This window comes from Medicago truncatula, chromosome 6, assembly GCF_003473485.1.
Source record: "Medicago truncatula cultivar Jemalong A17 chromosome 6, MtrunA17r5.0-ANR, whole genome shotgun sequence".
NCBI lineage: Eukaryota > Viridiplantae > Streptophyta > Magnoliopsida > Fabales > Fabaceae > Medicago > Medicago truncatula.
In genome coordinates, this window is record NC_053047.1 from 31838336 (window position 1) to 31889921 (window position 51586).

Consider the following 51586-nt stretch of genomic DNA (forward strand, 5'->3'; position numbering starts at 1 on the left):
GATTCCAAATGCACAATTAATCTCTTTAGCGGTTTTCGTTTCAGAACCCTTAAATAAAATTTGTTACATATATACTTCACCAAAGTTTATTTCAAAACACGTATACTTACCTCTTCAACTTTCTCCTAATCCCCTTAAAAAAAAAACTTTCTCCTAATCTTTGTGTTTCCTTTTCTCTATTCTATGCTTGTTCTCAAGTTCCTACATCAGTGCACATAAAAAAAAAAGTCAACGGTGTTGAAGATTATTTTAGATCGTAGTAGGAAATAGAAAATGCTTTTGAGCACTTTCTTCTTGATTAAGAGAAATCGGTTATGTAGAGAAATAGATTTTGTGCATTATAATGGTAAAACCTTGATGCACTATGTTTTTCTTCGATCATGGTAGAACATCACTGATTTAATATTTATGTCTTCTACTACTTCAAAAACTTTCTCGACATGACTACAATTGATATGAAGGATGACCCAATAAAATATTTACTGCTCCATGTGATTCCAATATCTTGACCTCATCAAGAATGGTGTGTCTGCTAGCATGGACATAATAGCCAAATAAGAATAGATAAAAAAAAATGTAACCCGAACAAAAAGTTCACAAAAAATATAGATACAAAACTTACCCGTAAAAGAGTCTTTTCACATCCCTAATATCTTAACGTCTAAAACCTAAAATATTATTGTTTGGTCACATTCTCCATATATATTATGCTTCAGTGCACTTTGAGCAGAGTCATCGAAGAATATAAAGAGAACAAAAAATTAACACGTAAGGTCTTCATGATCTTCATCTTTTTATCCATGTCAACAAATAGTGTGATCAAAATGCAAACAAACATTATGACATCTAAATAAAAGGTTAAAAAATCTTTGAATTAAGAAAAAAGGTAAGAAAAGAATTATATCCAACGATACACTTTATGAGAATTGACAGTTGGCACACCCTCTCTCAAGAAAATTTATAGAATTGGACTAAAAAGTTTTCAAAATACCGAAATTACATTTATCAAGTTACTGTTAGGAATTTGAATATTTAAGCAATTTTTTCACCAATTTTCTTGATTTTCTTTCAGCAATTTTTTGGTATAGGATATTTGTTTCACATTCTTTATTTCTTTTTTAAAAAATCTCAATGAACATTAAAGTTGGTGCCCGATTTTGTTATGGTAACTGTCTTCCCCTTCTCTGTCTCAAATGTTGTTGAAGGAAATGAATGACAAAATAAAGGAGTAAAATAATGTTCATCTCCCATCAAATTATTAGAGAAAAAATAAATAACGTAAAGTATTTTTTTACTGAAAATAACAACATATATATAATTCTACATTTAATTAATGATTAGGTTGTTCTTTTGTTGAAGTGAGTAGAATTTATCAACACCAACAGCCATCATTAAAAAAAATAAAGAAACTAAAAACACCATCAAACATACTCATTAACTTAAATCTATGAGATTGAAAAAAATACATATGATGATTTAAACAAATAACATGCAGAAACGATAGATGAAAAGAGAAAATAACAGAGGCTCTCCCATCTTCCATAAGGTGAAAATAACATGTCTCGTGGCCTTGCCATTTTTGATTTTATTTTGAGGAACTGCTTTTCTTTTCTGAAAGGGAAAGAAAATAGTTGGTTTTCATTTTACTTGCATGATATAAAACTGTCAAAAACAAAAAACTGCTGCCTTTTATATTTTATTAAAAAAAACGGTGCTTTGGAATGCTTTGATGAGTCATGCACGAAAGTTACATAATCTTGGAAGTCAAAGGGTAATTTTGGAATGGAAAAAAAGCTACACCAAACTCATGTTTTGCCTTTATTAATAGGTATAGATAATTTACGTTTTAATTTATTGTATTTAGTTTTTAATTAAATTATTTTTTGCAAAATAAAATTTCAATTTAATAAGCATTAAGAATGCGATGTGAATATATCAGTTGTCGCTCAAGTGTGCAATGATCGAAATGAGATGTAAGTTTTTATTTTTTTGAATAATTTCTATGACTACGGCCCAAATAAGTAGGTAAAACCAGATTGTTATGTCCTACAGACAATATTCTGTCACTATATCCTATAGTGACGGAAACAATCCATAAGAATAGGTGTTTTGGGCTATATCTACGGCAAAATGGTATTTACCTACGGTTTTGTGCTGTCACTATATGTCAAGATTCTTGTAGCTAGAGCTCGTCATAAATTGGAGTCTTTATGGTTGGTGGTGAACATCCATATAAGTTACTTCTGCAAGTTCCTCATTAACAAGCTCTTGAGGCATATATGTATCTATATAAATCTTAATTGATATATAAAGTGAAACGGGGTAAATTACAGTACAAAAGTTCCATTTGTGTTTCTCCTAGATTCTCTTGATAATCATGCATACCCACTCGAAGTTGGATGAAACAGGGAATAGATTTTACTCATCAGATAACTAAAGAATTCAAAAATGAAGTTGGCGAGATCATCCAGATTGCTAAATGAGATCCAAAAGTTGATGATGTCTCAGGTCGCATTTTTTGCCCATGCTCTAACTGTAAGAATTATATGTTGGGGAGAAGATGATTGGCATATTAGGAAAGCGTACTAAATCATTTACTAAGTAATAAAGTGATAAGTAGAGTATCGTATCCACATGAATTGTCGTTTCATCCAAATAATTCGTGTTACTTATTTTAAGTTTGACGATAAAATATAAGAGTTAAAGGGTTAGAGATTTGCAATTTTTATCTATTTGGAACAAAGAAAGTTACCTGATTTTGGTTGCAGAAAAGTAAGCAGCGGTTAGGATTCTTAGAATCCCCCTATTTATATTGTTGGATATTAAATAACAATAATGTCACGTTTATTTATCTTAGGTAGACTAAGTGATGAGGCCGTTGGGACATTAATAATATAATCGATCGTCAAGCTACACCTGCTAATCACACAGTGATACTTACGCGTGATCCTTAAATCTATGTGGATCCTACATTTTGAGAATGGAACCCACATAAAATGATGGGACATACATTGATTTCATCAAATAAGAGAGTGAGTGTTTAAGGGGGTGTTGTTAGCATTCACCTATCAAACGATAGTAATGTTGGTGAAAAAGTATTTGAGTAAATAGTTTTTTTTTTTTTGACAAAAATAAACGATATTCATTCATTCAAATTGATAGAGTACATCGATACAATACAAATCCAAATTTGCTAAAAACAAAAAGGATAAATTTGTGAACAAACTCACAACATCCATGTTAATAGCATAAAACAGTAAAGTACATATGCCTATAAATATGACAATATTCAAGTCTCCGGAATACTCATGTATCCGGATCTGCAACGTTGACGACGCCAAAGTCATTGTCAATGGTCGGATTTGCACTTGCTCAAAGCTAATATTTCAACCTAAATCAAATAAACACCGCACTAAGACGAGAAATAAAAAATACACCGCACAAAGATGGGAAATCAAAACAAACAGATTTGTTTAGAGATGATGAAATCGCAAAAACAAACGAAAGAAAACAGAAAATATATGTGAAATCACTTATTCAATTAGGATAGAAGGAAAAACAACTCGGATGGGTGATTTTTGGGTCAAAATTGACCCTAAATCACCTCTTTGACAAAAAGAAGAAGAAGAAAGGGGTGATGGCTAGTGTTTGACAAGGAGAGAAGAGAGAAAGAGAGAGAGGGGGGAAGAAAGGGGATTAAATTATTATATCTAAGTAAATAGTTAATACCAATTTTTTTACTTCCATTCAAATTTAACTAAAATACATTTAGTTTTTAAAGTGAAGGGGGTTTTATTTATAAATTAATTAGCACTAATTGTCATTTTACAATATTATTCTCACTGAGTTACCAATTCTAAATGATATAACCATGAAACAATCTAAATTATTATCCCTTCTAAACAAAATTAATTTATTTTCAGAGATTTAAATATTTTATTATAATTTGAAGAACTTGATCACCTTGTCGAAGATCATCAACATATTTTGCGAGTAAAGGGCTGGTTTCATGTTTATGCAGGCTATCAATACATTCAAGAAGGTATTGCATAATATCAGCTGAATCTTTAGCCATGGCTGAATACTTTCCGAGCTCCAAATTTAATTGTACATCCCCAAGCCTAGAACTGACACTATCAAGGTTAAATAAATCTAGTGAACAACGATAATAATAATTTGTTACCGTATCATTTTCAGCACTTTGAATTAATTTATTTAAGAGGTTAAATGTGTTTGTCCAATTGTCATTGAGCACATCAATTGTGTACTCTGCAAGGTTAACAAGATCTACACCTTTTACTCGTCCTGGTTTTGAGTTGAGAAGATTTAAGCAATATGAAGGATTGGGGGCTTCTTTACAAATGACTTTTACTTCAACAACTTTGGTGGATATTGATTTAGAGGAAACAACATGTAGAATAAAAAGCCCCAACAAGAGAGAGGAGTATTGCCTCATCATTTTGTGTTGTTTTTCTTATCTTCTTGTTTTTTTTTTTGTTGACTTTAGGCTTTAGTACTAGTTTTCTTTGACCAAAAAGTGTGTTGATGATATTAATTTTAATTGCATTCTAGTCAAGTTCATTGAATTATAATTAATGCAAATAATTATTTTTTAAGAAGTCAAATGGTGTTATTCAAACGGTGCTTACTACTCGCTTCTGTCATTATTACAAGCAAAACTTCACTTTTTAGATACATTATATGTATCTAAAAAATGAAATTTTGCTTACAATAGTGATCTGTGAGAGTATTAAAATTGCAACTAATTATATCAAATGTTCTACCTTTAAGTATCGGATAATATCATATATTCTAGAAATATGTGCATTTATATTATGTATTTATACCAAAACTATAGTAATGGACATTGCCATTTATTATGTGCAAATGGAGAGGATTTTAACTCATAGAACAACAAATTGGTTTTATTAAGGTGTGTATGATCTTCAAAACAGTAAGTACTGAACAGAACATCACAACAAAAGATAAACTTTTATGATATTGAATAATTTTTGGTCTTATACAAGTTTTGATGGACAAAAGCCTATTTTGGTATTTTATACAATTTGTACGTGGGACAAAAAGTTGTGTTGTGGTTTGATGAGGGACAAGAATTTCATTTTTGTCATGTCCCTTGCCTTCAATGGGTTGGATCATCTCATTAAGCTAAGAGCAAGCACACACGTGAGATAGACACCACATCACCCCCCCCCCCCCCTCAAATCGATTTTTCCCGAGTTTGACCTGTTCTCGCTGAGCCAACTGCACGGCCGATCCGAAAGTATGCTCGAACCGTTCTATCCACCGGTTCCCGGTCCGACCGGCTGGTTCGAGCCGAGTTTCAAAACTATAGATGGTATTATAGCCACTTGATTTTACAAACAAAAGAAATTCAAGTAAATTAAATGCACTTACTTTTACCCTTATTTAATTAATAAATGTAAAATATCTAATTTTGCCAAGTCTAGATGATATATTTGATATGTAAATCTTTTTACTTTTCTAAAAAAAATGATAAATCTTTTTACTGCAAGGTCCCATGTTTGAGCACTGTTAATGTAAATATATTTGTTAGTGATCTTTGAACTCTAAGTTCTTTTCTTTTGTTTGGTGGCCGACTGGTTCTTCTGAAGTTTGTTCTGTCCTCTCTTCTGATTTACTTTCTTTCCTTCTTCAAGGCACCTACATGTATAATTTCCTCTATCAAATCTTTATTTAAATTTTTTTTTTGGGGGGTTGTGATGTCTCTAAAAAAATTGTTTGGATAAAATGGGATTCTATCTGTTTACCTGTGGATCGTGGTGGCTTGGGGGTTCGGAGGCTAGGGGAATTTAATTTAGCTTTATTAGGGAAGTGGTGTTGGAGGTTGTTGGTTGATAAGGAAGGGTTGTGATATCGTGTTTTAAAGGCTAGGTATGGGGAGGTAGGTTGTCGAATTCAAGGAGGGGGAAGAAGTGGTTCAGGGTGGTGGAGGATGTTGTGTCATGTTAGAGAAGGGGTGGGAACGGGAGTAGGGAGCTGGTTTGATGATAATTCTAGGCGGGTGGTAGGTAATGGTCGTAACAATTTCTTTTGGACTGACAATTGGCTAGATGGAGTTCCTTTAAACATTCGTTTCAGCCGTCTATTTGAATTGTTGGTGCATAAGGAATGTTCGGTGGAGGATATGGTGACAATGGGGTGGGAGGAAGGCGGAGGTGGGCGGAGATGGCGACGTCGGTTGTTTGCTTGGGAGGAGGATAGTGTGAGGGAGTGCGTGAATTAATTGAATAACGTTATTTTGTAGGAAAATTTACAGGACAACTGGCGTTGGTTGCTTGATCATATTCATGGATATTCGGTTAATGGGACTTACCGTTTCCTAACATCTTTTTGAGGATCAGGAGGTGGTTGCTACAAACACAGACGTGTGGCATAAATTGGTTCCTACAAAAGTTTCTCTTTTTACATGGCGTCTATTGAAAGATAGAATTCTGACAAGGTCAAATTTAGCGCGTCGATGTAACACTCTAATCGTTGTGTTATTTATTTTTGATTTATTTAGAGTCTTTTATATGATTTTAAATAATTTTGGTGGTTTATGTGGTGTGATATATATTTATTATATAGTTTATTTTTATAATAATTGGAGTAAGTGAGAAATAATAATTATTTTGGTGTTTGGGGAGTTAATAGAATTTATTAGAATTTATGGGGAGTTAAGTGAAATAAAGGGAAGTTGAGAAGGAAGTTAAGAAAGAAAGAAAAGAGTCAGAACTTGTTTTACGTGAAACTGTCAGTTTTGGGAGAAAAGGTAGAGAAGAGCAAGTAGAGCCAAGAGTGATTTTGCTGCACATTTCTTCTGCAATTTCTAAGGTAAGGGTGAGGTTTGCTTCAATAGTGTAGTTGTTAATTTCTGATTTCGAGTTTAACAGAGTTTTGGTGAGAATTGAGAATTATGGGTTTTTGTGATGAAATGATGATTTTGGGATAGAGATTGTTGTTCTGATGTTAGAAATAGGTTCTGAGTGTATACAGCAACTTAATTCATATCTGTAAACTGATTTGGGGAGTGAATTGAAGAAAAATGGGATTTTTGGGAAAAACTTGTTTTCTGCCCGTACATAAGTTCATCGCTCGCCTCGCGAGTAGCTTGTGCTCGCCACGCGAGTGAGCAACTTCATGACTCGCCTCGCGAGCAGACCAACTCGCCGTGGCGAGCAACCCAGTTCAAAAACTTGATTTTCAAATTGTTGTTATAAGATGTTTTTGGGATAGTTTAATGTGCCTAAGTGATTATAAAGAGGATCGGAGCAAGTTTTAGATTAAAAAGATGAATAGGGATCTTAGAATCGAGGTTTGAGTGAGAAAATGTCAAAACTCCCGAGAGCCCCATATTTTCACTCGCCTCGAGTTCGCCTTGAACTCGCCATGGCGAGTAAACTGTTTTGCGAGCTCGCCATATCGAGCAGATGTGCTCGCGAGCGAGCTACCCAGTTTTGTGTGCTGATTTTACTTATATGAATGGTAGTGATTGATGTTGTTGTTTTGAGCATAGTTGTATTTAATTGTGCATTATTCTGGATTGCTGGTTGTTGATGTTGTTGATGGTTGAAATGTATGTTATATTTACTGAATCATACATGTTGTGTAAATTGGAGTCATATGAAGAATGTATGCATGGTCAAGTTGTATGTAGATATACACGAGTGGGTCCATTGCATATGCATAAACAGCGGGAGGACTCATGTCCTGGAGCACTAGTTGTTCACAGCGGTGAGGGCTTCGGTCCTGATGAATGCTTTAACCATTCAAAAGCGGTGAGGGCTTCGGTCCTGTTTGGTACCACATGCATATCTGCATTATTGAGGGGTCTTAGTGGTGTTGTCATGTCATGCATGAGTCTTGTTGTTGGTTGTAATTGTCATATTGATGATGTTGATGATGTTGTTTGATGAGTATATATTTATACATATATTACGATGAATTGATCTGATGGTGATGTTGTTGTTGCTTGTAAAATATATATATTATATTTGCAAGATGATATATTGATGTTTATAGGGTGTTAGATTCAATTGAAGATTTTAATATCTATATTTTATTGTCGTGAATCTCACCCCTTCTGCTTGAAAATGTTGCCCTTCCTATGGGTAACTTGCAGGTGATCCTGAGTAGTTGGTGGTGGCTCAAGTTCGTGTCTAGGGCTCTGATACGTGGGATGGGAATTATTATCATTATTGTTTTTCTTTCCTATGTATCAATTTTTGGAACTTGATGATGTAGCCCTATGATTGTTGGATTTCTTTGATGAGGCTTATATGCCAGGATAATTTGATGGAGAATTTAACCGTTGTTGTTGTTGTTTAAATGCAAATATTCCGCTGCATAATTATTGAAGTTTATGAAAGATGTTTAATTAAATAGTCTCATATGCTATTTAAGAAATTTTGAAATGTAATGTAACATGCCCGTTTGGTGCTTAACTCTGATGATTATGTTATATTTAATTACTTTTGGGTAGCGGGGTGTTACAGTCGACATGTTCTTCAAGCTACTGACACTTTGTGTGTTGGAGGATGTGGCCTCATTGAGACGACGGAGCATCTTGTTTTAGGTTGTGAATTGTTTGGGAAAGTTTGGTATTTATTATGTCACTCGATTGGGATTTCTTATGTTCTTCCAGGTTCGGTTGCGGATCACTACTACCAGTTTACTCATTTGGTGGGTATGCCACGAGCTTCATATTTTTATCATAAGGTTATTTGGCTTGCCTTTGTATGGGCAATATGGAAGGAGAGAAATAGCTGTTTATTCAAAAATGTAGTAATTGATCCTTACAATATTGTCGAAAAGGTAAAGCTGGATTCTTTTCTATGGCTTTCGTCAAATTCTGTAACAATGGTGTTTGGTTTTCATGATTGGTGGAGGCACCCACTTCTTTGTATAGGGGCTGCCTAATTTTATTTAGGCTTAATAGGTCATTTGGTCCCTCAAATAATTTCCAGTTTTCATTTTGGTCCCATAAGTAATAAAACTCATGTTTTGGTCCCTCAAATTCACCTCCGTCAGTCAAATAAATTCATGGGTGTTAACTTTAACCCCAAATGTCTATGGTGGACCAACATGGTAGATAGTCCACCATAGACCCCAAATGACCTATTAAGCCTTTTATTTATTTTTTAGTTGACGGTGACAGGGGCTTGTGTCAGTCACCTAGTTTCTGTATCAGACTTTGAGTATTTCATCGTTTTTAGCACACTTGTGCGGGGTGAATCACTTTTCATTTGAGCAATATATTCCATTTTGATTTATTAAAAAAAAAAAAACTATCAATTTTTTTATAGGTATGTGTAATAAAGACCTCGCAAAAAGGGTGGATGTTTGCCAATTTCAATAAAAATAAGTAAAACAAATATTGTATTTTATTATACTTTACAAAAAAAAAAATAGTAAGAATTTATCTTTGGTCAACACAGCGTCGGTGATGATGATTTCGGTGACGGTGATGATGATTTCAGTGACGGTGATGGCGATGAACACATCGACGGTGATTCTTCCTCAGCGACGGTGGTTTTGAATTGACGGTAAGCAACTGACAGTGGTTGTGTGATGCTCACAATGATGATGATGAACACAGTGATGAACACAACGTTTGGTTTTGGACAAAAATGAAAATATAGATGCGTTTTGGGGGTGTATGACAAAATGGGTTGGGGTGTATGAAGTAATTATGCACAGTGCATAAGGAAATTATGCACCATAACCACTCCCCCTTTTTCCTTCTCATCCATCAAATGAGGTTTTTTCATTCTAAATAATTAAATGAGACATTTTAACCTTTATGAAATCATTCTAATTTAAATTAAATGACATATTAATTACTTTTAAATTGCTTTATCATTATTATCCCTGAATTGGAGTTTTTTGGAGGGGAGGGGAGGGAAAGATAAATGATTTAATGCAATTTTAATTATATTGACATAATTATCCTCATATTCATTTTTAAATGACAAAATCGTCCTTATTAAAAATTTAAGTGTTTTTAATATATTGCTTATTACCCTTTTTTCTTAACATGCATATATCATCCTTTTTTTTTTAAGTAGAACAACATATTCTTTTCTTCTAATATTTTTTTTACGAGAATTCTTTTTTTTTTTTTTTTTTGTAGTAACGTTGTTCTCATTTATTTTATTTAATATTTTTAATTGTATTATATATTAAAACATTATCAACAAATTTTGTGCGGGATTTTTTATAAATATATTTTATAAATCAGTTCTAACAATAATTTTTTTATATTTTTGTAGATTATTTTATAAATCAGTGCTCTAATATTTATGAATACCCAATATCTTTTCAGAAGTTTTGTGTATGATTATTTATGGTGTTTACGGTTACTAAGTTTTCATGTTTAATTTTTTATTAAGTGAATAAGTTAAAAATCATGATACTATTTTAATATTAGATGGATAAAAAAGTAATTTAGTTTTAAAATCCCTCCCCTCCCCTTGTGAACCAAACATATATTTGATTAAAATCTCTCCCGTCCCCTTCCCTCCCATCATTTGAACCAAACATATATTTAATTGAAATATCTTCCCTTCCCTTCCCTTCCCTCCCTTTCCCTCCCCTCCATTAAAACCCCTCCCCTCCCCTCCCCTTCGTTGAACCAAACGGACCCTAATAAAAGGAAAAAAAAGAATATTTATGAACTATGTAAAATTATTAAGTATACAAATATATGAAACTTTCGTGTTAATATAATTCATTTTGGCTTGTTAATAATACCAAATACGATCTACCAAAAAAAAATAAAAAATAATACCAAATACGTGAAACTTAGAAAGAAAAAAAGAAAACAAAAAGAAAAAAGACATGACATTGAGACAAATGATTGAAAAGAATACAATTTTTTTATTGAAATTGTGCGTGAAATTGCTTGCAAATGGATGTTATTTATAATACAGTGTAGATAGCAAAATTAACAATATTTTTAATAGTCCCTGAAAAAATTATTTAATAGTAACTATCTAATTGACAAATTAAAGGAGAAAAAAAGTTATATATTGATTGTCAAATAAATGAGATGAAATGATACTTAAAGGATTATGTCATATATTGTCAAAATAAAATAAAAAATAAACCATGATTATTGATCAATGGTTGATTGAAGCTTTTGATACATTATATTGAAGAAACTATGTTAAGTGAAAATCCGTCATAGTAAAACATGATAAAGTTTAGATGTCTTCTTATAATAAAATGTTTGTCCAAATTAGATGATGTGAATCAATTGTATGCAACATTTAGGATGATGTTTAACATGTCCGGAGATGTGTTTAAAAACATCAATTAGGATTCATCAAATAAGAGTTCATGTGATATATCATTTGTGCAAGACAAAAGTTCACAAAATAAATATAGATAAAGACTAAATCAATTTATTGAGATTAGTTTTTCGACATATTAATTCATTAAAAATATTCAATCAACCTAAGGTATCTAAACTCTAGCATCTTGATTCTATATCAAATACAAAACATTGTCTTGACTAAAAATTATATTGTTGATGTTGAACGTCTTGAAGTCGTAGAATGTAGACACATGCTCTCCAATGGGACCCTGAGAAAGTACATCAACAATTAACAATTAGATACAAATAAAAAAGAAAATCAACCCTATAATCTACAACCAAATGATTAAATTTCTATGCTTAAAATACTTGTTATTACCAAAAAAAAAATTATGGCGGAAGAGACACATGAAAATAATGAAAAACAAATTGTCTATATAATAGGGAAAAAATCAAGGCATGATCCATTTTGATTGGTTGATGAAAACTAAATGAGTCATGGTTCATCTTGATTGGTTAATAAAAATATGAATGAGTCATAATTCAATTTGATTGGATGATAAGAAAACATTAAATGAGATGAAGAATGTGAAGATGCCACATGTATTCTTAAAAAAAAAAAATTAAGGCGGATGTTTATAATAGAGATAGAGATAGATATAAGTAATTCAATAATAATAAAAACAAATAGTGTATTTTATTATAATTTACAAAAAAAAATAGTAAGAATCTATCTTTGGTCAAAAGTTGACCACCGTTTGAACAACACAATTTAACTTTATTTAAAAATAATAAATATTTGTATTAACTATATAGATTCTAACTGACCAGTCCTTAAAAAAACTTCTAATTGACGAAAGTACGTTAAGAATAATCAATTTATACAAATATTATTAACTAGTATAAAACCAGGTATAGAAATCAATTGGTAAAATAAATACAAGAAGAAGAAAAATATTAAGAAAAATAACACAAAATGAGTCAATACTCCTCTCTCTTGTTAGTGTTTGTTATTCTATGTTTTTCTTCCTCCAATTCAATTTCAGCCAAAGTTGTTGATGTAGATGTTATTTGCAAAGAAGCATCCAATCCTTCATATTGTTCAAATCTCCTCAACTCAAAGCCAGGAGGAGCAAAAAATGTAGATCTTGTTGATCTTGCAAATTACACTATTGGTGTGGTTAAGGACAATTTCTATATTGCATACAAACTTGTCATTAATTTGCAAAGAAATGTTACGGTAAGAAACTATTATACTCGTTGTGCAATAGATTTCGATGGCGATGATAGCATTCGCGGTAGGCTTTTGGGTGCGAAAATAGATTTGGAGCTCAAAAATTATCCAGACATGGCTTCACAAATAGGTTTTGTTATGCAACACATTGATGATTGTATTGATAGTCTGCATAAAAATGATACTAGCCCAATACTTGCAAAGGATGTTGATATTCTTCGACAAAGTGGTGAAGTTATTCAAATTATATCCAAATATTTAACTCTTGGATGATGAGTTTGTTTATTTTTGAAGGGATAATAAATTGGATTCTTAATGAGTTATTTGATTTAGAGTTGTTTCTTAGTACTTGACTTTTATCCATAAGTTATTTAAACTTTAGGCTTATAACCTCAGAAGAAGTCGGTGTTTAAATCTCATTGGAAGTGGTTGTCAATTGGGCAATGTAACGCTCCTATTTCTATTTAAGCAATTAAACATGCGAATAATACATTTATTCAAGAAATAGAGATTACGTCTTATTCAAAATTTAAAAACCGATAGATATGTATATAAACCTCAACAGTTACAGCGGAATACGAATCAGAGTGATCAAATATATACATGCCATGAGCAAATAAATCATGTCTCAAAGATAAATCTCAAAACCCAAACATACGGGTAGTCATCAACAAAATCATAATCCAACGGAAGATACAAACAACCTAATCTAGACCGACATGACAAGTCTAGATCAGAGCCGACACGACCCGATATCGGAGAAAGCTCCCGATATCCCACGCAAAGACTCACCGAGCACTACTCCTGCACAACGTCTACTCACCCATACAGGCAAGTAGGCGGTTAAAACCACTGGGGGTAAGCATTACATTATCATAATCCAGATAATAATCAAATTCAATAATATCATGTACTTGAATAATAATAGTCATGCATAAATATTTATATCACAACTTGATAGTTCGTATCCACATATATCAATAACATGAATAATTATCCAATCATAAATATTCATTCACAACACCAATCATAGACAATCATTATCAACATTTATTCATCTCAATTCACCACCAATCACATAATTCACATAGGACTCATGCTATGATATGCACTTATGGACACATAAATGCATGCAGTACCAAATCTCAACAAGGTCGTCACCTTTCGATGCCACTTGCACATCGAATGTAAGGGCTCACACCTGCCTTACAAAATTCTCGAAGTAAAAGAGTCATCCCTTTTACAGCAACAACAACTATGATGCATGGACATGTATAAGGACTCGATAATGCGACAACAATTCACAATCTCAACTGAATATATAGGACAACACCACCATTATATTGATTATCTCAACAACATTGCATTATCAAGAAAACATGCCCACACAAATAAATCATAGTATTCATCCTCACACATCAACATATTTATCAATAATCAACAATGTCATCCAACATCAATTACATGATTTTCATTAATCAACAAACATCACTTATCACGTATGATTTTACCAATTCAAGAATTCTCACATGTCAAGCAATTAGCATACGTTTCTCACGATAGTCATCATACTTCAAACATATACATGCATATTCAATTATTCACTCTAAGTACCTCATTAACCCATTACTAAGTTTGGAAAAGTTTCACGGTTTATAAAGAAAATATTTATGATAAGTTTTCACAAAAATCCACATGACTCATGTATATTAATTTGATCATAACTCAAGTTCTAAAAATCATTTGAATACCAAACCAAAGCCATTAGAACAATAATATATTTATCTAAAACTTTCATGTTTACACTAGAGTTCAATTCAAAATAGAAATATGCAAGAAGGGAGCAAGAGTGCGAAACAGGGGAAGCTGACACTGGGCTGCTCGCCTCGCGAGTAAGGGTTACTCGCCGTGGCGAGCAATTCCAGTAGCTACTCGCCACCGGCTCGCCTCCCACTCGCCTCGCGAGTCATGACAGGTTTCAGAAAATTCTGTTTTCGTGAAAAATCCATTTTCACCCCAAAATCCCAATTTTTGACTTCCCAATACCCAAATTGATCCCAAAGGTTTACCCAAATGTTTTTAGACATGAAAAGATACTCAAATCCATATACAAACTTGAATCAAACATTATTTAAACAAAATCACCATTTGATCCATTTTCTCAAAACAACAACAACATCTCATTTTTCATCATCAATCCATAATTAAGTACACCCAAGTTATAATTCACTCACAACAACATGTTTTGTCAACAACAACATCCATTGAAACTTGTTTCTCACCTCAATTCAACACAACTTATCACAAATCATTAATTAGGCAAAATTTCACAACTTGACATTTATACATACATTGAACCATGTAATTTCATCCACAAACATACCATAATCATCAATCCATGTATAAGAAACAACAACATAACCAGAGCACGAATTTGACATGAGTTGTTCATCAACCCATTTTCATACAACATGAGAAGATGTAAAATTTGAAATTGAATATGATAATAACTAACCCCCTTAACTTAGAAGAAGATTAACCCAAACTCATGCTTCAATTCAATTCCTAAGTCACCCACTTGATTCCTAAAGCTCTTCTCTCCAAAACCCTTTTGCTCTTCTCTTCACCTCTTTCTCTCTCTACCTCTCTCTAGAAATATTTTTGTGAAATGAATGAATTGATTCTTCTAACACAACCCTAGTGTTATCTTCACTAATGGGCTTAACTTAGTTTCTAGTGGGTTTAACTCATTTCTATTCAAACCAAAAATATTACTACACTCCAAACGATATTTTAATTAATAACGGTAAAATGTAACCAACGGTCACTAACGGTAAAAACTAATCACTACACTAGTAACTTAGTAAAATAAGGGTTCTCATTAATTATTAAAATAATTCTCACAAAAATTATCATTTTACCCTTACCAGTCAAATGACTAAAATACCCTTCTAATACGGTAATCCACGTAAATGCACCCGACGACAATTAAATACACACAAACACAAATAATCACACACAAACACATAATAAAAGTAATTAAAATAAATCTAGCTAAAAATCGGGCTGTTACAGCCAACAGTGCCACTTTATTTAATAAAAATCTATCCCTTCTCCAAAAAAAAAAATGTTTAACTTTTATTTGAAAGAATTTTAAAAATTTATCATTAAGTAAATAATTAGAAATTTGTAGTAGTATATATATACAAGGTTAGATACTAATAAATCCTTCTTAAAATTAATCACATGTTTTGTCCATATATTGATGTATCAAGTGTCAATTAAATTTAAATATTGGATAAAAGAGTGGAGATTGAACATCACATAAGTGGAAAAAAAAACTCATATACTTACACTTTAACATTTTGGATGAAGACATAAAATCTTTCTCACTTGTTTGATTACTCTTTCTCCAATGTATCGATTCACACCACTGTTGGCTCCTCCCTAGAAGGTCCAAGTGTGGTATCATTTCTCGTTTCAACATTGTGGGGGAGCGGGGGTGGATCAAGGAAACAAAGAGTCAGACACTTAATGCAAAAATCTTAATGTGTCAAGTGTGAGTTATTATTCTACATTGTTTGTGTCATACCTCAATTTTTGACCTAAGATTATATAATGGGGGTACATAATTGTGTGAACGAAGTAAGCACTCGAAAAATATTATTTGGAAATGATAAATTAAATATTTAATTTAATCATTATTAAAAAGTGATTTTCTTTGTCTCCATCTTTTGCTAAAATATTTTAGAACGCAATCTAGAATATTTTTGTACTCAATATGATATATTTTAGTAGACAATTGACATATTTTTGTACTAAATGAATTACTTGTCCCCAAAGTTTCTCACCTATTAGAGAGCTCACACAATGCATTCTGGACCCCGAAATTCACAGTTGATGCTTCCTGTGGTTTTCCTCTCTTCTCCCTTCTTCGATTTGTGTTGACAAGTCTTTCTTCTTTTTCTACTCCTTTCTATCCCTTTCGATTTCAAGGTTTTTTATTTTTTATTTTCTCTTATGATATAAAAAATGCAAAAAATTAGATTATGTTAAGAGATTTTGTGGTGATCCAACCTCACGACATAATTCTCATGTTTTAGCTTTAGGTATTATTTATCATTCAAACAACAAAAACATGCAAATAATCAAAATCACATAAATATTTTTTTACAATAAACCTTGATCTTAAATCAAGTGACCGTCTTTTTTTGTTTTATTTTCTCAATCAAATTTCAATCAACTTAATTCTACTTCAAGTCCATTTTCTTTTAAATTAAAAAATACAAACAAATTCTTATTTGCCACTTGGCTTTTTATTTTTAAAACCTTTTTCAAAACTAATAAAAAACACAAAACAAATCAAACGTCAATTTCTACCCCGAACTACGAGGTTTTGATCCCTCACGGGTACATAGGCAAAGGACACTCGTCCTCCCAAATCAAATAAAAATAACCAAAAACATGCTTCTTCTTCCTCCATTCTTTCATTTAGATTTTTAGGTAATAATTTTCAAGTAAGCAAATCAATTTAGCACAAGATAATTTAGGTAAGAGGTTCCTACGGAATATTGTAGACGCTTAGGGTGCTAGCACCTTCCCTTCGCGTAACCAACCCCCGAATCCAAAGTCTCGATAAGGATTTTTACTCATTTTTTTCCTTCCCACGAATAAAAATCGAGAGTTCAAAGATTGACGATTCAAATCAATTAATGGTTTGATATCTGAAAATCAAGAGCACAGAAATGGCGACTTCATTGGGGACCCCCCTAAGAGGGTTGAGCCTAACTTGGCCTTATTTAATTCTTTGTGCTATAACTTGCTTAAAACAAAAACATCAAAACAAAAATGGAAATATGTGTATAGATGTGATCCCTTCTTCTTCCTCTTTTTCTTAACATGAGTGGTGAGATAAGTCCTACACCCGAGCTTGAGAGAGATTTAAGATAGGACGATGGTATAATCATAGTTCCATGCCAAGAGTACTCTTCGGTATTGGCACGTGTGATAACCCCACTGAACGGATGGATCTTGGAAGTATATGTTGTCAACGTGAGTACTCATGTTTGACATGCTATTTTCAAGGGACCACTGAAGTTGAGGACCTTTAGTCACCTTTAACCCATCTTGGCCTTTTAGGACATAGTGCGGTGGTTAATCGAGAGTACTCTTGAATTAGTTGATACTCGATACTGCACCCAAACGAGACTTTCTGACGGATGTTAATTGGAATGGGAGTACTCCCATCACCCGATAAATATTCGGAAGTGGTTAAAGACTTTGGGAACTTGGTAGGACCCTTGTTACAAGTGCAATTTGAAACCATAGTCCCTACAAAATGGCGTTGTTACGCTTAAGCTCCAACATTGTGGACTTAACCTCACCATGCATTCCATGTTCTTTAGCATAATCATGCATACATGCATTCATTCATAAAAACTTTTTTCTCAATAATATCGATGGACTTAGATAAGTTCTTGTAAACATCAAAGATATGGACCTTGTAAGAAGGAACACCTACAACTTCAAAAACCTTAACTAAGCTTTAGCTTTTGTTAAGAACTTTTTTCCTTGGTTTCTTTCTTACTTTTGAAATGGAAACTGTTTGTAATATTTCAAATTTTTAAATAAAACAATGTTCCTTATCAAGTTTACAATTACTTTGACAAGTCCTTCAAAAAACGTGTCTATTTTTGCATATGCATAGCATGCATTTTGCATTCATAATTTCAAGTCTGAGTCTTACACTGCGTCTTTTCTACTAAAGGTCAGTCCATTTCGAAAGGGGTCTGACTGTCCTCGTCCAAAGCCAACTCGCACCTACAACACTCGTGCAAACAAAAAGAAAGAACATATCAGTTTGAACAAGAGATCCACGGGCATTCGTGAAGAGGTAACAACACTCCAGGCCAAGTTAGAGATACTGAGCACTCTGGTGGTTTCACTGGTAGCTTCGTAGAATCTTCCGCAATTCCAGCAAGGGCTGAACGCCGACATCAACAACAGGCTCCAAAGATGCAGTTTGACCCAATCCCAATGACATATGCAGAGTTACTTCCCATCCTGCTCCAGGAGAACCTTATCAAGACCAGAGCACCTCCTCGGGTGCCTGACACGTTGCCGGCTTGGTATCAATCTAACCTCTCCTGTGCCTTCCATCAAGGAGCACCGGGCCATGACATCGAGCATTGTTTCTCTTTAAAGACTGAATGGGTCGCTGTTGACGTTCATTCCACTACTTTTTGTTCAAATAATGTTTGTTTGTTGTTTTTCGCTTTTCAAAAAAAATCCTTTCGTCCCACCCGAGATGAAAGTGAACTTGTGTATGGCTTTTTGCTTTAAGAATTGTCATCATTAATAAAAATGTCGTTTTGATCCCGACTTTGTTTTCATTTTGTGCTTTTTTCTTGAAAAAATGGTAATACAAAAAAACAAAAACAAAAAATAATAATCATTTTCAAATGTCTGCATAATCATAACTTTCATTTACTTGTCAAAATCAACAATAAATCATGCATTAATAAACCCGTTGAACACAATAACCATGTACTCTCTCCCAACTTTGAGTTCCTTGTATCTGAAGCTGAAGAGGACAAGAATGAAGAGACTCCCGACATGATCTCTCGCATACTGGGGCATCTAGCAGTCAAAGCTACAAACAAAAATCATGAAAATAGTCCAGAAGATGGCAATCGCTTACAAAGACTGGCTCAAGGTGCTACCATTCTCTTTGCTCGGATATCGTGCTTCAGTACACATTTCAACAGGGGCAACCCCCCTCATTCCCTCAAATATATAACTTGAGGTATTTTTTTATTTTTTTATTGTTTTCGCACCGGTTTCCGATCCACTAATAATGGCCGACTAATCCGGCTCATGCGTAGAGGTCTGCGCACTAGCCAAGCGTTGTTCCCCCTAGGAATATCTTTTGAGGTATTAACATAAAGATGTTTGTACTTGCTTTTGTAAATTGATTTCATATTTAAGCATTTGTATCTTTCTCTTGAGACACTCATATATTTGCACATGATGTGCTACTGTATCTCCTCTACATTTGCATGCTAAAATTATTGAAGTGCTAGTAATGGATTGGAACAGGCTGTGTATCATGAATGTAGAACATATGGTATGCCGCCACACTCCACATTTATCACAAGCCAACATTCTGTCTCCACAGCTGCAATCCATAGTCCACCTCTCAATTCCCCGTTCCATTTGAGACTTGCTCAATTCTTTTTTCGCGATGCATCTTCCTCCGACACATACTGCTTCTGCTGATCCTAATGAGAGCTCACCTCGAGCAGCACTGCTATAGCCAAGCCAATTAGCTCATCAACTACAAATCTTTTGAACAATATTAAGTAGTATTAGCCAATTGTGTGTGTACACACACTAACATTATAAAAATTTCTTTATTATTATAATTCTTTTTATTATCTACTGATTGTTTTGACAAAAAAAGACATTATATAAATGAGAGAATTTTCTTTTTATCATTATAAAATTACTTCTCTCATGTTCAAAGTGTAGAACATTTTTGTGGTTAGAACTTATTATATCCTTATCTTATATTTTCACACTTTCATAATAAAATTACTTCCCTCTATGATTATTGGCTTCATTATATCCTTATCTTATATTTTCACATTTTCATTCTACTAATCATCCTCAACAAGTCATTTGGTTTATACTTTCTATTTTTATGTATACACTATACATTAAACTTTTATTCTACTTCTGAGCCTAACCCTTATTTTTCTGAGTTATTCTCTTTGTCTTAGTTGGTATTACTTAATGCTAAAGATTTTTTACACATTTCTTTTTATCATTAATACTATTACTGTTCTTATTATCCACCAATTTGCACAATTACTTGGCTTCTAATACAAAAAAAGTAAAACCTAGCTAGCTATTTAAATTTGGTTTTTTTATCAAAAACTGAAAGACATTTCTTTTTTATCATTAATACTATTAATGTTATTATTATCCACCAATTGTGTGTATGTGCACACACACTAACATTATAAAATTTCATTTATTATTATAATAATTAATTATTTTTTTGAACAAGATATAATAATTAATTATTATTATTATTATGTACCAACTGTTTTGACAAAAAAAAAAAAACATTATATAAATGAGAGATTTTTCATTTTATCATTATTGAATTACTTCTCTCATGTTTAAAGTGAAGAACATTTTTGTGGTTAGGAAATATTAGGTCACTTTTCATTTTAACATATATAATATTTACATTTCTAGTAAGGATGATGAAAAGTAGCAAATTAAGCTTCACTCCCTTACCTTTTCTTTTTTTTGTTTATTTGACCCAATTCAAGCAAAGTCTTCACATGAATACATTACAGTACAATGAAACTTTATTTAACTTTATTCAATTTCTAATAATAATGTCAAATACACATGTCCAACTTGATTTTGGAATAACATGTGTATGAGAAATTCAACTACATCATTTATATTATGATTTTTATGAAGAAGAAGTGCTTCCACTTCAAACAATAATAGGTTATCTTGGTAAAAAATAGAGGCAAATTTCAGCCAGCAACCATACTTCTCTAATTTATTCCATTTTCATCTTCAATCTCACGAATAAGTGATTATTTTCCATTTTCCTCTTCATTTTGAGTTTAACTATTTCGATACTGCTTGGATCTTAGTTGAAGAAATGAGAAGAGGAAAAACGGGTGAAGGATGGTGGTGGAAGATGATGAAGAAAAAAATAGTGTGTTGAAAGACCATGATAAAATTGTGTTCCCTATTTGATCAAATGGTTAAAAACTAACTTTCCCATGGTGGGAAAAAACAAGCCTTTTCCAAATTAAATGGCACCATATTATGAATATCAATCAATCAAGTATTCTGAAATAATTTAAATGTGACACGTGATAAGTCTCACACACATAGTCATAGTCATAGTAATATATATACATGCATTTGGCTAGTTACATTTGCTACACTACACAATTATATATATTGATTCATCTTTTGATTTTCTTAGAACATTTAAAAATGGCTAACATAGTTTCACTGTTATTTATCATGGGAATGGCAATGACTTGCTTCGAAATAGGTGTAGGAAATGCTGCCTTGACCATGAACTATTACAAGTTCAGCTGCCCATTAGTTGATTCTGTTGTGAAAAAAAATGTTCAAAGAGCTTTGAATGATGATCCCACCCTAGCAGCTGGTCTAGTTAGAATGCATTTTCATGATTGTTTCATACAGGTTACATTCTCTCTCTCTCTCACATTTTTAACTTGTAAATTTTAGTTTATCTTCAAGTTTATGCTTATGTTAATTTTTGTGTATTATTATAGGGATGTGATGGGTCTGTTTTGATTGATTCCACTGCCGATAACACAGCTGAAAAGGATTCTGTTCCAAATTTAAGCTTGAGAGGGTTTGAAATTATTGATACCATCAAAGAAGATCTGGAAAACAAATGCCCTGGTGTGGTTTCCTGTGCCGATCTTCTTGCCATGGCTGCTAGAGAGGCAATTTCTTTTGTAAGATATATAAAATTTAATGTTCTTTAAATTTTTCTTCTCTAAACTTCCATATATATGTTCTTTAAATGTGTTTTCTGACATATATGTTCAGGTTGGGGGACCTAAGTATCATATACCTAATGGAAGGAAGGATGCAAGAAGATCTAAGCTTGAAGACACCTTCAATCTACCATCCCCAGCGTTAAACGCTTCACATCTGATAAGGAATTTTAGGAAACAAGGCTTTTCTGCTAACGAGATGGTGACTCTTTCTGGTACGTAAATTTAAGATATGTTTTTGAAATTGGAAAAGTATGCAATAATTTTGTGAAATAGTTCTCCATCCTAATTTGTGAATCGATTTACAACGCCAAAATTTAAAGGAATGTCACTCTCTTTCTGTATGATGTGAACCACCGATATTTTGTTATTGTGTTAATATAGTAAAGTAGTAGTATCCCTCAGGAGTATTTATTTTTTAATTAAGAATTTCTAGATTGGTTTATTTAAAAAAACTCTAAATTACTACTTCATATGACTGGAAATATTTATGAATTGGATTATATGAGAAACCAAAGTGAGCATGCTGGTGTTAGATTTATTTTATGAATCACATAATGAAACATAAGAATATATACACAATGATTTCTTTTCTTGTCATTGAAGGTACTTGTAATTCGTCAGGAAATAATATATATACACAAGGTCCAAAGTATCAATTTTCTTTTCAACTGAAACGCGCTAAAGTAGTTGATTATTAGGGCCATTAGGCTGTTTTTAGAGTTTGGTCATCTTGAAATGTTTGTTTGATATTTGATTTATTCAACAAGATTCTAAAAGTTTACTATCTTGCACAAATTTATTGATAAACTCTCCATTTGTGACCAGAGACTTTATGGAATGACTTGTGCATTGTTGGTTAATTTGTTAAATATTAATAGGAAAAGTGTGTTTTTGATGTGTAGGTGCTCATACATTGGGAGTAGCACAATGCATGTTTTTCAAGCAGAGACTAATTAAGAAGGATCCAACTTTGGACTCTCAGCTTGCTAAGACACTCTCTGAAACTTGCCGCCTTGGTGACAACGCCGAACACCCCTTAGATGCCTCGGGGATGCATTTCGACAACTCCTACTTCAAGTCATTGACCTCAAACAGAGGTGTTCTTGCATCAGACCAAACACTCTACACTAGCCTAAAAACCAAGAATATTGTCCAGAATTATGCAATAAATCAAACTTTGTTCTTCTCGGAATTCAAAAAAGCTATGATCAAGATGAGCTTGCTTAATGTGAAAGAAGGTTCTGAGGGGGAAGTCAGAAAAAATTGTCGCAAGATAAATTGAATGTTTTGTGTGTTGTGATTCTATGGAGGAGGTTAGATTGTTAAGAGAAGTTTAAGAAGTTATCAAAAGTTGGAAGGACATGATCTATTTATTTATGAAATAAAAATGTGTATGGGTTTGATCTATAATGTATAACTGGTTTCCTTTAGCAACTGATATATGTATGTGTTATTAACTCTTTAGTGAATGTTTGAAAAATCATGGGAATAATATTTCAATATGAGGACTAGTTATTTTTCCATCTTGGTTTTTGTATCTTACCATCTTTATCCATGATATGTTTTGATCATGTTATGTGTTAGTTGTAAGTGCATATGATCATTTAGTGAATATGATCACCCTAAGAAATCTTTCTAAAAATTATGATTGAAGTTTATGCATTCCGTGAATCGATTCACTGTTAGTATATGAATCACTTCACTCCTTTTGAAAATCACTTGAAAAAGTTTCTGATTTATGTGAGTCGATTTACTTTTGCATATGACTCGATTCACTCTGAAACAATTTCTTTGTAATTTAGAGTTTAGATATATGAAGATTGTGAGGGTTGTGGCAGTAGACCCTGCAAAAATCCAGAGCATGGTGTATTGGCCTACCCGTCGGCCCTCGCAATGTAAAAGGTGTGCGCGCATTTTTAGGGACAAGCAGTGCTTTAAGCCTTTGAACAATTGAAAAAGATTATGACCACATATCCTGTACTCACGTTACCAAATTTTTCCTTGCCTTTCGAGATTGAATGCGACACTTCAGCTACGGGAGTGGGGGATGTATGTTTATGCAGACGAGGAAACCAATTATACTTTTTAGTAAGGCGCGGCTGTCACTAGGAAACGTAGAAAAATCCCGCATATTTGAAAAAGAGCTCGTGGAATTGGTTTTAGCCGTGCAACACTGGTGTCCTTATCTATTTGAGCGGAGTTTTACTGTATACTCTAACCAGAAAACTCATACCACTTATTGCAGCAGCGAATTACCACAGCAGATCAGAAATGTTGGACGGCCAAGCTTTTGGGTTACCATTTTGACATGGCTTATAAACCAGGACCTGAAAACAATGCAGCTGACGCCTTGTCCAAATTACATGAGGTTGGCGAGTTAAAAATGTCTGTTTCTGCACCAGTTTGGATGTAAGAATAGGATGTGCGACGAGAGGGTGAAGTTGACCCAGTTTTGCAGCAATTAATCATTGACTTGCAACAAGATGAGGAATCTAGACCAGGTTTTACTTGGCAAGTATAAGCGAAAGTTAGTTATGTCATCGCAGTCCACTCTCATTCAGGTGTTTTGCAGACGTACTAAGGGTTGCTGCGAATATTTACTGGATTGGTATGAAGCAAACAGTTCGGTAGTATGTCAAGGCGTGTAACATCTATCAACGACAGAAGTATGTGGCCTCTCCTCCTTATGGCTTGTTACAGCCATTCCCTATACCAAATCAAATTTAGGAGGACATCCCATTAGACGTCATCGCCAGTCTACCCAAATCTAAGGGGTATGAGGCAATTCTAGTGGTGGTGGACCGTCTCTCAAAGTATGCCTGTTTTATTTTGCTCAAACAGAAGTGGACTTGACGGGCTTTTGGTCGGCTTTGATTAGTGGGATTACCCCGGCCAATCAGGATACAAACAATCAGGATCAAGGTCTCTTGCAGCTCAAATATTGATCAATAGAAACAAATTCAGAATTTTGATGCAGCTCACATTTCTGACTCGAATCATACAAAATAAAATTATAAATCATAGTAAATTCTTTCTATTTTCTAGAAATGTAAGAATCAAGCCAAAAACACATTCCAAGAATACTTTCTATTTTTGTGTATACAATAAAATTTTGTTATACTTCTGAGCCTAACTCACATTTTTGTGTGTTATTCTTGGTTTCTCGTGGTTTTCAAAACTATTTTTAATGTTAGAATTATGTACAACCAATACAAAACACATTACACTCAAGCAACCTTTATAGTGAACTGATTTGTGCTGTAAATTGGAAACTAAAAACTTACAGAGAAAAATACATCATAAGAGAAAAAACATGAGAGGAGGAGGCTGAACAAAAAAATCAGAGAGAGAGAAAAAAATTAAATAAAAAGAAAAATGCAAGGGTTGAGAGAAGGGGAAAAAAGAGTTGATGATTTTTGAAAAAATGTGAAAAGGATTCTTTCACTACCATCTTGAAATCTGTTCACTCCTTTTGAAAATCACTTGAAAAAGTTTTTGGCATATCCACTCTTTAACTATTGGAAACTTTTTTTTTTAAAATTGTTGTTGACACATCTTGTTAGGCTTCAAAACACGAGTAAGAGACTTAAATTCTCCTCGGTAGTTAATTGCTGAGGAAATATGAAACCGGCTGCAGTTAACTACCGAGGAAAACCTCGGCGGTTGAGTACCGAAGAAAACTTCGGCAGGTAACTACCGCCGGTTCCATCGACACTTAACCGCCAATGCGTTCTGATGCTATTTCAGATGCAGAAGCTTCAACTTCTGTTCCTGTAATGTGTTAAAAACACAAAAATAATGTCATCACAAATAACACAACTTAATTGGCGCATAATGTGTTCAAATGGTAAAACAAAATTGGCTCAATTAAACAAAGATTGATTAAACGAACAAACTAATGAACCAATGCCATCAAAATACAAACAACATAATGTAATCAAAATACAAACATAATGTCATCAAAATCCGAAAAGTAAAAAATAAGTCCTAATCCTACTGCTGGTCCTGGTCGTGCTGATGCTGCTGGTGCCTCCTCCTCGGCCTCTGCCCTCGCCTCTTGGTAATGATCGGCGCGATCTGCTGTCTAACATCATGCAAGGACGCATACAACTGCTGAGGGGTCATGCTCATCACCTCGTGGGCCCAAAAACTCATCAGCATGGGCAACATTGCAGTAACCCTGTCATAGGTATCAGGCCAGCTTCTCACCTCGTACCGCTCCCACTGCTCTGCAATGATCTGCTCCTCATTTGGTGGCCTCGGAATATTTCCTGGAAGAAGTGGCAAAATCTGAGGGTGAGACACAATGGTGTACCATCCTACATAGCCATCCGCCATACGCCATGTCTGCTCTCCTGCATGCTCACCCCAATCGACCTCCTTAAGCGTGTGAGTGCGGAAGTCGACGAAAGACTACACAATCTGAGGCGGTGACAGCTCTACAACATCCGACGGATGTCTAGGGATGGTCAGGACGTATTCGTACTGCCTCAAAACCCTCTCGAGCAAATGACGGTACACCCTACGATCACCGCACATAATCCAGCCTGAATACCAGAATACGTCCTCAAAAGCCTGGATCTCCCTGTGCTCTTCGTACGGCCTCCAACATACGTCATCAAACGTAATACCATCAACCAATGACCGATACGTCACCCCCCTCTCCATGACCCTTCTGAAGCTTCCACCTCGCCGCAACCAGTAAGTTTTCAACATAGTCGGTGTTTGGATCAACACTATAAAACTTCGAAAAATGAGCCAAAAATCATGCCTGCACAAACCAAACAAATCACATTTATAAATTATTACACACGGAAAAATATAAAAAAAAAAAAGTTAAGGTTCACATTTATAAGTTTCTTACAGTGAGCAGTGTCACGCTTCCCCCAATAGCTCTGTCTCCAGGAAAACAACCCTCAGCTAACTCGTTGTATAGGTATGCAAATGTCATCCCTCCCCACGAATAATTTCGCATCCCCGCGTAGCCGTCCTCCATGGTCGTCAGATAGACCAACTCGATGCGTTTTTTTCTTCTATCACCAAACAACAAGCATCCTACAAGAAAAAGAAGATAACACGTCACACAATATCTCCTAACCCTCTCCAACTCCTCCAGCTCCTCTGGATCCTCTGTATCCGCCAATAGGTTAGCCATACCAAGGTGAGTCGTATAAAATTCCTTCAGCATCAGATAACTACTGTACCCACCATACTCTGAACCGCAAATTTTATTTGCCTTTGCCTCCGAAACACCCAAGTGCCTCACCATTAATGTTGCTCCCTCATGTTTCAACATCTTCTTTGGATGGCTCAACATCCTCCCTTCAATATGAAGATGCATAAGACATGCGACATCTTCAGGCTGTGTAGCCTGAGAAGTCCCTGAACCATCACCCCTCCGACCTCTTCCCCTCTTTGGGATGTGCCCGCTTTGCCTCTCCTTCCGGTGGCTTTGTGTCATCACACACCGACCACCAATCATCTTAGATGGATCAACCGGTGGCCCTTCATCAGACATATCTACACAAAAATTTAAAAACTTAACCTCATTTTCATAACCTAATCAAAAACATTAAACCTAAACTAAACAGAAACATAAACATAATCAAACACATTAAAAGTACAATGAACATCATTTCCATAACCTAAAACCATTCAGTATAATCATCATTACAATATAGTTTGTGTCCATCATAATCTAAACATCATTCAATAATTAACATACACTTAATTATTTGTGTCCATCATAATTCTCATAACCTAAACTAACTAAATAATCAATATAATTGTCATTGAGACATTTTTTCAAACACTTTGTGTGTAAAGTATAAAACATATTCAAATTGTGTTCATTTGCTGTAACACCCCGTTTTCCCAATATACAAATTTCTTAAACATTTATCAGAGTAAAAACCATAAACGGGATATCACATAGAAACGTAATCCAAAAACAGTTAAATAATAATTTAACTTTCAATATAAATAACTTAAACGTTGCAGCGGAAAATTAATTCGAAATCCATAAATCCTGTTGGCACGTAGGCCCCATCAAATATCACAAATGAGTTAAGCAATATCATAAATAACATAAATTTTCACGTAAGAGAATGAAGCATGCATATCATATAACCCCATCCCGTTACGTATCAGAGCGACCTATACGACACAGAGAAGGCAAGGCCACTCACGACGGCAACTGCACACTAAGCACGATCACCTGCAAGTTACCCATACGAAGGGCAACATTTTCAAGCAGAAGGGGTGAGATTTCATAACAAAATAACATTAATCAATGTAATTGCGAATCATAAATTAACATCATAATCGTTTCTTTAACAACATTGCATAATTGCTAAACAGATATCACGTAATCATATATCCAATTATCATGTACAACATAATATAATTGATAAACACTTATCACATAATCACATATTCAATCATTATCAACAAGGCATCTTAATCATGACAATGTGGCAATGCTCCTAGACTCCTTATATGCATGTGGTACCAATCGTCATCATAAGTATTAATATACTTTAATCGTGCGGAGGACAAAGCTCCTATAAAACGTGCGGAGGACAAAGCTCCTAATGATCGTGGTGAGGACTAAGCTCAATGAGATGCTATGCATGGACTCTTATGGACAAAACATCGTAATCAACATATCAACGTGCATCCAATAATTTGGAGCTAAACTTCATCATATACTTGTGCACTTAGTTAAATAACGGAAGCAGCATAAACAAATCACATAACAAAATGATATCATTATATCAATAGCTTATAAATTGCATCATTATCAAACCTTCATATCTTGCATGAATATACAATACATTAGTTCACGTTCAATTAATATTAACATAACTTAAACAACTCTACAGACTGCATTAAACGTCATCATTAGGTCTCAATACCAATTAGGGGTTCACTATTGATCAACACGTGCGACACAGATCGCACAAACACTCAAGCAACTACATTCTGGTTGTGCTCGCGAGGCGAGAGTTCTCACTCGCCATGGCGAGTACCACTCATCTCCCAAACTAATGTTGTTCTGGGTTCCCTCTGATCCTACATTCATTCCTAATCAATACTAGGTATGTTCAGGCACTCAAAGGCACTCAAGGTCCAACTAAAAAGGTCGAAACACAAAATAGGACATGCTCTCTGCCTAAGCTCGCGAGGCGAGGAAGGGTTGCTCGCCATGGCGAGTTGCACCAAACAACTCGCGAGGCGAGGATCATCACTCGCCGTGGCGAGCGATGAACAGAAGCACGGGCAGACTACGGGTTTTCTCGAAAATCCATCAAACAACATGGTTCAAAGCCTAATTTTGATTCCACAATCCATCCTAAACATGTTCTAAGGTTAAAGGACGGTTTCTACATCAATCTAAACAAGTTTTACCGTTTGATCATCAATTTTTAGGGTTTTGACCTAATTCCAAAACTTTTCTAAATCAATCCTAACTTTGTCAATTAATCATCAGAATTACAGCAATCAACGTTATTGAATTATTAGTCTCACCCTTACCTTGTTTGAAGAAAATCGCAGCACTCTTCCTTGGTTTCTCTAGACTTGGCTTTTTCTCCCTTTTTCTCCAAAACAGTCGTACGTACAATGTTTTTCTAAAACTAGGTCTAACCTTTAAATACTTCTTCTTAATTACTTATCTTATCTCACTTTCTCCCCCAAAACTATCTAAAATATCAAAACAGCCCTCAACTAAATATTTTATATTATTTTCAAATCTTTATTTTATTTAACAATAAAATAATTCTCATATCCTTATCAAATCTTCCAAAACTCATATCTCATCACGTCATCAATCAAATCATCATAAATCATCAAAACATACCAAAATCATGCATATATTATATAATTATAATATAATCACCTAAACTCGTTTAAATAAACGATTAAACGAAAGTGGGTGTTACATTTGCCACCATTCAAAACCACATTATCATTAAACATCGTTTAAACAACATAGGCAACAACTACATTCATTTATCAATTCATAAACTATACATGCAATCATCAAATTGTCAATTTTAAAATCAACCCTAACCACATGCAAACTACTCTAATTTTTTTAAAAATTAAACCTAAACAAACTAACATTATCATTAAAATAATTGATGCAACTTACTTGTGATAATGTGTGGTTGATTTGCTTGCAATTCGCGAAAACGGCTTTGGTGAGAATTGGAGAGAGTTTGAGAGAAGTTGGGAGAAGTTTAGAAACTGATATGCTTGTGTTTTTGCTTCTGTTTATGTTCAGCACGCCTCTGCAGTTAACTACCGAGGGGCATTTAAGTCTTTTGCTCATGTTTCTAAGCCTAACAATATGTCTCAACAACAATTTTTTTATTTTTGACAAAAACTATTGGAAACTATTACTCCCTCCGTCCCATAATAACTGAGTCAATTGTTAAAAAATATTGTCTCAAAAAATTGACCTATTTCACTTTTCAATACAATATCAATTACTTTTTCCCAATTATAACTTTAATTAATACTACTTTCACAATTCTCAATTCAATATATTTTACTTTACATTTATGATAAAGAGAAATGCACCAATAGTTTTTTTTTTTTTTTGAGAAAAATGCACCAATAGTTGATAAAGGCACTCAAAATAATTTTTCTCTCTTTCATTTATACATTTTTTCTTAATAAATGTGAAATGAGTCAAGGGCTCAATTAAAATAGGACGGAGGGAGTATGAGTTTGTTATTATTGACTACTAATATTGCTCTTTTTTATTTATTACGCCGAAAATAATAATAATAATAATAATAATAATAATAATAAAAGCCTTAGAAATCACTGAGAGAATCCAAATTTGATTCTTTGGTGGAACAACTTTTAAATATATTTAACTTATTTTTCAATCAAACTCTGAATAAGTAGGTATATTTCCCTTTGAAATCAAAGGGTTAAAAAATTTGATGAATCGGAAAATCCATTCTTTTTTTTTTTTCTTTCAATAAAAGTTTAGGCGAGTTAGATTAGTGGGGCGCATTAGGGTAGGTAGGCCTTAAGGCTCAATGAGGTTCATAGACAAATTCAAAGAGATTTATACCTTTTTTGGGTTTGGATATTTTTCTGAAATTTTTTGTTTTCAAAAATGTTGAATATGAATATAAAGATAATAGAGGATTTTGGAATTTAGAAAAAAAAATGATGAACATTGATATTTATTTATTAATAAAAATTTATTAAAAAATATATAAACGTCAAACTTAAGTAACCCTAAGATGTATTTAGTCGTTAAAATAACACAATCTAAGTTAAGCCCGCACTTAGGTATGTAAATGGATATCCATGGATGCAGATAGTGTGATATCTGTATCCGCTCGTTAGATAAATATGAAATTCGTACCCTATCTATATCCATGCGGGTAATCCGCAGATTTTTAGGTATTCACGGATTTATACAGATATCCATGGATAACATTTATAAAAATAAAATTTAAAAAAAATAATAATTCTTTTTTAGCTAAAATTTTGAAACAAAGGTTCTTCACATGCATTTTCTTTTCTTTTTAGCAAAACATAATATTCATATTTTACAATAACAACAAAGATCATTGACTCAACAAAAACATAAATGAGGTCCATTACATATAATAAAAATAAAATTCTTTGATTTAACAAAAACATAAGTAAAGTTCATCATATTCAACATAAACGAAGCTTTTGCTTCAACAATCCCAACCACTTTCACTTCCTTTTAATGATATTGAGGTTATTTATGTAATTTACTCGGTTTAATAGCGGGTATGAATATCCACGGGTGTGGATACCATTAAATCCGCATCTGTATCCATTAATTAATGGTTAGTTAGAAAATCCATTTATTTTATCCATGGATATTCATTAAGATATTCGTTCCGTGCCCGTGACGGATTTTATCCGCGAATATCCACTGATGCAGATTTTTTTGTCATCCCTACTCACACTTTTATTTATTAATATTTTAGTAGATATTCAAATTACGTGTAGATATTTAAATTCATGCATGATGAGTTTGATATAATCATATTGAACTACTATGATTTTACAACAACTACCGTGGCTCTGTATGATACCAAAATCATATCGTCCAAACTAACACAAAACACATTATGATCTACCAACCTTTATAGTTATAGGATTGTGGCTATAAATTGAAAACTAAAACTCAAACAAAGAAAAAACATGAGAGGAGACTGAAATCAAAGAGAGAAAGAGAAAAGGAATAATTGTTGTGTTTGTTGCAGGTATGTCTTTAACTTTATTGAAATTCTTCTCCACTATTTATAGTGAAGATTTTGTTTTTGGTTTTAGTTTCTTGTTTTATATCTTTAAGTTTTTAAATTATTATGACATTAACTTTTTTTGATTATGACGTAACTTTTAGGGGAGCTTAGAATGGTCAAATGAATATTTTTTTTTTATTAGTTGTCTATTTAGATATAAGAGACTCGTAAACTCATTTGGTTTGATATGATGTAGCTGGCTTGAGATTTTAATGTATTTTTTTTTAAGTCTCAAATTTCATTCTTCACAATGTCAATTTCAATGGAATAGTTTGGTTCTTAAAATAGTTACCTTTATCATTATTGCGTTATATACTTTCACTTTTTTTGTGTACCACACACCACTATAGATAACTATAGAGATTAATCCTTGGAGCATATTATTTAGGACATATACTTCTTTAAATGAAAGCTTTTTACTTCATTAAGATTCGTGAGATCTCTTATTTTATGAGAGGATGACCTATGAAATCTCTTATCATCTTAACAATGACTTTTCACTTTATTGAATTCTATTTTGTTGAGCAAAGTGAAAATCATTTTTACCGTTGAGTAGATTTTTTTAAATGTTACAACTTTAATTTGTTTTTTCGCTCTTTTCAAATAACTTTTGAATAAAGATTTTTATAAAATTTAGGAATAATTTTTTTTCTAATTTTAAAATCTGAATTTTTTATATATTTTTCCAGATTTTTAAAAATTAAAATATTTTCCAGAATTTTGTAGAAAAAAATTTTAAAAAACCTTTTTTTTTGAAAAAAAAAAAAAAATCTGACCTTTTTTAAAAATTTCGTAAAAAAATAAATTTTTTCAATTTTTTAATTTTGAAAATGATTTTATAAAAAATATGAATTTTTTTATATATTTTTGGCTTCAAAAAAATCAGGTGTTAATCATTCACCGTAGGCTACAATACACCTACATGATCCAACGGTTTCTATTTGAAAAATAGATCAAACAGTTAAAATGTAACGGATAGGACCAAAAGAGGTAACGGCAAAAGACATTATAGACCAAATTGAGACACTTTATAGTTAGGGGACCAAAAGAAAATCCAAAAATAAGTTAAGGGACCAAAGCATGTATTAAGCCTTAAAAAAATATAAAAGATTAATCCAATACAAACGTCAAATTTAAAGGATTCATATTTGACCGTTAAAATAACAAAACACTAAGTTGAACCCACACTTTTATTAATATTTTAACAAATATTCAAATTGTGTGGATATTCAAATTTAGAATGAGTTTGATATAATCTTAGGCTCACTTTGATACCAAAATCATATTGTAACAATAAACAAAACAAAACTAGAAATTTGTTTTTCTTATCATCATTTTCCTAATATATTTGTTTTCACTACAAATCACCACAAAGTAAACTTACTTTCTTTCCTTTTGTAATCTATGTACTTTGTAGTTTGTTAAGATTTTGCAAAACCAACACAACACGATATGGTGGAGCAACCTAAAGTGAGAGGATTGAGGCTATAAATTGAAAACTAAAACTCATACAAAGAAAACAAATCATAAGGAAATACAATGGAAATTAGAGGGTTCCTAGAAGAAGAAAAAAATTTGTTTATGGATTTTTAAAATAATATAAAGAGTAACCTTTCACTAGACTCTTGAAATTCATCTTCTACTACCCATTTCCACACAATTTTTACCATCTTCATTTATAACACATCTTAACTCAATGAAAGGCAACAACAATAACAACTGTGTATTCATCCCCCAAGTGTGTGTTAGTGAAGGTTTGGTTCAGTTTTTGTTTGTAGTAATTTTTTAAGCCATTATTACGTTAACTTTCTCTATACTACATTCTTTTTTTTTCAGTAAAAACAAAAATCCTTTTAGTGTATTTCTGGGCACAAGTCTCATTTTTAAGTGTCACTCTTGTTTTTTGTTGTATTACTTAATCCTATCCTAGCATTTGAATAAGATTTTAAAGAATCTCTTACAATTTAACCAAGGGTTTTATGTTTGAATCAATGTTAAATTTTTTAAAAGAGAGTTTTGTCGTTTACTATGATCTTACCCAATTCAAAAGATTAATCTAGTTGTGCATAAAAGGTAATATGTTCATACCCAAAAACAAAAACCTAACCTAATCTATTATTTTTGTTATCTACCATTTCCTTTTTTCGTAAAAAAAATAAAATAAAAGTGAAATTTCTTTTTAGTATTATTATGGAATTAGACTCGTCATTTTTCTCTTACACTAATGTGACACATTTTAAAAAATAAAAATTAAAGAGTAAAAGACGGACGAGAAAGAGAAAAAAATGCAAGATGGAAAAAGATAAAATAAAGATAAAGACCAGCTGTCATCAACGCTTCTTTGTCAACTCACGATTTGTTCACATTGCAAATTCATATACTTGCAATTTTTTATTAATAACCTCTGTGATTCTTCAACTAGAGTTCACTTGTGGAGATTGTTGATATAGAATTGTGAGCAGATGAGTTTACATAGTTGATGAGTTTCAAGTTGACAAAGAACGTTGATGATTATTTGAACTTTATGGTTCTTTTACGTGTTTTCCCATTATGTGTTTTCCTTCTTTCTTTATTTCAAACAATTTTTTTTACTAAGGAATAGGTTGCACAAGATGCAAAAAGAAACTAGCCACCAAAGCTTAACATATATCAGCAGAACATTCAATTATAACATGTGCAATATTATTGCACATGTTAATGTAACTAAAAGTAGTAACTTTTTCATTAAAAACCAACAATTATTGATTAAAAGTTACATATTTAATATAAAAAACATAAGTTCCAATTTAAAGTAACTACTTTAAACTTCTTAATATGTGCAAATTTACACATGATAGAAAAACCCAACCAAAAAACTACAACCGAGCGACACCACCCAGACATCAAAACTCAAGCCGCAAGAGAAAAAACGACAACGAAAAAGAGAGAAATGATATTTGTACAACCACTTTCTCACAACTTTCTCTCTCATACTCACATCATACTTTTATTCTCTCTCTTCCTTTTTCTCTCTCCATTGTTTTTGATCAATAAAAAAAAAAAAAAAATTGTCACATAAATTATCTCATTTGATTGTTTAAATAATACTACTCTAAAAAATAAAACCAACGTCAAACTTAACTAGCACAAACCCACGTAGTATATAGGTGTTTTGTTGGTCGATATGACATATTAAAAGGGAATCTAGAGTGGACAGTGGGGACAGATTCCTTCCTAAATGTTTTTATCGAAAGCGTGTTTTGAAGACAATTTATCTAGAGCAGATTGGACTGTGAAAAACAAAGAAAATCAGAGGAAATACAATAGAAAATCAGAGCGTTCCATGGAAAAAAATATATTGTTTATGAATTTCACTAGCATCTTAAAATTTATCTTCTACTACCATTTCCACACAATTTTCACAATTTCATTTGTAACACATCTTAACTAAGTGAAAGGCAACAACAGTAACAACTGTGCATTCTTCCCCAACTTTGTGTTAGGGAAGGTTTGGTTAAGTTTTTGCTTGTAGTTTTTATATTTTAAATATTTTTTAACACATCTTATCATTGTTCACCAAAAAAAAAAAAAACACATCTTGTCACTTATTACCATCTTATCCAACTCGATAGATTAGCCTAGTTGCGTATAAAAAAAATATGGTTTTTTCTAGATTACCTTTGAAGAATGGTGGGTAAATTATCCACCAACCAATGAAAATGAGCAATTTGTTGGTAGGGTCAAGATAGTTCATGGATACCACTTAAAAATGTGCTTATGTGGCTAATGTGTATTGGTTGGGGTAAATTACTCATCATTCTTCCATGGGTACCCTAGTTATCACCAAAAAAATATATGTTCATACCAAAATAACTTAATCCAAACCTATTTATTTATTTTACTAAATTCTAATTTCTAATCCATTATCTTATATTATCTTTGTTATCTACCATTTCCTTTTTTGTAAAAAAAGTAAAATTTAAAAGTGATATTTCATTTTAATATTTGTATGGCATTACTTCCCCTAAAAAGAATTATTATTTCATTATTTCCCCTCAAAAAAATAATATCATGGCATTACTTCTCTTGTTTTAAAACTGAAAAACTTTTTTTTACTACCTATTATATGTCTTGTTATATAAAGACTTGATTTCAATTTTAGTTTCTTTATTTTAACATTTTTTTCTGGAATTTGATGTCATTATATCGAAATGATCAGTTTTTGTCCTAAAATTTTGTCTGAAATTAAACTCATCATTTTCCTCTTACACTAACGTGACACATTTTAATATAAGATACTAGTTTAAAAGGTACTACCACATCATATACTAGTATATTATTAATGATATATATAGATACATCTATTAGTTTTTATTAAGACGTGGAGTTTACTAGGATACACTCATTATTCTAGTAAACCTCACACCTTAATAAAAACTAATTGATGTATCCTAGCAAACCTCATATATATATATAAATGACACCAAATCATAACCATTAATCAAACTTTAATCCGACGTCTCTCATCAATTCATTAAATACTCAAATACTTGATCAAATGATGCAAATTTTAATTTTAGAAATAAAATATTCTTTCTTCTCTTGGTTAATTATTTACCAAAATTATATGATAGTATTATTATGGTTTCTTTACACTATTCACAACCATCCTTTTTTTAAGGGCTTATCATCCTTATTTCTTTATTCATATTGACCTTTTTTATTTTTATTTTTCTTACAAGAAACCAAAGAAAATTGATTTATAAAGAGCATCTGGGATAATGAATGAACGATTAGTTCCAAAATTAAAAAGAACATACGCTATTAAACGAAAGCAAAACACAAATGCTAAAACACCCGACACAATAATATTAGCAGCATTTTGTCAACAACAAAAATTAGTACCATGAACTCAAGAATAATACCATACAACAAATGAAAGCGTAGCCAATATAAACATGATACAAAGATAAGTTCCCTCAAAAAAAAAAAATTGATACAAAGATAAGCCAAAAAAAAATTAGTAATTAGACTCTCTAAAAAATAGTAGGGAGAAATCAAATGGCAATCATCTATCTATTGATACAAAATATAACAAAAATGGGAACTAATCAACCAAGAAAAGAAAGAATAAATTATTTCTAAAATTAAAGTTTGGATCATTTCAAGCATGTGAGCATTTAATAAATTGATGAGAGACGTTGGATTAATGTTGAATTAATGGTTAGGATTTGGTGTCAAATTTAATTTGACACTTTGGTGTCATTTGATCCTATCCCATATATATATATATATATATATATATATATATAATAGAAGAAATAAACACATGTATTTTTGTATTCTTGCATGCGTGTATCCAACTGACGTCAAAGTAATTGTAACACATTTTCCTTCATTCTCGTCCACACCCTTCATGCAAAATATCCATATACTGTTTTCTTTTTGTTTATTTCCATTCCATTGATGGCCGCTCCTTACTATCTTCAACACTGTTTCCTATCTAACTTCCTAAACACAACACAAAATAGGCAAATAACACCATCATGATTCCACTCACAATTTCTTTGTTCGAAAACACGAACATGAAAGATTGGTACAAAGGTGATACCACAACACTCCTCATCACACTCTTAACAATTTCCACAATCATTTAGTACTTATATATCTTCTTCTTCAAATCAAAGTCCCATAACCTACCCCTAGGGCCGCCGGGCCTTCCTATCTTCGGTAACCTCCTATCTCTCGATCCTGAACTCCACACTTACTTCGTCGGGCTAGCCCAAACCCACGGCCCAATTTTCAAGCTCAGGCTTGGTAGCAAACTCGGTATCGTCATAACTTCACCTTCCACAGCTCGTGAAGTTCTTAAAGACTACGACACCGTTTTCACCAACCGTGATCCCCCTGCTGCCGGAAAAGCAGCTACATACGGTGGCTCAGATATATCATGGAGCCCGTACGGACCACAGTGGTGGATGCTGAGGAAAGTTTGTGTGGTGAAGATGCTTAGCAATAAAAGTCTTGATTCAGTGTATGAACTCCGCCGTGGTTGTAACACCCCGTTTCCCAAAATCAATTAAAATAATAATAATACATCAATCATCAGAGTAATCACAATGGGCATGCCACATTTCTTCATTTAAAAATCTTCTAAATAGAGTATATATAAAAAAAATCTATTTAGTCAAACGTCATTCATAAAATTGTCATTTAAACTTGCAGCGGAATATTTGTAACATCAATAAGTCTACAATATTTATTCTTGGCATGAAAATCATTTCAACATAAAATTCAATCACAAAGGGCTACATCAGCAATATTTCAAAAATGATACATAGGAAAGAATTCAAGCAATAAAATCTCATCCCACGTATCAGAGCCCTAGACAGTGTGAGCCACCACCTACTACTCAGGATCACCTGCAAGTTACCCATAGGAAGGGCAACATTTTCAAGCAGAAGGAGTGAGATTCTCAAACAATAATAATAATATATAATAACATAAATGAATCTAACACCCTATCATCATAATCATTCAGCAATTATAGTATAGCATCATTAGCAACTTCATCATCCAACAGTAATAGAAATAGTAAACAACGACTCATGCGACAACCCGACTTCACCTCTAAGACTCATGCAAGACATGACAACTCCACTAAGACTCCTCAACAAATGCAACTATGCATGTGGTACCATATCAGAGCCGAAGCCCTCATCTTTATAGAATGGTTAAAGCATTCTTTTATCAGGACATGAGTCCTCATCATAACATCGTTTTGAACAACATAGTGTTCCATCGTTTTTGAACGACAAAGCGTTCCAGGACCGAAGTCCTCATCATAACATCATTTTTATGCTTATGCAACTGACTCCACTTGTGTATATCTGCATACAACTCAACGACAAATGCATATGTACTCATATGACTCACCACCCCTTAATGCAACATGTTTCATTCACTTGATTCAGGTATTCCAACATCTTCAAAATTCATAAAAGTTAACCAACTAAATATCATCATAAATTCAGTAGGATTTTATGTCTATACAAAGGTTATACAAGCTAGAAGGAACACCTGGAAGTACTCAAAAGGATCCCTTAGTGCACGAAGCAAGGTTCAGAAAAAGGCTGACTAACACTCAGTTCGCTTAAGCGACGGCTAGCTCGCTTAAGCGACCATCTTACAGTAGGTCTGGGTTCAGTTCGCTTACGGGTCGCTCACGGCTCGCTTAAGCGAATTCTTGGCAGAATCAAACTTAATTTTCGCTTACCAGCTCGGTCACTGTTCGCTTAAGCGAACGGGTAAAATCTAATTCCTGGGCAGCTACATGAATGTTCGCTTAAGCGACGGGTGCTTCGCTTAAGCGACCACTCATCTGGGCAGGGTAAAAGTTACGATTTTCAGACTTCTCCTCACCCAAAACGTTTTCCAGAAATGTTTACAAGTCATATATACAATTAGACATCAAAAGGAACAGCAACTAAACATCAACAACATCAATTCAGCCCAATCAAGCATTCATACAGAACTTCCAAAATTCATCCATCATATTCTATTTTCATTTCAATTACGATCAATATCAACAACATGGATTAAGAAATCATACTAATCATTCAAATACAACATTATAAACCTGATTCTTACACCTTTTCTTTCAAAATCATTATTAACCCTTATTTTCCCAATTTTACCTTAAGAACAGTTTAATTGATTAATTTTCAGAAATTACATATTATGACTATTGAAAGATGATCCCACCCTTACCTTAGAATTGCAAAGACAAATAGCACAGCAAAATCAGTTCCTAAGTTCTTCTCTCTTGGTCTTCTCTCCTTGCCTTAGCTTTTCTCTTCTCCACTTGTTTTCACGTTAAACTGTTTTCTGACTTTTCTTTCCTTAACTCCCTAAAACTATAACTTCTCCTTTTTCATTAAAACCTCTCTTATTACTATTAATTTCTAATTATTCCCCAAACTCTTAATTAATTCCATTATTCATATTATTCTATTTATATTAAATAAATTATATAAATAAATACTACACACCACATATATCACATATATTAATTAAAAACACACAAAAGACTCTAACTAATTCTAAAAATAATAAAATAACGACTAGGGCGTTACAACTCTCCCCAACTTAGAGAATTTCGTCCTCGAAATCTTACCTCAAACAAACAACTCAAGATATGATTCTTGCATCTTACTTTCCAGTTCCCAAGTCAAACTTTCACCAGTTGCTCCACCACAAACAACTCTTACAAGAGGTATCTCTTTACCCCTCAAAGACTTCACCTTTCAATCATCAATCCTCAAAGGTAAGGTCTCCACTGTCAGGTTATCTCTAACTTGCACATCATCTCTCGGAATAACATGCGAAGGGTCTGGTACATACTTCCGCAATTGTGACACATGAAATACGTCATGCAAATTCGAAAGATGAGGTGGTAATCCAACTCTATACGCCACAGTTCCAACTCTTTCTGAAATATGATAAGGACCGATGAACTTTGGAGTCAACTTCCTCGACTTCAATGCACGTCCTACGCTCGTCATAGGAGTAACCCTCAGAAAAACATGGTCACCTTCCTGAAATTCAAGGTCTTTCCTACGCTTGTCATGATAGCTCTTTTGTCGACTCTGCGACGCTTTCATCTTCTCTCTAATCTTCTTGACTTTCTCCGTAGTCTCATGAACCAAATCCGGCCCCAACACAACACTTTCTCCCGACTCGAACCAGCATAAAGGAGTCCTGCACCTCCGACCATACAAAGCTTCGAACGGTGCCATACCAATACTCGAATGGTAACTGTTGTTGTATGTAAATTCTATCAATGGTAGGTGACTGTCCCAAGTTCCACCCTGCTCAAGCACACATACTCTTAGCAAATCCTCTAAAGATTGGATCGTCCTTTCCGACTGACCATCTGTCTGCGGATGATAAGCTGAACTCAATTTCAATTTCGAACCCAACGCATCTTGTAAACTCTTCCAAAATCTCGAAGTAAACCTTGGGTCTCTATCTGACACTATACTCGACGGAACCCCATGCAATTTCACAATATTCTGAATGTAGATCTCCGCCAACTGAGCTACTGGATAACTGATATTAATCGGAATGAAGTGCGCCGACTTCGTCAACCTGTCTACCACAACCCATATCGAATCATGCCCTCTCGGAGTATTAGGTAAACTTGTCACAAAATCCATAGAAATGCTATCCCATTTCCACTCCGGTACATCCAACGGTGCCAACAAACCTGCAGGCCTCTGATGTTCAACCTTAGACTTCTGACAAGTCAAACATGCATACACAAACCGAGCGACATCCTTCTTCAAACCTGACCACCAAAACAACTTCTTCAAGTCATGATACATTTTTGTAGCTCCCGGATGACTACTTAAGTTGCTCTTATGACTTTCTTCTAAAATCAACTTCTTCAATTCTTCATTGTCAGGAATACAAATTCTGCCTCTAAATCTCAACACACCTTGTTCATCAACCTTGAAATCACTATTCTCCGCTTGATTACTAGTAACCATCAAATCCACAAACTTGACATCAACTTGTTGTGCTTCTCTGATACTATTCAAGAAATCACTATTGATCTTCAGCATACCCAACTGCACACTTTGAGATGACAATTCACACACGAGACTTAAGTCCCTAAACTGTTCGAGCAACTCAAACTCCTTTACCATCAAGGCCGTCATGTGCAATGTCTTCCTACTCAACGCATCTGCAACTACATTAGCTTTACCCGGATGGTAGTTCAAGCCAAAATCATAATCCTTTAATAACTCAAGCCATCTCCTCTGCCTCATGTTCAATTCTTTTTGGTCAAACAGATATTTCAAACTTTTGTGGTCACTAAACACTTCGAATCTTGAACCATACAAATAGTGTCTCCAAATCTTCAAAACAAATACCACCGCAGCCAGCTCCAAATCATGCGTAGGATAATTCTTTTCATGAACTCTCAGCTGCCTAGAAGCATAAGCTACCACCTTACCATCTTGCATCAACACACCTCCTAAACCAAACTTGGAAGCATCACAATAAACTACAAAAGGTTCTTCCGGCTTTGGCAAAATCAAAATAGGAGCAGTTGTCAATCTTTGCTTCAACTCATTGAAACTACTCTCACACTGAGCATCCCATACAAAAGATTTCCCTTTACAAGTCAACTGAGTCAACGGAAGTGCCAACTTTGAAAATCCTTCTATGAACCTACGGTAATAACCGGCCAAACCTAAGAAACTTCTGATTTCGGTCACCGACTTCGGAGTTTCCCACTGAGATACTGCATCAACTTTCGAAGGATCAACCGCGATACCATTACTAGAAATAACGTGGCCTAGGAAACTCACTTCACTTAACCAGAACTCGCACTTCGACAACTTGGCATACAACTTTCTCTCCTTCAAAATCTGCAACACAATCTTCAGGTGTTCGGCGTGTTCCTCTTCAGTTTTAGAATAAATCAAAATATCATCTATAAACACCACTACAAATTTATCCAGAAAAGCATGAAAAATTCGGTTCATATACTCCATGAACACACCAGGCGCGTTAGTAACACCGAAAGGCATCACTCTGTATTCGTAATGACCATATCGTGTCCTAAAAGTCGTCTTCTGCATATCTTCATCCTTCACTTTAATTTGATGGTAACCCGACCTCAAGTCAATCTTACTAAAAACTTTAGCACCCACCAACTGGTCCATCAAGTCATCAATCCGCAGAAGTGGATATCTATTCTTTATTGTAACTTTGTTCAACTGACGATAGTCAATGCACAACCTCATACTACCATCCTTCTTCTTCACCAATAACACAAGTGCTCCCCACAGCGAAACACTGGGTCTTACAAACTTCTTATCAAGCAAGTCCTCCAACTGTTTCTTCAACTCGGCTAATTCAGAAGCTGACATGCGATACGATGCCATCGACACTGGTTTCGTTCCCGGGACGAGATCAATCGAGAACTCAACTTCTCTTTCTGGTGGCACATCAGGAATCTCATCTGGAAAAACTTCAGGGAATTCATTCACCACTGGTAGCCTGTCAATTACCACTTGATTCTCTAACGACAAAGATGCCATCAACGAAAACATAAGAATTCCATCTCGTTCCAACTGCTTCAACTGTTTAGTAGTTAGAAACTCTGCTCCACTCTCCTCTTCCGCAGAAGAAAAGTGCACCGTCTTGTTAAAACAATTAATACAGACTCGGTTATATTCTAACCAATTCATCCCGAAAATAACATCCATTCCCAACAACGGCAGACACACTAAGTCGACCTCAAAATCTCTACCAAACATAGACAACGGACACCTTAAACACACAAGAGAAGTAGTTACTGAACCCTTGGCTAGAGTTTCAACAACCATTTCCCCTTTCATATCAGATACAATTAGGCCCAACTTATATGCACATTCTAAAGCAATGAAACAATGCGTAGCACCAGTGTCTATAATAGCAATTAAAGGAGTACTATTAAAGAAACAAGTACCTCTGATAAGTCGATCCTCATTGGTAGTCTGAGTACCAGTCAAAGCGAATACCTTTCCTCCAGTTCTGACCTTCTTAGGTTGCATGCACTGCGCACCAATGTGGCCCTCCTCGCCACAACTAAAACAAACGATGTCTCCACGCTTGCATTCAGCCAACACATGACCTTTCTGACCACATCTGAAACATTTCTTCTCATCTTGAGTGCAAGCATTACTCTTGTGGCCCTTCACACCACATTTGTAACAAACAACATCAACAGGAGCATTTCTCCCCTTAGGCGGCCTCTCATCATTCAATCTTTGTTTGCCTTTGTTAGCAGGAGCACTGTAGGGCTTCGGGCGGCTACTCTGACCCTTATTCCTTTTCTCGCTCATCATCTTATAATGAGCCTTTGTATCCTCCTCATAAATTCTACAGCTACTCACCAATTTCGAGAAAATTCTGATCTTCTGATACCCAATGGCTCTCTTGATGTCAGCCCTCAAACCATTTTCGAACTTGATACATTTGGAGAACTCAGCTGTCTCCGCAGTGTAGTGAGGATAAAACTTTGCAAGTTCCGTGAACTTAGCTGCATACTCCGTGACAGACATGTCACCCTGCTTCAACTCTAGAAATTCTATTTATTTCTTCCCTCGGACATCTTCCGGAAAGTATCTATTCAGGAATTCCCTCCTGAATACAGTCCATGTCACCACAGCTCCGTCTTGTTCCAACACAGGTAAACGGCCTACCCATCAATCATCTGCTTCTTCGGCCAGCATGTGCGTCCCGAACCGCACCTTTTGCACCTCTGAGCACTGCATGACTCTGAAGATCCTCTCTACTTCCTTCAGCCATGTTTGGGCTCCGTCGGGGTCATACCTTCCCTTGAATGCTGGTGGATGGTTCCTCAGGAAAGTCTCCAGCATTCTCACTTCACCATTAGCAGCAGCTGGTTGCTGTCCTACAGCTTGAGCAACAGCCTCAAGTGCAGCAGCGATAACAGCATCGTTACGACCAGCCATTACAAGATTCTACATAAGAAATAGCAATCAGAAAACAACAAAGACAACATTTAGAGTTAACACTCTATCCTAGGTGGCTCAACACGACTCTACTACTTGGCTGGACGGACCAACCTGCCCTGATACCAATTGTAACATCCCGTTTTCCAAAATCAATTAAAATAATAATAATACATCAATCATCAGAGTAATCACAACGGGCATGCCACATTTCTTCATTTAAAAATCTTCTAAATAGAGTATATATAAAAAAAATCTATTTAGTCAAACGTCATTCATAAAATTGTCATTTAAACTTGCAGCGGAATATTTGTAACATCAATAAGTCTACAATATTTATTCTTGGCATGAAAGCCATTTCAACATAAAATTCAATCACAAAGGGCTACATCAGCAATATTTCAAAAATGATACATAGGAAAAAATTCAAGCAATAAAATCCCATCCCACGTATCAGAGCCCTAGACAGTGTGAGCCACCACCTACTACTCAGGATCACCTGCAAGTTACCCATAGGAAGGGCAACATTTTCAAGCAGAAGGGGTGAGATTCTCAAACAATAATAATAATATATAATAACATAAATGAATCTAACACCCTATCATCATAATCATTCAGCAATTATAGTATAGCATCATTAGCAACTTCATCATCCAACAGTAATAGAAATAGTAAACAACGACTCATGCGACAACCCGACTTCACCTCTAAGACTCATGCAAGACATGACAACTCCACTAAGACTCCTCAACAAATGCAACTATGCATGTGGTACCATATCAGAGCCGAAGCCCTCATCTTTATAGAATGGTTAAAGCATTCTTTTATCAGGACATGAGTCCTCATCATAACATCGTTTTGAACAACATAGTGTTCCATCGTTTTTGAACGACAAAGCGTTCCAGGACCGAAGTCCTCATCATAACATCATTTTTATGCTTATGCAACTGACTCCACTTGTGTATATCTGCATACAACTCAACGACAAATGCATATGTACTCATATGACTCACCACCCCTTAATGCAACATGTTTCATTCACTTGATTCAGGTATTCCAACATCTTCAAAATTCATAAAAGTTAACCAACTAAATATCATCATAAATTAAGTAGGATTTTATGTTTATACAAAGGTTATACAAGCTAGAAGGAACACCTGGAAGTACTCAAAAGGATCCCTTAGTGCACGAAGCAAGGTTCAGAAAAAGGCTGACTAACACTCAGTTCGCTTAAGCGACGGCTAGCTCACTTAAGCGACCATCTTACAGTAGGTCTGGGTTCAGTTCGCTTACGGGTCGCTCACGGCTCGCTTAAGCGAATTCTTGGCAGAATCAAACTTAATTTTCGCTTACCAGCTCGCTCACTGTTCGCTTAAGCGAACGGGTAAAATCTAATTCTTAGGCAGCTACATGAATGTTCGCTTAAGCGACGGGTGCTTCGCTTAAGCGACCACTCATCTGGGTAGGGTAAAAGTTACGATTTTCAGACTTCTCCTCACTCCAAAAACCCAGTTTTAATCCCCTGATCACCCAAAACGTTTTCCAGAAATGTTTACAAGTCCTATATACAATCAGACATCAAAAGGAACAGCAACTAAACATCAACAACATCAATTCAGCCCAATCAAGCATTCATACAGAACTTCCAAAATTCATCCATCATATTCTATTTCAATTACGATCAATATCAACAACATGGATTAAGAAATCATACTAATCATTCAAATACAACATTATAAACCTGATTCTTACACCTTTTCTTTCAAAATCATCATTAACCCTTATTTTCCCAATTTTACCTTAAGAACAGTTTAATTGATTAATTTTCAGAAATTACATATTATGACTATTGAAAGATGATCCCACCCTTACCTTAGAATTGCAAATACAAATAGCACAGCAAAATCAGTTCCTAAGTTCTTCTCTCTTGGTCTTCTCTCCTTGCCTTAGCTTTTCTCTTCTCCACTTGTTTTCACGTTAAACTGTTTTCTGATTTTTCTTTCCTTAACTCCCTAAAACTATAACTTCTCCTTTTTCATTAAAACCTCCCTTATTACTATTAATTTCTAATTATTCCCCAAACTCTTAATTAATTCGATTATTCATATTATTCTATTTATATTAAATAAATTATATAAATAAATACTACACACCACATATATCACATATATTAATTAAAAACACACAAAAGACTCTAACTAATTCTAAAAATAATAAAATAACGACTAGGGCGTTACAGTGGTGAGGTTCGGAAAATGGTAGAGTATATTCACAACTGTGCCGGATCAACGGTGAGTGTTGGGGAGCAAGTGTTTTTGACGGTGTTAAACGTGATTACTAATATGATGTGGGGTTCGGCAATGGAGGACGGAGAGAGGGAGAGCTTAGGAGCGGAGTTTAGGAAGACAGCAGCGGAGATGGTGCAGCTCATAGGGAAGCCGAACTTGTCGGATTTTTTTCCTTCGTTGGCTCGGTTTGATTTGCAGGGTATTGTGAAAGATATGAATCTTTTGGTGCCTCGTTTTGATGGAATATTTGAAAAGATGATTGGTGAACGAATGGTGAAGGATGTAGAAGGAAAGGAGAGTGAAAGTAAGGATTTTTTTGCAGTTTTTGTTGAATTTGAAGGAGGAAGGTGATTCCAAGACACCATTCACAAGCACCCACGTGAAGGCTCTTCTCCTGGTATGCTACCTTTGTTACACATTAATGTTTAGCGTCTTCTCACTTTTTTTTATGCGGTATATGGTTTGTTTAACTCTGATTTAAATTAAAATTTATTTGAGAATGCTAACATGTGACCTAAGGCGCGTGTTGAAGAACTTAATACCATTGAGTTTGTATGAACAGGACATGGTACTTGGTGGATCAAACACATCCTCCAATACCGTTGAGTTTGCAATGGCAGAAATGATGAACAAACCAGGAGTAATGAGGAAGGTTCAAGAGGATTTAGAAGCAGTGGTTGGGAAAGATAACTTAGTAGAAGAGTCTCATATTCACAAGTTACCCTACTTGCAAGCAGTAATGAAAGAAACCCTTCGTTTGCACCCATCACTTCCACTTCTAATGTCTCATTGCCCAAGTGAAACCACCAACGTAGGAGGCTACACAATTCCAAAGGGGTCTTGTGTGTTTGTGAACGTTTGGGCTATTCATAGAGACCCTTCCATTTGGGAGAAACCGCTATAATTTGATCCGACGAGGTTCTTGGATGGTAAATGGGATTATAAAGGGAATGACTTCAATTATTTCCCCTTTGGTTCTGGAAGAAGGATATGTGCTGGAATAGCAATGGCTGAGAGGAATGTTTTATACTCTATAGCCACCCTTATGCACTCGTTTGATTGGACAATACCTTAAGGAGAAAAGTTGGATGTATTAGAGAAATATGGTATCATTCTCAAAAAGAAGACACCTTTGCTTGCCATACCTACACCACGACTGTCCAATCCAGATCTTTATAAATAGATTTGGATACTATATTCACTATTCATATTACCATATAGGGTAATTGATAGGGAGGGAAAATGTCGTGTGTATTCTATGATTGTTGAAACTTGAAAATTGTTCAAAACTTCAATGTTGTTAAGAATAGCAATTCAACGAGCTTCTACTTACGGAGAGCGCCATTGATCATTGTTGGAGTTTGTCAGATCGACTTACATCGAAGATTCTAATTCCCAATACTCCAGTTCATACTTCGTTCTTATTCCAATAAGGTCATATTCAACGGTCCGATTGATTATATTTGATAGTGTTTTTATTTCATTAAGTCAATATTTTTTTTTTAAGACATTAGTTTTTTTTTTTTGAGAGCTTTTTTTTTTTAGACATTAGTTGATATGATAAAATTTTGAAAATTAATTTACAGTGCACCCATTGTAAATATTATGCACCCATTGTAGTTATTATTATATTAACAGGTTGTTTACAGACAAATCTTGCTCGGTGTCACAGGTGGTGGATAAAATTAAGTCTCTCACATTTGTGTGGTTGAAGGAGAAATTTACCACTCTTCCCTTTAATTTACATGGCTGGTGGCTTAGTCCGTTCACAATGTTGGGCATAGGCTAATTGTTATTTTCGTTTATAGTTTGCTTTTTTCTACAAATTTCTTGTAAATACTTTTGGACCTGTATGTTTCTTTTGTAGTACACCTTGTGCTAGGAAAGACTCATTTTTTTGAGTTTATATACCATTTTAGCTTCTCTAAAAAAAATTTATTATATTAAATAATATAGTAATAAATAATTGAAACCATATTAGAATTTGTTTGACAAATATATATATATATATATATATAACATAATATCAGTTTTGCCATTTGATTCTAAAAATTGAGAACCCTTTTAGATGTGCCACTGTCCGGAATTTACTTTTATTGATGGCTTTCTTGTTTATGCAAGTATGGAGCTGAGTCGTTACTTGTTTGTATAAATTCAGTCACTTGAGATAAATGACATGCATCACTCTTTTTATTTTGTACTAATATACTTTGCTGCTTAAAAAAAAAAAAAAAAACTATCAGTTTTGTTTTTTGTTGTTTTGTTCCTATATGATGCTTTGTGATGTAAATAATGAGGAATTGAAATTAGAAGTGCTTTTAAGGAAATGTAATTAATTGTAATGTTTTTTTTTTTTAAATTATGTAATTTCGTTTTTTTTAATTTTATGTTTTTTTTTCTCTCATGAAGATGATGAATAAGTTGATGAAGGAAAGATGAATATACGATGAAGAAGATGAAGGAAAGATGAAGATGTTGATTTAATAAAAGAATCTGGAAGAGAGAAAATAGGGATAAATAAAAGAAAGGGAAATAAAGAGGAGAGAGAATTGATATTAGAAGAAAATTTATGTGTAGATGGTGTACCACAATAACATAGAGACCAAATAAATCTAACCGTTAAGATCATGTAATAAAGTTGTCCATGGTGGAATATATGAAGCAAGTGGTCCATATTAGATTTTGTCCATACATCTGATGTGTCATCACTTGAAATCTGATTGGCTCATTCAAACGACTGCACCGAAGAAGTCAATTGCCCGACTTCTTCATAGAAGCTCCCTTAATAGTAACGGGGGTTTCCCACGTGGTAAACAATTAGTTTTAATGAACTTAAGAGAGAAAGCGATTAGGTTATTAAAAAATTGCTTTCCTTAATTAATTGAGTAACTACAAACTATGAATTCAATGTATTGATTACTTGTTTTTGTTACCTTTGATAAAAATAGTCAGGTTAATGTTTTGATCACTAACAGTTTTTGATCGTCATACCACCTACTCCTAGGAGCCCTAACCGGGTTTGAAGGTTTAAGAATGCCAAACTATCACTAATATTAGACATTATGTCAACCTGACCATGAGTGATGTAACAACTATTATTATTTATGTCTAAATCTAATCAATAATTGATTGGTTAAATTAGGTCAAACCAACAAAGTTAGGGTTAATAATCATTTATGACTTAATATTGGTTTTATAACCAAAGTTAAGGTTAGTGCTCAATGATTGCATAAAAAACATTAAGAACCGAAAAACCAAATAAAACACAAAGCAATCGATTAATATTCATAGAATTATTTAAAGTTAGATGAACAATTAATTACAGAGAGTAACCAAAAAAAAGAAAGAAAAAGTAACAAAAAAAAAAATTTATAGAGAAGTTTTTCTTTCATAACTTAACCTATATAAAAGTTAGATCCTCATGATTTCTAAACACATGTAATTATAAATGAATAAGAACATGAGAAAGGGATAACCGGTTGATGATTCCATGACTTCGCTCTGGTCGCTTCCGCGATAAATCGTAATTCTGCCTTTTTGTGCTCGTCATAAGGTGTTTTTCTTCTAACCAAGACGGTCGATATTTTACTGATGTTCGTTTCCCTAAATTTTAAGAGAATTGGTTCGCGATGCAGTCAATATTTTGCGATGCAAGATAAGCGTTGAACTCATCCTCTTTTGATCTAATCACTCTATCTCGCGATGCGAGATAAATAGTAGTGATCATAATGGATTTCCTTTCATTTTCGCGATGCAAGGCTCATGCCCCGCGACACGAGTTAGCTAGTAGCTAACTCCTTGGTTTCTTTGCTCCTTGTTCCATTTCTTCTCACGCCTGGAATGACTATGCCCGATGATTAATCAAAGATAAACTTGTAAAACTAAAAAGAATAGCACGATTACTTAGTTGTCTGATCTAGATGAGTTTCCATGACTACAATGCTACTCCCCATCTTCATGTTTTTCATGACTTTTCAATGAATTATAGACTAAAACTACATATTTTATTGCAAAAGTGATGATATTTGATGACTAAAATCTTATATAATTTCTTGTCATCAGAGCCTTTGTTGGCATCTGGTGCAATCCTACCATGGTCACTTCCACGTCTTAGAGGAGCATTTTCATATCGCTATATGCAAACATAACTATGAAAAGTTGCATTCATGCAGTCACACTCAACCGCTTGATCATTATTGAAAGACCCAGACTTAAGATCTGAATTATAAATAAAAAACTAAATACTTTTTCTTAGAACTGGGTCATTAAGATCAGACAGTTATTAATGCAATGACGGTGTGATTGCGTTAAAATGAAAATCTTGTTTCC

The 51586-nt window shown here is 33.9% G+C and overlaps 1 protein-coding gene and 2 pseudogenes across 1 annotated transcript; all 3 read left to right on the forward strand.

Annotated features, from left to right (window-relative positions):
* Positions 1–21605: 21605 nt before the first annotated feature.
* LOC25480499 (peroxidase 47) lies at positions 21606–23429 on the forward strand. Its single transcript, XM_013587042.3, has 4 exons — positions 21606–21821; positions 21914–22102; positions 22197–22359; positions 23050–23429. Exons 1-4 carry the CDS (start codon positions 21606–21608, stop codon positions 23427–23429), a joined length of 948 nt encoding a protein of 315 aa, XP_013442496.1.
* A 14388-nt stretch (positions 23430–37817) lies between these two features.
* Positions 37818–48014, forward strand: LOC120580826 (flavonoid 3'-monooxygenase CYP75B137-like; annotated as a pseudogene).
* On the forward strand, positions 47720–48493 carry LOC120580827 (flavonoid 3',5'-hydroxylase CYP75B138-like; annotated as a pseudogene).
* Positions 48494–51586: the final 3093 nt, after the last annotated feature.

What these genes read in the sequence shown, in the direction of transcription:
- LOC25480499 (XM_013587042.3), top strand. Translation starts at nt 21,606, where the DNA reads ATGGCTAACATAGTTTCACTGTTATTTATCATGGGAATGGCAATGACT. An exon ending in TTCATGATTGTTTCATACAG is followed by an intron (nt 21,822 to 21,913) that starts GTTACATTCTCT and finishes GTATTATTATAG; the next exon opens with GGATGTGATGGGTCTGTTTT. An exon ending in CGAGATGGTGACTCTTTCTG is followed by an intron (nt 22,360 to 23,049) that starts GTACGTAAATTT and finishes TTTGATGTGTAG; the next exon opens with GTGCTCATACATTGGGAGTA.